Below are 72089 nucleotides of genomic sequence, written 5' to 3'. Positions count from 1 at the left end.
GTCGACCTAGGAGTATAGTGGTGTGATGGAGTATTTAAGAATATATTGAGAGATAATTAAAATATACAAACATATGTGGTGTATCGAAAACTAAACTCAGACTAGAGGCTTAGAACCCACTATAGTTGTAAGCTTAAGTATTTATTTGCTTATAATTATTTTTTACTGGGTTATAGACTCACTCTTCTGTTTAATTATAACTGTAGGTTTCAGGCACATTAGCACGTACATGACTTGATCGACTTCTTCTTCGATGAAGCACTTGATAGTTTTTACTTTCTTGTCATTGAATATTTATGAAATTGTTATTTTCTTTTGTTATGAATGATGAACAAATGTAAGAAAGTGAGTTATTGAAAGATAAAGAATGAAACAAAATTCAACTATGTTTTCTTTGTGTGAACTCTATATACTTTCCCTCTGAAAAGTAATACCAACAGAACTTGGATTTTCGAGGTCCCAGATCGAGGTGTTACAAGTAATCTGTATAAGGTTACGATATTGTGGAGGATTTTCTTCGTATGCGAAAGTGGCTAACAAGGTTTTATCCTAAGATGAAACCATACTCAATTTATATTTTCTCTTTTTCTCGTGGATTCAAGGGGTGTCTATGAATTGAAGTATATGTTGCTCTCTCTTTTCTCTTCAAATCCGACAATCATACTGTCACCCAGCTAGCTGGGAGGCATCTCTTTTTCATCACGATAAGTAAAATGTAGTACAATTAAAGTTGCCATCCACAATTAATTCGAATAAAACCTTTTGAATCATGGCAATAACATGATAAAAAATATCTGATTTTATGGATAAACTAGCTTAGTGCAATTATAAACTGAAGGTGCTAATATTTGACAACAATATAATCTCCATTTATCTCCTAAGAGAATATCCGTCCAATCCATCAATGCCCATTCAGTTGGTTCAAGCCCTTCTTTTAATGCCAAGTATAATTTTGAAATGAGCCGATGACTTTAATCATATCCCAATTTGAATTACCTCAAAGATACCAAGATGACCCCAATTCAATCACCCATCCAGAACCACAAGAAGCAAACAAGCTCATAGACCAACCATACCCACAAAAGAGCAAGAGATCAAATGCCTAAATTGTATCATTTTGTGATAGAACGTAATTTAATTACAATAACAAAAAAGAAAAAGAGAAGGAAAAAAAACAAAACAGCGAATCAATGTTTTTGTCTCATTGATTGGTGAAGAATATCATGACCCAATACACTAGACAGACAATGAAAAGATCAGGTGCAATATGATTGCACAAATATCTGTGCATTAAGCACCTGATCACCCTCCATCTTGGGGACAGGGTCTGTCAGGTGCATGTTGGACCCAAGACCTGATGAAGGGCGATCGGGTGCTTAATGCACAAATTTTTGTGCAATCATATTGCACCCGATCCAGACTCAGAAAGAACTGAGGTCGATCCTGGCCCCAACAGATTCAGTAGTCCTCCTGCACTCTTCTATCAAAGCAGACCTAGCAGAGAGCAAGCCCTTGGGGAGGAGGGCCCGGTCCAGGGCCGCACAGTCGGTCCAGTCCTTGAGGAACTCCTCCTTCCCCCACACCTCTGGTATCCAAACGCGCCCAGCCACCTGACTCCTGTGTCTCTGCAATCTCTCCCTGCCGCAGTGGCTCTCCGGCGAGGCCTCGCCGGAAACCATGGCCCTCTTCACTGCTATCCTCTCCTCGCCACGGTCATGGCCGGACCGTTTGGAAGTGGTGGATGGTGGTGGTAGTGGTAGTGGTGATGAGTTCATATCTTGATTCGAGGCGGTGGTGGAGGAGGTCGCTTTTCTGGCGAGTCTCAGGCGAGCCATGGTGAGGTCCATGAGGATGGTGGAAGGGGTGTGTGAATGAAGAGACGGGAGGGGTTTATAGGGTGTGGTTTTAGATTTGACGGGTGTCCGGGCTTGACCAATTGGCCAATAGGATGAAAGGTTGCGTGGGGGGAACGAGTGCCACGTTAGGCGCGTCCTAAGTTAGTGGTAGGTGGCAAGGGTGTGGGTCCCATCCTTGGTCCAAGCCTTCGCGTTTGGGTGATATTACAGTGATGGGTTTTGGGCCACCTGCTTGAGAGATACAGGTGCAATGACCATAATGGCCTTCAGCATTAGAGAGAGAGAGAGAGAGAGAGAGAGAGAGAGAGAGAGATTACGCTTGACATCAGTAGTGACTTTTTTTACTCAAATAATTTTTTGACAAAAACAAAAATTTGTGTTTATCGCTAGCTTTTTTTTTCTTTTCTTTTTTTTTATAGTCAAGCTGGCAAACCCTACCAGCTCAGTAAAAGTTGTAATTTGTATACAAATCACATTTTCATAAGAGGGTGTCAGTATAGGGTGTCTTTCTATCGTATGTAAAATTTTCCTAGCTTAGTTAACTGTTAACCGAAAAATCAGATTTACAATAATTGAATCTGTAACCTTTCAAAACTATACAGGGTGTCTACAGGTGGTGCAGGGAAACTCGCCCTAAGACCCCTCCGGACTCGGGCTATGCCTTTTGCCACATCCGCTTGACCCATCTCGAGGATTACCTTCCCTGTTATACCTGAATCTTAACTGATGTCCAACCAAGCACATCATTCTCTTTCATCCAATTGTCCTTCGTTTGTCAAACAGCCTGCTCGCACAATGTGCCCAACATGGTCTCACATCATGTAGCTAACATACCATGTTTCTTTGTAGAGGCTATATAAGTTTAGTTTCACCCACCGCTTAGGCAGAGGTTTCCATGCGCATGTGATTCCATCTTGAATCTTTTAAGATCATTACCTGTTTTCTTACTACTTGGGTAATCTCCTCAATCATCTGTATCTGGGATTTGGATGTAGATTCAAATATGATTTCATTTTTTTCCTCCGCAATATCCAAATTATTACATGGAATGTAACTTGTTTGTCCTTGAATTACCTCCCTGACCATCCTTCTAGGTCCTCTTTCACATTGAAACCGAGCTTCCAATGTTTGCAAAAAAGTTATCCACCGTTCTCGATAACCCAACGGCACCTAAGAAACAAATGCCCTTTTGTTTCCTCTTCCTTCTTACAAAACTATCTGCTAGGCATTTGGAATCCTAGTTTCTTTAGTCGATTTTGAGTAAGCAACTTACCTTTGAGTATCATTCTTAGGGTAACTATTGCTCTAGACCTTGAAGATGTTCTTCTGCCCCTTTTTCTCTTATGAGATCCATCTGCCGTCTTTCATAGATTGTCATCATTGGCCCCATGTTACCATCTATGCCCTTCCACCAACCACATGACCTCGGGAGGTAGCCGCACCCTAACATCGACTGTACATAATAAGCCGAGTGTTAACTGTGAACTATAGGATGAGAGGACCCCTTTCCATCCAAGGATCAAATCAAAATTTAGTCTCTTTTCCTTCCGCAACTGCCCATCGTAGTCCCTTCATAAGTGCCACAACCCAACATCTCACACCCTTCAACCATGTGATACTACTACCTGACGTTTCTTGGGAGGCCCACATAGATTACTTTTTTAAGTATTTGGTTCTCACCAGAGAAATCGATGGGTTATGTTCATTGTGACATATCCTCCATGCTAGCTTTGCGAGAGCATCTTTTTTGGTCTTGTCTAGATTTTTAATCACAAATCCCCCCTCCTCTTTAGGTTTACATACATGCTCCCACTTAATGAGGTGATGGTGTTTGTGGTTTTCATCATCATGCCAGAGAAAGATACATATGATTTGCTCAACATTTTGAATGGTGGCACAAGAAAGGGGAACTCAATACTGATCTAATGAGAACTATTCTGTCTGCCATAGCCAACAACTTACCATGCCATGATTTCATCTTGGCACGAAACATCTCCACTAGCTTCCCACACGTACCCTTCTTTAGGACCCCTTTAAATAAAAAAAGTTCCAAATATGTCACTAGAAGACTCTTTGCTTGCCAACCACTGACCTGCTGAACTTTAAGGATCCTGGATGAGGAGAGATTAAAATGAACAAAAAGTTTTTTTTCATTACTGACCTGTAGTCCATATTGTCTTTCGAAGGTATCCATTATATATATACAAGAAGTTACCCACATAATCTTTCCTACCTTGCATGAAGAAGAGAGAATTGTCCGCATAAAAACTGTGGTGCCACTTGAATTCTTTCACCTAGACTAGGAAAACTCGACCCATCCTTTCCTCTCGGTTCATGATACAGGATAATCTCTCCATTATCACAAAAAGAGGTAGGGGGACATTGGGTCCTCTTGTCTAATGACTACTGCTAGGAAAAAGTTTACTCGCTTCATTGATGATAATTATCGCAAATTCGAGGGATTTCACGCTTTGGATAATATTCTCACCCAATTTGTTATCAAAGCCAAAACCCTTGAAAGTTTCCTCCAGAAAGTACCACCTAATTCTGTTATATGCTTTAAACAAATACAATTTTGTTTCTCTATCGCCATCGAGTCCACCATCTCATAGGCTAAGAGTATATATGTTGTCTTGAATCGATCTGCCCTTTAGGAAGGCCATATGATTACTGCTCATGATTCTCTCCAACACTCATATCATTCTATTAACAATGAGTTTTATAATAACTTTGTATACAAAAATTGCAGAGGTTGATGGGCCTGAACTGACTAAACTTATTAGCCCCATCTACCTTTGAAATCAAAACTATATTATTATATTTTAAAGAAATTTATAACTGCTTTGCATAAGTATCCTCCCGCTATGTTCCAGAATTTCTAAAAGAAACTACCTCATGAAAACCCATCAGGGCCTGGAGCACTCTTGAGGTCGAGCTCAAAAACCGCTTGGTGCACCTCCTCTGCCATAACCTCTTCGTTTATTTTCAAGTTTTCCTCCTCAGTCACCCTTGGTTGTCCTTGGTCTTTTGCAGCTTCTCCTTGCACATCCTCTCTAGTGCGCAATCCCTTGAAATACACAATAGCCTCGCCTCCTTTTTTATCTCTTCTTTGCCTTTTAACTTCTAAGTCATGAAAGAGATGTTTTTTCATGATGTTCTTATTGACTATTGCATGGAAAATTGTGTTATGGTCTTCCTCCTTCAACCATCGACACATGAATTTTTTCTTTCATATTTCTTCTTCCATCTGTGCCAAAACTTAGGACTCATCACGCAGATGGAGCTCTTTCCAAATTTTGTTCTCATCTCCTTCTTCCACCTCCCTTTGGCAAGCCTCAAGTTCCTCCTTAATGACCTTGACAAAGGCGTAGCTAGGGGGGGCAGGACTGGGCTGTAGCCCAGTCCTGCCTCTCGAAACAGTTAATTTTTTTTTTTTTTTTAAAGCCCAGCCCTGATTCCATATGAAATAGATTTTTATCCATTTTTTGTAGCCCAGCCCAGCCCTGACTGCAGCAAATAGTTTGATTTGTCCATATGAAATAAATTTTTATTAATAATTGTAGCCATTTTTTATTTTATCTCAAAAAAATTTTTTTAGGGGGCGCTGCCCCCGAACCCCCGACTATCGCACAAATAAATTTTTTTTTGCTACACCCCTGTTTGCCCCCCCCCCCCCCCTCACATGAATCCTAGCTACGCCCCTTGATCCTGGAGGGAATGAAACCTATGTTCTTGTTTCATTCCCTAAAAAATTCAAACATTGCATCAAGCTTCGCAATTAACCTATACATTAGTCAGCCACTCACCATTCAGCCCTAGCAAGTTCTCACTATTTCCCTACATTCCTCCTTGAGCATAAAAAAAACAGAAAAAATTAAATGTTGACTCAACTCTCTATCTGGTTTAGTTATTTAACAACAAGCCATTATGATTTGATATCATATGGGACAATATGCATACCATGGTATTGGGAAAGCTCTCCACCCAACATTCATTCACCAAGACCCTTTCTAGTTGACCCGCCTGAAACCGACTTCCTTGTTGCCCATTTTTCCATGTGAATAAGGGACCAACATGTTCTGCATTCATAAGTGCACACCGACTAATCATATCATTAAACTGGTTTGAGTCCTAGTGATCCATATTTGATATGTCATTATTTTACTGATCATGTGATGTTCCAATCACCTAGCACTGCCCAAGGGTCTTCTCAGGTGTTGAGTTAGCATATCCCACATAATCTTCCTTTGGATTGATTCATTTTGGCCATACACACCCGAGGTCATCACCAACTCATCTCCCTGCTCTACCAAAACTGTCAACAGTTGATCGGTAGCTAACAAGACCTCCATTGATACATCCACATACATATTATTCTATTGTTAGTTGTAGCTTCAAAATTGCCAACCATACACAAGTCTGAGATTTCCTTTTGCATGATAGGTATTACAGATATCAAAATTTTTGTTTCCAATATAAAAATAACAACAACCAAGTGGTTTTTAAGGACCCCCGCAATCAATTTGCGAGCCCAACTTCTCCCGAGCCCTTAATATTTAGCACATTATCCTCATAGATTGGGGTTTGAGGGTTAATAATGAGGTCCTGGTTAGTTGGGCCGACCCCTATATTTCTTGCAATCACGTCTTGGTCGTTGCCATTCACACTGTATTTTCAGAAATTACAAAAAGTAAAAAAAATATTGGATATTATACTCTCCTTGGTGCGAATGAAATCATTTGTTTTCGTGAGCTCTCCGCCCAGCGCCTTCGCGATTCTGGCTAACACATCCTTCGACCACAACTCAATGGAGAGGTCTGGCAAGCATAGCCATATTGAAACCATAGACTGAGCTTCGAGCTTCATCGGCGGGTCGATGGGTTAGTGACGAGGGTTCGACCGGCAACTCGCCCCGCTCCTGATGTGCCTCAACTGTTCCATCGAGCCGAGATGAGGAACAATTCATCTCTGAAAGTAAAAAAGGAAACCCCTTTCATCCCTGCCCACTGTCCTTTGAGACCTTCGATCATAGACCGAAAGTCCATTCTTATCCGTGAGGCTACCGGGAAAACCAGCTATCACAGTTAGCCCCATGAGCTCCAATAGCTGAGAACACCTGCTTGCCGTTATCTGCACCCGTAGGCGAGGGTTACCCTGGTCTACCTGCACCACCTTCACCATCGACTGCACTAGAAGCAGTGGGCCTCTCGATAGAACATTCGCCCAGGAAAGACCCCCGTCCTCTCATTCCCGTTCTGGATTTGCCTCCTGGTTACAACTCTCATGCCCTGTATCGGGCTTTCCCTATCTGACGGAGGAGGCCACTCGTCCACCCCGATCAGTTCCGGCCCTTCCTCTGCTCCCTCACAATTCCGGCCCTTCCGTGCAAAAAAATATTTATCGCTAGATTTTTCGTCACCAAGACACCTTGATACCGAGATTTTGGAACCTCTGTAAAATAACCCAATTTGAAGATATAAAAAAGAAATAAATAAAAGCAAGAACAAAAAATCGATAAGTGACAGTATTGAGATGCAATATAACACTACAGTGCAATTTTGTAGTTTTCCTGCTGCTTATTTGATTCGGAGAATCATTTTTTTGGTCTTTGTGGCACTTACGTGTCATTTCATCTTATAGTTTTGCGTTGTGATGTTTTAAGGGGCACGTTGGAAGAGAAAGTGGGCCCATCGATCATTAGATTGTGACGTAAAGGTGTCAACGGGTCGGGTTTAACTCATAATTGACCCATACCAAACCCTATAGGGTTAGGGTTTGCTGATAAAGAAGGAGGTCCAATTAAAATTTGGATAAGATTCAAAAAATCCAATTAATATATGGAGCCTGACATGGTTTGTGAAATTTGATATCAGACTTGGGCCTGATCCTAGTTTAATTAAGATCTGCAAAGTTCCAATGTAAAAAAGATAAAAACTATTACTTTACCATGTATGATCCAAGACTGGTTTATGTAATTTTTATGGGAATCCAGTATGGTTTCTTTTATAGTGGGTCTGATTGGACCCAGGTTTGGACTCAATATCAGCACCTCGAATCAGTTATGAGTCTGGATTCACCTGAGTCCGTACCAGACCCAACCCATTGACACGCCTAATTGTGAGGCCCTTCATGGTTAGATGTGTGTGAACCTGTAGGATTGGTTGTTTTTGAGGGCTTATGGTCCACGAATATTTAACACCACAAATAAAAAAGGGTCTATCCAGGGCCGGCTGGCCTCTTTGATATTTGAGGCTACCGCCTCTGGCATCTTATTTTGGAGGGTCCTCAAATCTCATAAAAATTGAAAGGAGGAGATACGTGTAAAGTACAAAGCAATTGGAGAGAACTTTATTGATGTCTATTGCACTAACTTGCCTTTCACTTCATGTGCATATGGGGCATTTTGCCTTTTCTTGACTGAAATAAGAGAGAAATAATTTGTTTTGTGTGACTTCGTTCATCTAGTTTGATGGTGTCTATTTGCATCGAATGAATTGACAATGTATTGAAAATGTTGTTTTCTTTATATATATTTTAGAAAAAAAAGCACTATTATCTCATTACATGATTTTATGAGTCTTTTAGAGTTTGTTTTTCAATTTTATGCTCCATTTGAACAATAGTTCCATTTTATGAAAATGGAACCTTGACTGCCCGTCTAGCAGCCATGGTCCCACCCCACTGCGCCAACCCGCTTGAGGCTGGTTTTCCTTGATTATCCATGAAAAACTAATGGTAAATTTTTAATGGCTGCTGCGTATCGCTGGAGCTACAGCTTAGCACTCATTCACATTGGTACGTCACGGAAATGAGGTCGGTTCCCCAAAGAATACAATACAAGTGTGTTTTTATTCTACAAAAGATCCAATTTTCCTGCTTGTAGATAAAGTCATGAATCGGTATTTTTGCTGACATTATGATTATCACATCAATTTTCTCGATTTCCTGTATTGTCCTTTGAAATCGAAAATGCAAATTCATCATCTTCATAACAAAAGAGAAAATAAAATATTTGAATTGTGAATTATGAAGGTTATTATTGTAATTTAGGTAATTGTTTAACCAGAGTTAATAATAGGCAATGATTAAGGTAGGCCCCTGTTTTGCGGTTTCTCAGGAAACAGAGGCCCATATCAGGAAATTGAGAAACGCAAAGCCCAATTTTAGGGAACAAATTTGTCAGAAGCCAGTCGAAGACCATGAAGAAATGACAAAAGATTTTTGTTCTGTCGATGTACGCGGAGGTTTTCATGATATAGGATGGTTTCTTGTTAAGAAATTCTATACAGTGCCAGTTGAATGAAATTGACTTGAACATATGATTACATAAATGATAGAACAGACGTGAAAAAGAAAAGCTAGGCTTGGCAGCCTTAAATTGTTAATCTTAAACCTTCATGAACTACCTTTCTGTTTCCTTTACAATATTGAGGTTGATGACTTGATGTTTTCAGATAGTGCAAAACGTTCACAAGTCACGGTCAATTCGGTCACCTGTTTTTCCAACGCAACTGGTGAAATAAACGACAACGGACTACTTATTCAACTGTCATTAAAAGGAAAGAGATCTAAAATCCAAAATTGAGGGGGAAACACACATCAGCCCCAAGGGGTTTGCTGCAGTGGAAGGGGCCTTGGCCACTAGACGGGTGGTCAGGGTTTCTTTTCCATACTTATCAGCCCCTGGATAAGCCCTTGCTCAATGGAAGCTTGGCAATCGGGACAGTGACATTAAGTATCGCAGTAGATAGTGCGACTAGGTTTCTGATTCCGATGGTGATTTTTTAGTCTTTGGAAAAAAGGGAGCACACACATCAACGTTAGAGAGAGAGAGAGAGAGCTAACGAACAGATCTTTTCTTTGTCTTGAAAAAATAAATCATTTTTGTCTCCTAGAAAAAGAACTATACAAATTGTACTTTCTCCTGAAACAAATTATTACTTGTTTTATTCTTCAGAAAAGAAACCTAATGGTTATTCACCTGCATTTCCTTGAGGTAATTCTTGTTACTATTCTCCTTCATTTGGAGGAAATTCCTCAAGATACTGACATGAAACATATGCAGCTTCAGCTTAAGCTGCACTAGTTGGCAGATCTAAATAGAAAGCACAAAGACGACACACATGAAGCAGGAGCTTCCTTCATGTCAATCGGAGGGTGATGCTACCCATCAACCAACGTCGGTGCCTTATACTAAATGATTACCTATGTGGCACTGGAGATGGAGAGAATGCTACCAACATCTTACTGGGAGCATTAAATGGTGCGGCTTCTGCAGAAGGCATAGAATCAATGCCTTTGGATGGAGAAGATGGTGGAGTTGGAATCTTGGGCAACATCTGGTTCCAATATCCATTCATGAATTTATCATGCAACCAAACAGCACCTCTTGCAGAGGCAGCCCCAGAGAGTAAGAACATCATCAGTAGGAAGAGGCCCAGCAATACAGCTTTCTTTACCCTGGCCATGTTGCTAGCCCTACTTTACAAAGGTTTAGCGTCAGGCTTTAATGCAATAGGTGCTATAAGTAAAGCTGACTTGGTGGATTAGTTTAGGATGTCCTAGAGTGGTACCTCTAAGGGCTAGCTAAATATAGGCAGTTTTTAATTAAGTCCTATGAGCTAGTAAACCAGCTTTAGGTCAAAAGGAAAGGGTGATGGGGAAAGGGGAGACTGCTTCCCTTTTTTATAATGATTCTAAATGAGGGTTTGAATGATCCAAGTGCTTCCCTGTCTCATGGTTGTTTTGTTTTCGGTGAATGGGTGAGTTGGTAGGTGGGTGTTGCCGGTACTCGAGTTAACAAGGGTTGACAAATTTTAGGGGCAGTGCCCTAAAAGCTATGACCAAGTTCATGGATCGCACAAGATTGTCTTCCTTTGTCTTCTGCTTTTTCAGCTCGCTCAGGTTAGCCCTTTGTTGCTGCAGGGTTGTGTAGATTCGAATCCAAATGGGTCCTGGTCCAATCGAGTGGTCAGATGTAAAGTTAATCAGATCTGGGTAAAATCGTGGTTGAGCATAGGGCTGCAAACCGAGATGAGTGGCCCTTAGCTTGGCTAGGCTCGGCTTTTTCAGGCTTGTAAAATGAACTTGGCAAGCTGGACCACAAGCTGCTCATCAAGAGTTACCAAGGTGCCTAGCTCATACAAGCTGTGGATGGTCTTTTGGCATGGAGGAAGTGTTGGGCATGGTCTTGTCTGCTAATTAAGAAACAACACTACAATCATGTTCTCTCAATGAACAAATATGATTTTTTGAAGCTTGAATATTTACAAAATCCTTCATATATAGACGTGAGGGGGGTGGTACTATGGAAACAAAATATTATTGGGAATAACATTCAGTGGGAAAATTCTCCACAACCACTGGTTTCGATCCTTTTAGATTGACCATGGTGTATGGGCCCCTAACGAGCAACTTGAATAAAAGCTTTTGGAAGGAACTTTTTTTTTAGAGAGAGAAAAGTAAATCGCATTTGGAAGGAACTTGATCAGCTGGGGAACAAAGCGACTTATAGTGGTGTGTAGGAGGTTATTTCAATGCAATCTTGGCCTTGAAGGATGCAAATAATACCGACTGAACTGGGGCATGTGCAAATTTGCCCTATTCATTGACAAGTGGGAATTTGCTTAAAATTTCTCAGTAGTGGGAGATGTACTTTGTCAAATAAGAGAAATCCTACAAGCCTAACAAAACTGGACAGATTCATTCTTTCTGCCTCTGTCGTACAAGCACCATGAAATCCTACAAGCCTTTGATGATATGTTAAAATCGTGGTGGAATATTGATGTCCAGTTCTGGTGGGCGGCTGTTCGTATTGTGGGGAAGATAGCATAAGTGACAATCAAGTGGGGGATTAACTTTGTATAATAGAGCAACTTCGACTGGGCGACATGATTAAAGAATGGAGCTTAGGAGAGGAAATTTGGTGGTGACAAAGTAGGGTTCAATGGCTTCAACAAGCTCTGTGAGGAGGTGGATGTTTCGCATCAACAAGCTTTGTGAGGTGTGGTTTGGTTGCTCCCATTAAGCCTGGACGGTTTTTCAATTGAATTTTTTCGGTCTGTTTGGGATGCTTGTGAGGGAGATTTCCTCCAAATGATGATTGAATTTTGTGCCAAACGCCAAGCTCCCCTTGTTCTTATTTCAAAAGAGGGTGGTGTGGATGACATTGGCAAATTGAGACTCATTTCTTTATTAGGGAGTGTTTATAAGCTAGTTTCCAAGGCCTTGGCCAAAGGACTCAAGGTGGTGTTGCATAAGGTTATTTTACCAATACAATGTGCTTTTATTCCGGGAAAACAAATCCATGAATGTGATTAGTTAGCACATGAAGCACTACATTTTATTCACCATTCAAAAAAGAAAGCCTTCATCTTCAAGATTGATTTGGAAAAGGTTTTCGACTCTTTTAGTTGAGAGTATATCTTGGCATGCTTGCACAATAATATGGGATTTGACGATAAATAGGTCTCTTAGATCAGATGTCTTATCTCATCTTCATCTACTACTGCTAGTCTTAATGGTAGTTACTACAAGAATTAGGATCAATTGCGGCGACGAAAGTCACCGCTATTACTCTCTTTGTTGCCGTCTAGTTTTGGCCTTTGTTGATTAATAATGATGACAATTACAAGTCACCGTTAAAGAATACATTCCGATAGCGGTGACTTAGCCTATAACAACGATTACCCTATAATGACGAGTAGACTTTAACGACGATATCAAAGTTGTTATAGGAGATAACAACGAGAATTAATCTCTGTTATAGCTTATAACGACGACCTCATAGTCACCGTTATATGCTATCACGTGTTTAAGACCTATAATGGCGATACATTAATGTCGTTATATTCTATAACGATAACCTCGTAGTCACCGTTATAGGCTATAATGGTTTAAGACCTATAATGACGATACATTAATGTCATTGTTATAGGCCTTAAACCTGTAAAAATAAAATTTTATATTATTAGACTACAATTTTTTTTTCATACAAAAATTGCATATGAAACAATAACAATGCAACCAAATTCAACAATAACATTGCAAATGAAATCACTCTAACAATAACAATTCAAACATTACATTCAACAAAATTCAACAATAACAAAGCAAATAAAGTCACTCTAACAATAATAATTCAAACATTACATTCAACAAAATTCAAACAATAACAATGCAAATGGAATCACTCTAACAATAATAATTCAAACATTACATTCAACAAAATTCAAACAATAACAATGTAAATGGAATCACTCTAACAATAATAATTCAAACATTACATTCAACAAAATTCAAACAATAACAATGCAAATGGAATCACACTAACAATAACAATTTAAACCTTACATTCAACAAAATTCAAACAATAACAATGCAAATGGAATCACTCTAACAATAACAATTCAAACATTACATTCAACAAAATTTAAACAATAACAATGCAAATGAAATCACTTAAACAATAACAATTTAAACATTACATTCAACAAAATTCAAACCAACAACTCAAACATTACATTCAACAAAATTCAAACAATAACAATGCAAATGGAATCACTCTAACAATAACAATTCAAACATGATCCACTTGGTTATATATTAATAAGAGTTTAAGATATATCAACAAAGCACTTGATAGAGGCTTACCTTGTAATCAGAGTTGAACATGCCCTGAGAGAAACTGTGATGAATCATATGCATAAATAAATATTTTTTAATCATCCTTTAAATCATCTTAGTGTAACAACATGGGATCTTCGTTGATGGTATATGAGAGTAATGAATGAACCCCTCCGCAATCGTCCTCTTGATATGCATCGTTGTCCTATTCTTTATTTTGTTCAACTGAAGATGGTTGAATCTCGTACACATTTCTTGATATTATCTATTGCGCTATATGCATTTATCTAATTATGGGATTTGTAATATAAAATACTTGTTTAGCTTGAAAGACTAAAATAAATGAATCATTTGTGCATGTTGTGTAAGACATGTTGACGCATGTAAAGTATTCATCCTTATGCATACGCCTATTATCAAGCTAATTACATCTAAACATGTTCATCAAATTTTGTCTGCTATATTTTATTTCAATAATATCTTTTAGAATACCATAATAGTCTACCTTAGGCTTCCCTAAATTGCCTTCACATGAGACCATCACCCCACTCTTCTGAAAACTATGGTCTTCATCTTGAGGTTGTGTATGAAACCTAAAACCCTTTACATCACAAGTTTGATAAGACTGTGATTTGCACTTAGTTCCTCTTACACGACTTCATAATTCTAGAGATGCATCTTCGTGATTATGTAGAAACCAACTTGCAAAGTCATTTGCATGTCATATTGTAGCTTGTTGAACATTATCATACAAGTTGTGAATTATCTATTTGTATTCCATTAGATACGACTCACATTCAACGTAGTTGTCCAGTACATACCTATAAGCTTTCGCATGTTCCGAATCTAAAATTATGACTAGTGAACTGTCTCTAGATTTCATGTGAATGTTATGTGAGAATACAAACAAACCAGGTGTTGTTGTCGTGTTGGGCCTATCATAATGTCGATCCAAATGGTTAAATCTAGTATCAATACGATAAAGATACTGTGAGCAAAAGGTTGTACATTTTGTGGAAATATATACCTCAACAATGGAACCTTCCACCCGTTATTTGTTCCACGCAGTTTGCTTTAATCTACCAAGAAATCTCTCAATCAGATACATCCAATGCTATTGTACTGATCCAACAAATTTAACCTCGCATGGTATATGAATGGCTAGGTGAACCATGATGATAAAAATATAGGTGAAAATATCCTCTCCAAAGCTTATAAGATTATTGAAATATTTTCCTTCATCTTCGTTAAAACATCTCTTCTCAACGTCCTTACACACAACAGTCTGAACTTATAGCTCAATGAATTAAAGACAATGTGATTGTCTTCTTTGGATATCCGCGAACTGCAATAGAAAGTAGCCACTGAAAGAAGACTCGGTTATCATGACTTTTTATTCTAAAAAATTTAGCATCATTTATGTGTATGCATCACTCAATGTTAGATGCATAGCCATTGAGAAACTTACATCCTTCAACCAAAAAAAAAATCCTTCTTATGCTTACTCAAAATTGTGTATTGTGCATGTGATTTCTTCAGTGTTGCATTGCTTGTGTCGAAGTACAGGTGACAACGTATATTTCTGTCTCTTAAATCTTTATATGTTACATCGTTATCCTTTGTTTTTTCCTTCACATCGAGCAATGTATATAAGATATTGTCACATATGTTCTTCTCAACATGCATCACATCTAAGTTGTGTCTTAGCTTCAGTGATAACTAATATGGCAATCGAAAAAATATGTTTCTCTTTGTCCAATTTAGATATAATTGGTTGTTAGCAAATTCTTTTTTTTTCACCAACCCATAGTTTTTCAAAATCATTGATAATGTTACTTAATTGTTCCTCCAGTTCAACTTTAGATAATTCATTTGGTGACCCTCTAAGCTCTGCTTTACCATTAAACTTCTTTTGACGATGCCATGGGTGTTCTTGTGGTAAGAATCGATGGTGTGTCATGTAACACATCTTCTTGCCAAACTTCAACCTATTTGACCCTGTGTGAACATTGCAAACTAGACACGCCTGCTTCCCCTTTGTAGACCACCCTGATAAGTTTGTGTATGCTGAAAAATCATTGATAGTCCACAGTACCATCGCTCGCATCCGAAATATCTATTTAGTCGATGGGTCTTACGTGCTAATGCCTTCATCCCATAACTCCTGCAAGTCTTTCATTAACAGATGCATGTAAACATTTATTTCATTTACAGGTGCCTTTGGTTTAGGAATGAGTAGGGAAAGTTGTATGAAAGGATCTTTCATACACTTTCATGGAAGCAGATTATACAATAATAATAGTACAGGCCACATGCTATATGATAGGTTCATATTTTCGAATGGATTGAAATCATCTCTTGCTAAGCCTTGACAAACATTGTGAGGTTATGCCGCAAATGATATATGTTCGTTGTCAAACTCCTTCCATACTGCAAAAATTTATGGATGAATTAGTATGTTATCATTGCTTGCACGTCGGTTCATGTGCCACCTCATATCTGATGATGTTTCTATTGTCATAAACAAATGCTACAACATCGACTTTACGAGAAAATATCGTAACACCTTTTGAGAAACTTTCACTCTTTTGTCTTTGTGTTGTTTTTATCTTGAAGCATTGCACTTTGGGTATGTTTTCTTCTTCTCATGCTCCTTCCATAAAAGCACGCAGTTATTCATGCATACATCTATCTTCACGTAATCAAAGCCGGTATGATTCATAAATTTATTTGCCTCACAATGAGAGTTTGACATTTTTTTTCACTCGAGCAATGCCTCCTTTAACAAATCAATCAACATGTCGAATGATTTGTTACTTCAATTGTTCAATATTTTGACATGTAACAGTTTGCTAATGAAAGATGATTTTGTTAACTTTGTACAACCTACATATAGATCACTCCCGGCATAACCTATTAAGTCTTGAAGGAGCTTGTGTTCGCCATCATCATTTGGACTTGCATCCAATGTTGTTCCCATAATAACATTGCCCAATAATTCATCGACCCGATCATGATCCACCGTTGTATACTTTCTCTCATCATGAAGTAAATATACATGCATTGCATTTACATGGGTTTCGACCACACTCACATGGGATTGAATATATTTCATGGTAGAATCACGTGCAATCAAATGGATTTTGATGTGATCTACAGGTCTATATTTTGTATTCTTGTAGTCCCAATATGGACATCACATCCTACTAGCTCTATCAACATGAGCATGTGCCGCTTCTAGGAATCGATCAATTCCATATGTATAACTTATATCGTGAACGTGTTCATGATTGGATCTATATTCATGCTTTAAAAGAAAAGAATGCTTCTGATTAGTAATTTAAGAAAGATGTAAAATTGAAGATAATATTTTACTACATGCAAAAAGAATAAAGTTTAAGGTTGATTGACATGAAAAAACACAAAAATACCTAAATGTTAATTAAAAGAAAAAAGTAAAGAAAACCATGAAACTCATGCATTCCTCCTATTGAGGAATGCATGAGTTTGTTTATGATGTGAGGAATGCATGATGTTAGGTAGTCTCAAATAGAGTTGTTGAACAAACTCATGCATTCCTCACATGATAATCATAACATACAACATGATAAAAATGCAACACAATATTTACACAGTAGAGCATGTGGCTCAATGGTCCATGCCTAAGGGTACCTACAACACACACACTTCTTATCTCCATTCCTACCTTCCTCAAGCTCAACTTGATTATACAGTGTATATATATATATATATATACACACACACACACACACACTTCTTTCAGCCTCATTATTTGGATACTTAGCGTTAAGTATCACATTTGCTTAACTTGCATAGCAAATCACATCTAAACTCATAGACAAGCATGCAAAAACCCTAGATATCCAAAACTAAGTGGTGTGTACATATTTTTCAATTCAATCAATATAGGCAACCATAACAACCCTAGATACCCACAACTAAGTGGTGTGTGCACATTTTTCTATTCAATTAATTAACCATGTTTAATGTCCACCAGTAAGCTTACCTACCGAGTTGTTTGCACTAGTCATCCACATTGGTAGCGTTAACTTAAACCCAAAAATGAGTATGTTCAATGTCTTGTGTGTGCCCAGTTTCAAATATAACCTAATTTCAATTAGCAAAACCACATGTGATTTACAATGTGATGTTACCTTCACTAATGATTCTTGTATATTTCGGGACCATTACTTGAAACAGACAATTGGAGTAGGTAAAGTGCAAAATGGCTTATACATCTTTGAGATCACGAGTGAAGTCGCTCTTTTTATTTTTAGTTTTGCTCATATTTGACATTGTGGTCTTGGACATATTTCACATTTTCATTTTCAAACTCTTGTTGATTCCAATAAAATAAGTTCCCGAAAATTTGATGGTGTATATGCTCAGATTGCCTTCTTGCCAAACAAACACAGCTTCCATTTTCATATAATATCATTAATCTGATGACACATTTTCAACTCATACATATTGATTTATGAGATCGATATCAAACTCTATCGTTATTTGGTGCTGGATAACTATAGTCATTCTACTTGGGTTTACTTGATGCACTACAAATGCAAAACTTTTTTTTTTATTTAAGACGTCTTTGCTATGGTCAAAATCCAATTCAAAAGGCCAGAAGTAATAATGAGAGTGAATTCTTTTCTAATGATATTCAATCATACTTTCTCAAACAAGGGATACTTCACCAACATAGTTGCCTCAACAAAATGGGATGGTTACTTGAGTTTAATATCCAGGACAAACCAAATTTTGTTTCTAATTGGATCCGCCAGCATGACTTCCACATGGTAGGTTTGCTTGAGACTAAGTTGACATGGGTGGACCAGACTTTTATTAACAGAATTATGATAAATTGTATGTATGAGTGTACAGTGGATCAAGGTAAGTCTGGAGGTATTGTAGTGTTATGGAAACCAAAATGGAAGAAGGCAAAAGTGCATTTTGTGGGGAGTTGGTCTCTATCCCTACTATTCAAACAAGGTCTGTTTCAGTCCCCACTCATGTTTTCATTTGTGTATGGACATGCCACCTCCACCAGAAAACGAGAATGCTGGCGTGTATTCCAGCTTGTGCGAGATTGTGTTAAAATGGTAATCGGATGAGAGGGAGGCGATAGTGAAGGAAACTCTAAAGTTTCGGTGATTTGAATATAAACTTACAAATGTATAATATATACAGGTTTGATATACAGAAGTGTTTTACGTGCTTCATTTATTATGTTGGACGGTTTTGTCATATTTAATACACAACAATTCATGACAATAAGGTGGTTTAGAAATGGTATAAAACATCATAGTTCAGTCATCTTTAATGCGTGAAAATAGTAACTAGAACATGCTAAACATGATCCAAAGGTTAGAATTTTGCTTTTGGAGCATTGAGCTATGTAAATCAAGTGTGTGCCATATATATATATATATATACATGTGCGTGTGTGTGTGTGCGTGCGCTACAAACTATGACAGGATCAAGGTAGCGTACTTTCAACATATTTTCATAAATCTGACTCTATAGTTGTGTTTAGCATTGTTCATTTGCTAGAAATTAACCCTTGGATGTGCTTTTCCTATGAAAATTTAAAATTTTTGAGGCTTGAATATTTATAAAAAAATTAGCCAATTGATTTTAAAACCTTATAAAAATGGGGCTTCACTTGTTTGGTAGCAGTGGAATGGAAAAAAGATAGAACTGAATCCAGATCCGACTAGTCCAAAACCTGATATTTACACTTAACCGGATCGATTCGGATTCAGATTTCAATGAAAAATTAATTCTGAATCCGATTTTTTATTGGATCAGAATATGGCTACTGGATCCGACTAATCATATTCGGATTTGGATTCGGGTCGAATATTGGGTTACATCTGACCCATTGACACTCCTAGTTGAAATTGGATAATCAAAGAGCTGATTCCTATAAACTCAATCATGTAACCATCGGGGGCTCAGCTTGTTTGGTAAGAGCTGTTATTGCACTTCACCACCTTATGTTGGGACGTTGCAGGTTCAAAACCCAATGGTACCTCTAACTGGTAGGGTCGGCTTAACCCCAGCTTGCTTGTCAAAGAAAAAAAAAGAAAACTTAATCATGTACATCACATCGTTATGGTCAGATTTAAAAAGAAAAAAGAAACCCTCACAAATCTTGTTTTGTACAAGAGATTGCATTCTCTCTCCACTAAAATACATATGTATACAGGGATAACGTTTGCTAGCTACCATCATGGGTTCCAAAACCCTCAGTGAACAATTATAACTTTTTTTATTTTTTACTTTTCACATCTGACCTTCCATATGTGATTTGCCTGTTTAATTTATTTAGTTGAAACCTGCCCTTAAATCATATTTTTGGGATGTATACGTCGGATTTTTCAGGGGTTGAAAAGTCAATGTACTGAATTTTGAACCCTCAAAAAATCCAAGAGCTGGTTCCTACTGTTTTGACAATGACAAAGACATCGATGGATTCAGAATTGGTCCAAACAGCCTCCCCTTATGACTTCCAACCAGAAGGTTCTTTACCCACGAGAGTAGTAAATGTTTTCCCATATACACGCACACACGTATATGCTATATTATAGAATATCATACTCTCGAGCTGAAACTCATGAGTTCAAGCTTTTATGTGTTCAGGATGAATTTAGCATCGTCCATTTACTAGGAAATGCACTTTGGATTGAATGCTTTTAGTGTAAAATTTTGACGCATTAGGTGCCATTGAATTTTGTTGCCCTTAAAATATCTACTTTTATATATATATATATATATATATATATATATATATATATATATATAGAGAGAGAGAGAGAGAGAGAGAGAGAGAGAGAGAGAGAGAGAGAGAGATGTCCATGTGGACCATCATATGGACCAACAGCACCAACTGATCATACAATTTTTTTTTATAACGAACTGATCACACAAATTCAATTGCATACAAAAACGCCTTTAGCAGTAGGTTATTTCGCTGCTAGATGACATTCACTCTTTTTTTTCAATCATGCAGCCACCGTTGGTCCTCATGAGTTTGCACTAAACCTTGTTCACATTTTCCTATGCACATGTTTATGCGTATTTTTAGTAATGATGCTCTACAACATGCAGACAAGCTTAGCACAGGACTGCAAAAATCATCACTTTTATCATTAAGACCACAAGTGGTTTCGGGGAAAGTTGTACCCAATTAAGAAGCACATGCAACATATTAATCAGGATCACAAGTGGGACAAGTTGTGCATTAGGAGCGTGCACTTTTAATTGTCATGGCCAGCCAAGCTGGTTGTCTTATTTGAACCTGGTCTAACGTAAACATGATGGTAGATCCATGTCCAATGAATGGATGCCACACATCCTTGTTGGGAGGAAGGTGGGGGGATGCATGGCATTGCAAGATTGAGTACAGAGTACTGGATCTGTTGGATCTTTTTCAGATCACACAGTTTCGCAATCAACATCATGACATAAATCATGATATAAATCAAGATATACAGAAGCATAAAAATCATGATTCGATCGAAACAGGAACATGGAGCAAGCATGTCAGTTTTCGCATCATACCAAAATTCAGACAAAAGCAAATCATGGAACAATTGCATAAAACACAATAAAAACAACAGGAACATGTTTAGATTCTGTACTAGGCTAAGGTGTACGAAGATACTCTCCTTAGAGAAGATTCGCCCCCACATACAGTGCAAATAGAGTTCGACGTCCTTCCCCAAGGATACAATAGCCTCAACGATCAAGATCGGTGCACTCCGACGGATCGTTCTTCAAAAACAACCTCTCTGAACCGCTGTTGCAGAAAGCCCCTTCAGGAAAGAGGCCAAAAGAGAGAGAGTATACGAGAGAGAGAAAACAGAGAGTCTAGAATAGAATCCTCAGAATGTTGTGCCTTTCGAATCTGCGTAACTCCAGCCCTAACCACACTTTTATAACCCACGAACGATTACAAAACATGAAAGAAACCCGTTACGAAATCCGAGGAGCCGAGACCCGTTAAGGAAATCCGAAGAGACCCATTAATGCATCCAAATAATCAAAGAAACTTTGGTCTTGATTGGATATGGCTCTAAATAGCCAATTATCGGAGCCCAAGCCCGGCTCGACGGGCGGGTGCGTGTGTGTGTGGTAGTCATCCCAACCCCTTGTTCTTTGGAACAAGTGTAACAGTTTACATGTAGGTTATAAAGCCTACAACAAACTCAAACCTCTTCAATATGGGACTATTCCACATCATCAAGTCCAACCTTTTTCCAAAAGGAAAACAACCCACGTTTTTCTTCATTTGAATTCCCTCACCTCTACTTCTTACACTCAACAGGCTCTGCTTAACATAAGCCTGGCTTGTTTACCATGAAGGTGAGACTTATACCACAGTCTAGCAACAATATCCATTGAGGTTTCCCTTCGGGACATTGTTGGCACCATTGATCGGATATTCAACAATAGAGGTAGGCCTGATTTTGTTGATCCTCAATTTTGTTGATTGCTCATTTAGTTTTGAATGCACTAGTGTTTGATTGAAAAGACAAGCTGGACTTGTGATGCAAGAGTTGAGCCGTGTGTAGGGCCCAAGGTATTCATTTGGATCTTGTTTTAGTTTAGTTTTTTACTTGAGTTTTATTTACATTTGGATCTTTCTAATGTAATGAATTCATCTTGAATCTAATTTAGATTTAGGGTTTCTTTTGTTCCCTGTAAATGCTCATTATAGGAATTTTGAGCTTCCGAGGTTGCATCAACTTGTTTGCAGGCATCATATGATTGTAATATTTCATGGCATTTTGTAACCCAGTAAGCGTCAGACTAACCTCAGTTTACTAATAAAAAACAAGTACAAACGTGTGGGGTTTAGTTGGATTTCCAATACCTTATATTTTATCTTAAAATAAGATCTAAAAGTGTCAAGGGATGTGATTTGAATTCAACTAATTAGAGTTCTGATTCAGATTCCATTATCTGTTCGGTCCATGTTCATATCCAGATCAAATTTGATTCATTCCTACTTTTACATGTAAAAAACTTGAATTTAGCTTTTTTAAAATCAGTATTAATTGCAGCAACTCTGCGACCAAGTTGAAAGAAAGGATTTAGCATACTCATGGTTGTTTCTCTAGGAATGAATATTTTTGAGAATGAGAGAGATCCCCTTATATTAATTACCAGGGGCTGGAATCCGTTTCTCTGTCTTGGTGAAACGCCCCCTTAATCCTTTCCTCTTCCAACTGTTTACATGCAAATAGATTTATTCAATTTAATTTTAATTAATTAAGTTGATTTCTTTTTATAGTTTTGCATACCTGGGTATGGTTTATCTTATGGTGGGTCCAATTAGACCTGGGTCTGCACCTGATACCATACCTGAAAATCGTGGTCAGGTCTGGTTCCACCTGGGTCTGAACCAAACCCGACCCGTTGACACCCCAACTCGAAATAAGGGACCACATTAGTCTTTTTTATTTGTGACATGGAAAACGCGTGGCATGTTGGATTCTTTGTTAAGCTATTCTCACCAAGCTCTTCTTTTCACACATGGGGTGGCCTCCACATCATATGATACCTTTCCCACGGAGTCCTATCTTAATGATGGTAATGAAACAAACGACTCCTAAATGTGTTTTATGTGATTTAGCAACCTTGTTTTCACATGAAAAAACGTGGGTTTCGTACGAAAAAATGTGAGCCTCACCTATCACATGCACATTAGCTTTAGTGGCCGTGAAAAAAAAAACAAAAAAAAAAAACCATTCTCTTATGAAAGTGGGCATTTTCTCAGAAAATTGTGGACATCTTAGGATTAAAGAAAGTACAAAGTATATTTGAAGAGAAGAATATCATAAGAGGGCTTATTTTTCAAACATGCACAACTCGTCCAGAATATTAATTGTCTCATAAGTCTTGTTTGCGTGCTGGAAAAGTATTTGGAAGAAAAAATAAGATAAAACTTTTATAGAGAAAAAGTCAGTTGTCCTTGCACCCACTTATCCAGATAAGCGGGATAAGCTGAAAAATTGCATTATCATCTATAATAGAAGATCCCACCTTCTCCGGTTCATCTGGATAAGTGGTTGCATTCAGACACCCCCTTAACGGGAAAAGAATTAGCCAAGATACATAAAAATTCAGTCCGAAACAGGGACATTTGTTTTTTGCTTCCTCAGCGAGGTAGAGGAGGGAGCTAAGGGAAAACCAGGGAGTGTCTCAGAGACAAGATGCTCCTTAGACTTGTCTTTTCTATTTTTTTTTTTTTGAAAAATGTATAAAACATGATGTCCATTTTTTTTGATGACTTTGACGATTGCACACTCATGCTTTTTTAGTATGATATGATATGCTTGTTGATGAATGAATGCTGGATTGATTTATGTGTTTGTTAATGATGGTATTGATGACGTGAGTGTGAGAGTGTGTGTGTGAGGATGGAATGATGTATGTGGATGCAAACACGAGGTACATTTTTTAGAAGACAAACTTGTGATCTGTGTATGCACCTTCGTGCCCTTGATTGTCTTAGTTCAAGATATCTTTAGTCCAATGAGTCTGAGAATTTCACAATTTGTACCTTCCCTTTCTCAAGCTATCTCAAATGAAGAAGATCTGGTTTCATCCTGTGCCAAGCTGAAGGCCAGGTTCGAATCTCTCCCCCACATGGGGCTTAAGAGATATCTGGTAGGGGTCTGTCAGCTTCCCTTTAAAAAGCAAAATGATCTGGTTTGGCATTTACCACCATCCTTTTTACAGATCCTTAACATGGATAAAAAGATAACTAATCATATGAACTTATACTCAAAATGTTTATGGTGCAAGATTGTCATGTTTGATTTTTTTAGAGATTAGGACTCTATAAGCTGCCAAACAAAGAAAATACCTCGTGAGAGGAAGGGCTGGCTCGTGCCTCTAAAAAAAAAACATTGAAGATAAGTCTAAGTTCACCTTAAGTCAATTCACCTTTCTATAATTTTTCCCAATTATTGACATCATTTTTTTTATACAACTTGATTTTCACTCTTTTTAGCTTTAGTGTCACTTGTTGACCTTGTTGTTTTTGTTGAGAGGAGAAGAGAGAGGTGTATGAGGCATGGATCCAGGAGGATGCCTTAGTTGAGTCATGTTGGAGCAGTTGGGGTCTACCTTGGAAGACTCTCATAGGGCTTGGGATGCAGCAGGAGGGTCATACTACTATACAAACATACTGGTGCAGCTTCAGGGCACAATTGCTTTTAAGGTATGGTCCCTACTCTTTTTTTACTCTTTTTGTTGTTTTTTGTTGCTTGATAACGTATGTTTTTAGCAATTAGGATAGCGATATAGAGATCATACCATGTTTATGCCTATAGACTGTATTTATATAGAAAGAATTTAATAAAAGCAAAATATTTTTAAAGATCCTAACATAGATTTTTTGAAAAAAAGCATTTAGATTACCACGAGAAGTTGAAGTCAACATAGCTGACATTCACCGAAGAGTTGTACGCATAGACGAAGATGTTGTCACTCCTTCAAGAGAAGGTGGATCACTTCAATGGGCGAACTTGGACACCAGGGGCTAACTCATCTCGAGGTAGACCATTAATTCGTGCAAGGATCAGCGATCAGGACTGACTAAGGTCTCCTCATTGTCTAGAGGTACCGCAGTTTTAAAGCTCTAGAAGAGTTACTGTTTCACACCAAACTTGATTATAAAGAACTAGAAGTTTTTTGGTGTATTTTTTCGTGTTTAAAGCTTGATTTTAGATCTGGAGTTTTTATTGCCTAAATCTTGCTACCAAGAAAATCTTCATCAGTCCGCATATTTTTTACGAGAGCCGATTCCCGTTTAAAGAACAACCCTCGGCCGGTTGCGGCGGTCTGTAGTAACTGCCGATCCCTAGTTTTCCCTTGCTGCCTCTTGACTCTCTCCTACTCAGGCCCCTGTCCAAACACTCCCGCCTCTCCCTTGGCCTCACCTACTCCACCGGGTCCTATACCTGATTTGTCTTCTTAGAACGGTTCTCTTCGTGTAACCCTCAGGTTTCCCCCACGTCAAAGCAAACATGAGGAGGTAATGGAGACGTGAGGGAACAACTCTCGTTTGCCACTACCAATGAGAGTTCGTTTTCGCGTTTGCGTGTGATTTTGGAGCAAGAAACCCTTGTGCCTTATTCCAAAAGAAAAAAAAGAAGAAGCAAGGGGCCCCTTGTGATTCCAAATCACATTGGAATCGTCTTTCGCAAGACAAAGCAAACGTTCCCTGCGTACATGTAGAAGTAGAAACTCATGTGTCTCTCTCTCTCTCTCTTAATGATCGTCACTTTGTCATGGGCAAGGTTTCCAAATCACTGAGATCCATGAAGAATATAATGTCTAACATTTTCCCGTGTTCTGTGAAAACGGGTCGGATTCAGTAGACCATGGTTGATCCAGTCCAATTGGCTCAGTGGGCTGAGAGTGAATGTCTAATATAAGAGAATCTGGATTAGAGCCCAGATTCAATCTTGACACCATAGTTGCAAGCTCGATAAAACAAAAGGCGAAAACAATATTTTTACATCAAAAGGAAAAAAAAAAACAATAATTTGGACCTGATTTAGATTCTGTTTAAATCCAACTCAAACACACTGGTCCTGATCTGAGACTGGACTTTGGATTTGATATGGTCGGACCATATAGGTCAGAATTCGATCCAGACACACAAACAAGCTGCTTGTTTTTTTTTATTAAGTTCAATAACGCTATATGTGGTACTTAAGTAGGGTGTACGACCAATATTTTGAAAACATCACAATTTTATCGTGTTATTTTGAAACAACGATATGAATCCAACAAAAAGATCCGATAAAAACACTTTTTAAATCTTTTATATTTTTAATATGTTGCAATATTAATCCAAAATGACTAATGAAAGTAATTTTTTAAATATATATTTTATGTTATGAATATATTTTTTATCTTTTTACTATTTTATATTGGTCGACATTTTCCCATGTTTTTCTTGCAAAAAAAAAGAAAAATCTTGAAGTTATCCCGAGAAATTATCTTGCGCGAGGATACAATCCTTGCCGAGAAAGTCGTCGCATAGCAAGATCTGTGACATGATTGAATATCAATCATGTGGAGTTTGTTTTTCAAATGCACCAGCTTGTTCACCCCGGCAATCTCCCTCAATAAATGGGACTTTATGATTTAAAAAAAAAAAACTCAAAAAGGAGTCTGCCAGTTGGGCGGAGTCGTGTGCATAATCCCTTTGTCTCCTTCCACCAACTTCTTATTCTTCTTCATATTCACCATCACTGTTGCTGGTGTTGGTTTCTTCCTTGTGATTGTGAATTAGTACTTCCTTGTGATTGTTCATTGTTCGTTTTGCCTTAGAATTCTGTGTCTTGTGCTTCTGTCTCTCGCTTCAATTTCCCAGGTTCGTGATATTTTTTATGAGTTTTTTTCTGTTTGTATTGCTTAATCATTATGTTTACGACAAAACCCCTCATTTTCTCAGACCGAATTGGATTTATCAACGCGATTGGTTGGTTAGGTTTTACCCTTCTTTTAGTTTTGACGGGAACCCTTTTTTTGAAATCAGGATGTTGAGAAAGTAGAAGAGAGAATTGTTGGTAAATGGTAGTGATTTCATCTGTTTTTTTGCAATTTTCGTGGTTTTTTTTTCTAGAATTGATATCGAGTGGTTTATATTACCTCTATGTGAAAAGCCTGCCTGAAACTTGATGTGATGGGAGCACTGGTATCTTGAAATGCTTATGTCATCTAAGCAATTTCCATTACCGTATGGACATATGGGAATTTAACACAGGAATCGGTACATGAAAGCGGATGGTGAGCCATAGTGTCTGGAAATTCTTATCCTTGTAAAGAATCCTTCATGTTTTTTGCTTATTTTTATGATTTGATTTTTTTTTTCCTTTTTGCCAGATACTTGCTTTTTTAATCTGTTTAATTTTGTAGTCTGAGGTGACATTGTAAATTTGTGTTTGCTCTGGAGAGGGGGCATGCACTCACCGGATGCTTGAACTCTGTTGGTATTTTGGTGTTTCATTTCTATGCTATGTTTTGTATCTGCTCTTTTGATTTCTATGCTTCTATTTCTCTGATCTATAAACTGTACTGTCAGCATGGATACACCTGGGAATAGTTCAGACAAGTAGCACAGGGGTTTTTTGACCCTCTATAATTTGATCCCATGGATCTATAAGTACTAATCTTAGTATCAGTAGGGAATGTCTCAGGAAGGCAAATTCTTTGTTTTTTTTTCTATAAAATTCTCAAGAAAAATGTGACGTTTTGAAAGAATTGAAAAAATACATAAAAGTAAAATTAGTGATTTTTTGTGAGCACTAACTGTTCGAAGTTATCAAAAATGGAAAGCATGAAAAAAAGCCTCAGATTATATTGATGTGGATCTAGCAATTGTTATGTTCCCATTCAAGTATCAGAAAGCTGAAAATCAAGCATGAGTTAGTTACTGATCTTGTTGATGCACACATGAACAGTTACTTTGCCTGAAGCCTAAGCCAAGATTGGCTTTGCATACGGGTTTCAACCACAGATCTGCTTACTTGTACAGTGAATCTAGCTATTTGTTCTTGCATTGTTGATCTATGTTTGAAATATTTGTATTTTTCTTACCATATTGGAGTAACCTGTTAGTATTGGCTAACCATGGGAACACTTTCTAGTAGGATTGAACCATGATGCAAACTTTCATAAATGAATAAGTTTTCATTGATCCTACTCATCCTCCACAGTAAAGCTAAGTATTAGCAGATAGTCAAACATCAAACATGATATTGATATATGATGCTTTAGGCCTTCATACACATTGTCCTTCGTCAACTATTGGGAAGGCTAAGCTGCGAGGTCCCCCTAGTATACGAAAGAATGAAAAAGTGCTTCCGTTGTTGTGGAATAAGATGCCTCTGTATCTTAATGCATGTATTTGATTTATTCATAGCTATTAGAGTGGGATCCACTTTTTGGGGAATATGAGCCGAAGCAATAACAAGAATATTTCTAGTGGACCATCTTTCACAGTCCCTGGGGAGATGGTTCACTAATAGACTGAGGGTTAAGTAATTTGACTCATTCACATACATATCATGAATGTTTGGAATCCATGTTATGCAAGGAGACATTGCTTTTGCTAATTCTAGTGGAAGGGTGATCTCAAATGGGTCTATTTTCGGCATCGTATACATAGCACATTTGGCATAATTAGCAGCTCCATATCAAGGTCATCATTGATATAGTCACTATCATCAGTAAGCATTAGGATGGCTAAGGTGAAATTTCTTGGAATTGGATTCTACTGATCAAAGTTTTGATTGATTGAGGCAGTACTCTGCTTTGTTGAGCTCATGTTTTGTCCTAGGAAGTTCAAGCATGCACTTTTCCTTCCCAGATAATGTCGTTTAGGTTGATGGGTTAAAATTTTACAGCAAAACCAAAAAAGAAGTTATCATATATTATCTCAGCTGACCAAAAGAATGCTGGGAAAATTCTAGGAAATTTTAGAGACCTGTCACTTAGCTGGCCTTCTTCAGTATAGTTTTAGTAAGTACCAACATCCAAAGAGAATTCTAGAAAATAAATGTGTCAATCCCAAATTTCCCTTAAATTCAAATTGTTGTTGTCAATGTAAATAAATCAAATACGGAGGAAAGAGGGAGACAGGAAAAAGGGAAGAGAGGAAGGGGGGAGTGGGCAAACTACTGGGTTTTCTTGTTCGTATGTAGTGTCTAGCATTCTTAGGCTAGTAACGAACCATACACGTCGTAATGGGATCTCACAGGTGTCTGACTTTGAAAAACTATGAATGAATTAAGAAATATAATCAAAATAACAGTTCTCTTCTGTTCAACTTTCATGTTTAGAACTTTTAGTCCTTATGATGTGCTAGCCAGCACCTGCGCATTGGTGTCACCTGGTCACCTAGCCTTTCCTGGGGATCCATGTAAACAAATAATGCCTGGTTCATCACTTAGGTCACCTTGTTTTTTATGAGTAGGGAGTAGTTATCTAGTCACCAGTCAGTGCCTATGCCTCCCACATTGAGTAAGAAAGGTCTAGTGCTTTTTTCACTTGAGTCTTCTAGGTTGCTTAAAACCTCACGTACTCGATCCTTGCCTAGCCACCAGATGGTTCCTATATCAACTATGTTGACTAAGAAAGGCTTATCCATGATTTTTACCACATGGATCTTTGATGTTTCCCTATGAACAATACTCCCCCTGTTCTCACTTTCAAGGGGTGAGCTCCTGATGTTGACTATTATTATTCTAGCTTTATTGCAGCTAAAGAAGTAAAAGGGAACTTCCAATGGTAATTTTGGTGATTATTTTGGAGGTTTACTTGAAAGCATGAACATACTATTGAGTTTGTGTGAATGATCCTGCAGATTATGAAGTTGTCTTGTTCCCCTGTTGTACATGCTGTTAGAAGTATACTTAACTGTATTCTCTTCCCAAATACAAATGCTAGTGTTATTTTGTTTTCTTTTGCTTTGTATTTTATATGAGATCATTGGCAGATGGGAAACCAAGAATCTGTACAAGATTACTCTGTGGATAAATACTCTGATAGTTATCCTGATCCAAGTGGAAGTACTGTGAACCCTATCAGTCAGTGGAAGCAGCCGGTTTCCTTTATTGCTGATAATTTCAGCTCCCTTGATCAGGTAATTCTATGTTTTCATTTTTCTTCTTTATGGTTCTTTCTTCTAATCAAGGAGCAGGTTTATGGTTTGTGCTTAGTAGTTTTGATTTCCTAGTCTCTTCTTTGGTATGTTCTTTGATTGGTTTGATATTATGACTTATGACATCTTTCATTTTCTTAATGGTGTTGTATCAAGATTTTCATTAATACATGTTTTTTTTTTTGCTACAAAAATGAAAAGAGAAAAGAATTACAATACTGGATAAATTACCCCTTAAGTATGCAGTGATAATGCATGATATGATTGAATATAGGTTATGAAGCGGATTCCCAACTTACAGCGCTTAGGTTCGATTTGATTCTTTATCTTCTTAAAAGATAGTGCAAGATACAATTGTATCTGTGTTCAATGTGGATTTTGGATTGGCTAAGTACAAACTCGACATTGACAATAGCAATTGTAAGAGTTGTCGACTTGATCTAAATGGCTAAAGAGGCAAATGCTTGTGCTCTAAAAGGAGCTGTTGGGTCAAGCCATTTGTGAAAAAATATATGGGTGTATACAGTATGTAGTCAAAAGCATTAGTTGACAGCTTGATGCTCAGGCACTAGGCCCTCGAAAGGCTTAGTCAGCACCTAGGTGGGACTAGCTGGCTTAGTCGGGACCCCCTAAAAAGAGAAAAACATCCAAAAAATCATAAAAAATACAATAATTTCTGAAAAATAATAGAAAACACATAATCCTACAACATTTATGAAACTAAACAACTGAAAACAAAAATTACATAATTTATGAATTAAGTTGAACAATGAAGACATAAATGTATATAACACAATAAAAAATAAATTCATTCTCCCATTTGCATGAGTATAAATCGCATGAGATGTTACCGAATCTTCCCTTAAAGTCTTTTATAAATAAGAGAAGCCCTATTAAGGAAGTACAACAAAGTCAACATAATGAGAATAATTATAAGAATGCCACTATAGTGCAGCTAAACATGTATTACACAAAATAATAAAGAATGCCATATGATGAACTTGTAAAATAGCCACAAAACAGATTGCCATAAAATATGCATGAGAAGTGTCTGCAGTGGCATGGCATGCAATATATGAAAAGACGATAATGTCCCTGGTAATATAATTCAGCACAACTTAATAAGTAGGTCATATTCCTTTGCCATACTCTCCCTTTTTTAGTAAGCCTTGGCCATGGCTTGCCACACCTCTTTTGAGGTTTAAAGATGCATAAATGTCCTTGAAATGCTAAGAATCATAGGTTGAAGAAGCCATGAGGTCACCAATGCATTCTCCTTTCTCCAAAGTTTATATCCCAGATTTCCTTGGGTTTTTTTCATCTCCCCTGAAGCATACTCCCATTTACTTCTAGCTAGAATAACTAGATGGACTGGGCACATCCAACATAATTTTCCCATCAAACCAAACATTTGTTATTTGAATTCCATCAATGCTTGAGTCTCCATGAGAGCTCACTTTAGAGCTGTCTTCTAGGGTTCACCATAGAACCTCCATCCTTCACTTCTTCTATACTAGTGTTAGGATCCATTTTACAACCAAATATTCACTATTCTTCCCTTTAGTGACTTGAACTTCACCCGCCTCTTTCCCTCACTTGGTCCTCTCTTTCGACAGGGGAGGGGCGCAGCCCCTCCCTGTCACCCTGTTGCGGCAGGGGAGGGTGAGGCCCTCCCTGCTCCCCGTTCTCTCCCTGTCCCGATGGGGTCGGGCTCGGGCTCGGCAAGGTAGCCGAGCCCCCCCCCCCCCCCCCCCCCCCCCCCCTCCTTGCCTCTCTGTGTTTTGTCGGGCAGGGGCTTCGCCCCTGCCTCTCTGTGTTTTATTAGCAGGGGCAAGACCCCTGCCTCTTCTCTTGTTTCGACAGGCAGGGGCGAGGCCCTCTGCCTCTTTCTTCTTTGTCAGGCAGGGGCGGAGCCCCCTGCCTCCTTCCTTTTTTGGGTCAGGCAGGGGCTTCGCCCCCTGCCTTCTCCCGTCTTCTTTTTTCTTCGGTAGGCAGGGGAGAGCCCCCGCCTCTTTTTCTTTTCCCCCTGCAAGGGAGGGCACGTTGTCGTCCCTTCTGGCAGAGGGAAGGTGCTGCTGCACCCTCCCCTTCCTTTTTGGTTAGGCCAGCGGCCGGAGGCAGGGATCGTGCCCCTGCCCCTTTTGCTTTCGACAAGCCGGCAGGGGTGCACCTCCTGCCCCTGTTTCTTTTACAGGCCAGACAGCGGGCAAAGGCTGCGCTCCTGCCCCTTCTTCTTTCATTTTCCTTCGTACTAACATGTACCTTCGCAGATTGCGCAACTGAGCATGCTCACGCCTTGTGGCCCGAACCCGTCAAGGTAGGGAAAAGTTGAGCAAAGGACAATGAATGAACTTAAATTAAAGCAATTAAAACTTAAAATGCGAAAAGGAAAGACTAAGGACAATATGTATACTTATATTTATATATGTACGCATTTAACTCAATGATGCGGTTTTGCGATCCTTGCCTTTTTACTTTTTTGTCTTTATTGCTTTCTATTGCCGCCACGCTTTATGTGCCCAGGCTTTTATTTTCGCATTTACTTTCTGTCTTTACTTTCTTGTCTTTACTTTGCCGCCGTGCTTTATATGCCCAGGCTTTTACTTTTGCTTTTATTTTCTGTCTTTTCTTTCCTTTCTTTACTTTGCCGTCGTGCTTAATGTGCCTAGGCTTTTCTTTGTCTTTTCTTGTTTTTACTATGTCAACGATCTTCAGTGCACTATCTTATGCATTTACTTGCTTGCATGTTTGTTTAACAAAGGTGTGGTTTCGTGCATCTGCCTTGCGTATTCACTTGCATGTTTATTTAGTTGAGGTACAATTTTGTACCTTGTGCACTGCTTACAAAGTTTTGTGCTTGACATGCAATTTTGCACTTTGGGGATCAATTGTATCTTACTGTCGCACTGTATCGTACACGAGCTCGCTTTTTGCTAACTTGCACTTAAATGTAGCTTTGAGCGTATTCCATTTCATTCCTTTGTTTTTAAAAGACACGACACACACTTATGTACTTTGGTTCTTCAAAAAAGATGATTTTTTAGGCACAAACCTATTTTTGAAATGCATAATTTTGTAAAACAGATTTTGAAAGTCTTTTACAAGATAGCGACTAGATCTCCCGAATCAATGTATTTGGGAGAAGTGTTTTACAACTCCGGTTCGTGTACCCGATACAACTCGGATGATCTCAATTAAGGGACACAAACTTGTGTTTTGGTTTGGTCCTTTGGAAAACCTTTATCCCGTTTATCGAGACCAGTATCTCGAGTTATGCGCGGCATACGGATATTGCGATAAACTACTAAGAGATTTGTGGCGATCTTGCCTCATGCAAGTTGCTCAGTGTCGAACTCAGTTTGAAAGATAAATCATGTTCTAAAATAAGGCGTTTGGTTTAGCACGTTCCAAGTATGCTCTTTTTCAAAAGATACGGGTTTGCGCATGAGCACTAAAATCCTTAAAAAGGATTTCTTTTCATGAGTCCAACTTTTCAAATAAACAGTTCTGCAAAGTAAAGTTTTAGAGTCTTTTTTTTTTTATTACGAAATAATAGCCAAGTCTTCCAAATCGGCGCATTTGAGGAATAGGGTATTTGCTACTTCTATTTGCGTTTCCGATACAACTCGGATAGCCCTGTTTAGGGGCATGTGCATAGGTTGGGTGAGAATTCTATTGAGGAACCTGCACCATCGCTAGATTTTTGTTGCATCACTTCCTTTGCGAGCTTTTGCTGTTGGGTTTTTTTTGAGAAATTCATGCCCCTCTCTTCGCAGTCGTACTTTTAGACATATACGATATGTTTAGGCTACGAGGAATAGGATGAGAGCTCTGTGGTAACCTCGAAATGTGTTTTGGCACATTATTGTAATCACGTAATGTTGATGTTCGACTAACAGGCAAGAAGCTCGTGACGGTCTAAATGACCAGAGTATGGCAAGTTTGAACTTGAATGATTACACCATGTATTTTTGGCAAAGCATTGTTTTGGGGATTTCCTGTGAAAAATCCATACCCTTCTCATCGTAGTTATACTTTTGAACAGGTACGCTGCGTACTACGATGAGTAGGATGAGAGGTCTATGTTTATTTTGAACGTGCAATGGAACGTGTTTGAGACCACAAAATGATGATGTTTTTACCCTCACAATAAGTTGACCCCTCTCATCGTGGTTGTACTTTTGAACAGGTACATTGCGTACTGTGGTGAGTATGACGAGAGGTGTGATTGCCTCAAATGTGCAATGACGCGTATAAATCACTTAATGGTGATGGTTTCGCCTTCACAGGCAAGATGCTTGAGTGGGTCTAGCAGACCAGAGCATGTAGAATGAGACAACGATTAAGAAACCCTCTTCGTGCCCATTCGACCCGCTGACTTCATCAAGAGAGAGGATGGATGATACAAAAACTTTGATGGATCGATCATTAATGGCTATTTTGGGCAAAAGACTCAACTTCCCCAGGTCATCGGAGTTTGGGAAAATGGGCTATAAAAAGTAGGTTTAGGCACTTCTGCAGAAGTTGGATGCATTCATTGGCCACTTATGCTTTTGGGGATTTTCTCTCTTGGTCACTGGTCGTTCTCTTAGGAGCAGACTCAGCTCGCTACCCGGGGTATCTAAAATACATGACATAATAAACTCTCGGATTAGTCTCAGCTGTTTCTATGGATCGTGCCTTGTGCGTACCTGCAAGGCTAGCTAATATCGAAACAATAAATACTTTATTCACAACACTTGTTGGCTCGAGTCTTTTATGACTAATGAAACTGCTTACAACTCGTAATCTACGAACTGTTTACAATTATAACTAATGTAGCTACTTGTCTTATAAGTTGACTACATCTTGTGATTAATATAACTGTTGTCATATGATTGCTTACCGCGTATAGCTTATAAATTATTTTTTGTGCAATTGCTTGCACCTTATGATTAATGTATTTGCTTGCTGTGACATAGTGTATGTTTTGTTTAGAATAAACTCTTTCCTTATGACAGTTGATAGCTCACTGTATTTTATAGTTAATTGCTCCCATCGAAAACCTATTTGTTTGCATACTCAATTTTTCATATTAGAAATACTTATTCATCTGCATGGTTTATTGCACATGCTAGATATAACTCATTTCTTATTATAATTGTTTATTTCAGTTTCATATTGTCTCACTTGTGCACCTACCAGTTTTTTCGTGAAACTGACCCATTTTATAGGTAGGTAATGTTTCGGACTGCGATGATACGATGACGTAATGAGATCAAGATGAGACTTTTTTCTTGACGTTTCGCTCCTGAGGACACTTCGGTAAATTTGCATAAAGGTTTTCTTGAAAATCTCTCTTTTGTACAAGTCTTAAAACTATTAAAAATTGCATTTGTTTTCTTAAATGTATGGAGTTTCAAATCTGTTTGTGAAGGAAAGTTTGCACTGTAATGCGCCCAAGGTCTATTGACTTGCTATTTCAAACACCAATTTCTGTTGAATTACTATGTAAAAACTCTGATAAACAAATGATTACAAAGCTTTTAAACTTTTCATAAAAAGTTGCAAGTTCTGGATTTTGGGGCGTTACAGGGTTGATCGATGCAGAAGGTAGCTTTTTATCAAGCAAGCCACCTATTGAAAAAGCTAGTCGCCGGAAGAGTGTTGCCAGAAAGAGGACACACAACTGTCCACAAAGTTGTTCCCCACCACCATGTTTCATAGTACTTGGTTTGTCACTACTTTGATTCAAAAGGTAACCAACGGTCTTCATACCACTCAAAGAATTGAAATAATATACGACCAATTTTTTAAACTATTATCAATGAAGATAATACGATGTATTTTCGAAGAATCGAGTGGTTACTAATATGGAACTCCTTACTGCTTGAGCAAATAGAATAGTGTTCCAAGCTTTTGCTATTACCACCATTCATCCTCCTGTCTTTTATCCTCTTTTCTTTTATGCTTCCTTTTTTCTCTTAATGTTCTTCTTTTGCCCCTTCGCTTTTGTAACTAGAGCCAAGGAAGTACCTCTTCCAATGTCCGTGGCTTACCTCCTACCAAACATCTGAGCATGTTCCCCAACAACTTGTTCACAACTTCTGTCTGAACATTGAAGGATGATATGTGCTGCTAAAGCGAAACCCCTGCTTCATTTCCAGTCCAGCTTTTTCTAAATAGTCTGCCAGAAAGAGCTTTAAGGCTGATCTGATGTGATTGCTTCTGGCACACCATGTAGCTTTCTCTTCGAAATTGCAATCTTGCATCCATAGTGGTCTTGCACCCAAAGGCCCTGGTATGCTGGTATCTTGAACGTGTGCATGTTATGTATCTGGATAATGATGAATTAGACTTGAGTGTATTATTTGCTCTAGTGGCACCCAGCATCATTCCACTAGCAAAAAATTAGAAAACTGCCATGATCAGTCCAATCTAAAATAGACAGCACCACCCATTTCCAGTCTTCAGCCACTGGATAGTTACTCAAAATAGGCGAGGGTAAATATGCTTAGGGGCAACCAACACACCTCCCTTGACTTTTTTTTTTTTTTTTTTGTGGTACTTAGCATGATTCCGGCACACCAAAGCTGGAAATTTGCAAGTTGCTGCTATCCCATCCTACACTTCTGGATATCTGTTTTGGATGTCACAGATTCTGGATATTGGTAGAATGTAGATATGCTTGAGTATCATGGATTATAATAATTTTCCTTGTGCATTAACAAAGGTAAAGTTTTGCACATTTCTTTTCCACTGTAAATGAATCTCCAATTATTACTGTACATGTGCATATTCAGGCTTGGAATTATAAAATTCATTGAAAATGGTGACCCATTTAGCTGGCCATGATCTACGAGGATGAGTTGATTTGATCAAGAGATATGGACAATGAAGATTATCGGCTTGATATTTTCTTCATTACTGGAATCTAAATAATGATGATTTGCTTTGTTAATTGAATGAGTTCTTTATTGTGAAATTTTACCAATTTATGGCCCCTCTGTTATCTGGATCTAGATTTTAGTTATTTCTCTGCTGTGGTGATTTAATGAATTATATGAGTGGTGTGTACTCAATAATCTTGTTGATTTCCCACTAACTAGAGTTTTTTAAAAGTTAAAACCAATATTCTATGCTTTTGCTTATATTTCAGGTTATTTCAGCCTTGAGAGATGCTGGACTTGAGTCATCAAATTTAATTCTTGGAATTGACTTTACAAAGAGCAACGAGTGGACAGGTAAATGAGCAGTTTGCTTATTGTGCATTTCAAGATAGGCCCCTTGTCTATGGGTAGCTGATCTGAACTTCAGAGTTTGGACTTCTCTTCTGCATATGAAAAGGGGTTATTGCTTATTTCAGGGAAGCATTCTTTCCATAGGAGGAGCCTTCATGCAATTGGAGATATTCCTAATCCTTATGAACAAGCAATTTCTATAATCGGTCGTACATTATCTCCTTTTGATGAGGACAACCTGATACCTTGTTTTGGGTTTGGTGATGGTCAGTTATCTTTTATTGTCATCCTTGATCCTCATGTTTTTCCAATGCATTAGGCTATTGATATATTCTCTAATTTGCAGCATCTACACATGATCAGTATGTGTTCAGCTTCTTTGAGGATCACCAATGTTGTCATGGTTTTGAAGAAGTTCTGATCAGATACAGAGATATTGTTCCACACTTGAAATTATCAGGTACATAAAGTTCAGTGTTCTATGTTATACTTTTTACATGCTAGAAATGTAAAATATTGCATTTAGTCCATGTTTCGATTGAGCAGACTATGGTTCCATTTAGAGAAACATATTCCATTGAACTTGGTGTAGTTCCTCTCCCTCAACGCAATTAGAATGTGTACCTGTCAAGGTGACCATCTATTTCCACCAACTTGGTGGTAAACAAGTTTCAGAGAACATGTGCTAAAGCTTTACAAAAGCTGATTTTAGTATCTAGATGGTCAAGGCAGTGGAAGGATTGCATTTCCTTTTGCAATGAATGATCATGTTCTTGGTGAATATTTTTGATTTTTTTTTCCAACTCGAATACTTTACCTCTACCAATTACATGCTTCATGGGTAAGTTGCCTAACTTCATGAGCAAGATTACATCCTTCATTTTTTTTCTACTCACTATTCACTGGTTCCAAGAGAAATGAAGGGGTCATATACAACAGCAACTATATCACATGGATGTCGATAGGGATATGTTGTAAGATATGGGTATGGCTATATAGGGAGATGTTGATGTTCGTGACCACTTGTGGATGTTAACAAGTTCACTACAGGTTTATACCTTGACTAAATCTTAAAATGATATGGTGGTTCCATGTACTTTCTCTAAAGTTGTTAAAAAACCCATGGTGGTGATCAATGTGCAAAACCAGCATATGAATTTTAAATTTGTTAGGCGTGTAAAAATTTTGTGGTTTAATTGTTAATGTCCATGTATGGCCAACACATACATACATGTAGTGTGTGTGTGTGTATATTTATATTTGTATATAGTATATAAATAAATAATTACTTGATTGTGTGTGTGTGGAATGCTGAGGATTTGGAATTACCCATTTGCAACAGCATAAATTTCTTGATGCTCTTTGTAAAACAAAATTAATGCTTCTATCAGTACAACAAATACATGAATGTGTCGTGATATTGGTAGAGGCCCTATTTTCTTCCACAGGACAAAGAGCATCAAGAAATTCATGCTTCTCCATTTGAGCTGTGTATTCTTAAGCTGCAGTTCAGAAACTTAGTAGAGTCTTGTCAGGTTATGAGGTAATGACACTAGTAAGCTTATGGGTATTCTTTGCTATAGCCTAGTTAAAGCATTGGAAATGAACTGAGTTAGTTGGAGAGGCAAGAAAGGGTCTCGTTAGTTTGCAAATGCTCTGGATCATTGGTTGAGGCTTTTGTATGTTCCCTCCTCTCTCATGAGCTTTTTATCTGCTTTTCCATCTGTTCTTTTGTTCTTTTATTGCAATGACTCTTACTTTAAACTTGGTACTTGCAGACTATTTTGATTTATACCGGTTGGTTCCCATTGTTAGATCTGGCCTTTGAGGTTTCATTTATCATGAAGCTATTTGCTATTTTGATTGATTTGGATCAAAGCCAATAGCGTCATAAATTTCAAATTTGGAAGGGGAAAATATCAATGGTCCAGATTGCACTAACATGGCACAACCTATAGAATATCTTACCAATCAACTGAATCTTAGTAGATAGAATGGCAAATAGACCATGTTGATTGTATTTCAAAGTTTTGATCTAGCTTTGATGATTGGTTCTACCCATGCCAAAAGCCTGTGCATGATAAGGCATTGTTGTTAAAATGTAATAAACATTTGTAATATATTAAGTTAGTTATTCTAGCTGCATAGTCTAGTTAGTTTGTAATTAGGATTAGGTTGTTTTTTTAACTTTTTGGACTTTAGTGCTTTTTGACCAAGTCAAAAAGCACTTGTATAAGAGCCGTTGGGAGTCCAACGACTCCCTCTTGGCTCCCTATTGTGAGCATTATAAATATGGGGTAAAACCCCTTTGTATAACTTACTTTTTGTGTGGGCTTTATCTCACTTTAATGAGAAATATTTTTCACTCTTGTGTGTGTGCACTCTTTTGAGTATTTCGGTTTTTGTGTGTTGTATGAACCAGTGTGTTCATTGTGAAAGATTGTTTGTGAGCTTCTTTTTGAAGTTCCGTTTGTGAGCTTCCTCTTCTTACATGGTATCAGAGCGGCGGTTGTGATCAAGTCATTTATCTCGGTGCATTGGGAAGTGTGCCACTCAAGTTTTGAAGAAGAGACATTCTTCATCAAGTATATATAAAAGTGTGATCAAGCAACGCTTGGAGGTGTGTTCGTATCTATCATTCGTGGTAGAGTACATCTCCTTTCTCTACTCTTATTATTTTTATTTCTTCTCCTTATTAAAACCTTGTAAAATGGATGACAATGATAATGTCACCATTAAACTCATCAAGCTTAATGATTCAAACTACGCCACATGGGATTCAATTATGAAGCACCTCATATGGGGAAATGGGTTGTGGGGATTAGTGTTAAAATATGTATATATATATATATATATACATATACTTATATATATACATTCGTATATATATATAAGTATATATACATATATTACATATATATTTCTCTTTTCTTTATTGTACATTCAAAAACCTGATAAGGGTATTTTGGTAATTTTTCTGTACCATTTTATTTTCATTTTATTTTAAGGTTTTTCTTTTGTTTCCTTTTTTTCTTTTCTTTTTCTTTTTTTTATTTAATATGTAATAGGACCACATGGGGCCCCACCCATCTAGTCGTTGGGGCCCCAACGGTCATTAATGTGACCGTTGGGGCTCCCAATGACTAGAAGGGAGCCCCATGTGGTCCCTCTCTCTCTTTTCCTTTCCTCTATAAATTAGAGGGCTCTCCCTCTTATAAAGTAAGGGTTTTTACCCTCTCCGTTAATAAAGATTAATTATTTTTAGCCTATGTCACAGGGATTCGGCTAGCAGGGTGCCGCACCCACGTCGACGCGACTTGATGCGGGTGCGGCACCGGGTGCGGTCAACCCGATCCTGGGTGCGTTGATCGCACCCAGGATCATTTAGGTCCATTTTTTTATTTTTTTAAAAAAAAAAAAAATTGCCCTATGAAATGGGCTGCGATTTTTTAAAAAAAAAAAAATTTGTGTCACCAGCTGACAGCTCCTGACTTTTCAATGATGGTGGTAGCCTTGCTTGTGCTATCGTGCAGCTGTATATAAAATGAAGTTGTTGTCAGCTGCTGACAGCTCTTGACTTTTCAATGATGGTGGTAGCCTTGCTTGTGCTATCGTGCAACTGTATATAAAATGAAGCTGCTGACAGCTCCTGACTTTTCAATGATGGTGGTAGCCTTGCTTGTGCTATCGTGCAGCTGTATATAAAATGAAATTTGAAAAAACCTGCCCCCCGACCCCCTTTATATATATATATATATATATATATATATATATATATATACATTTTTTCCCCTGCCGCACCCCCGCACCCGGGTTTTTTGGAAGTGCCGAATCCCCGCACCCGCACCCATGTGACATAGTTTTTAGCCCTTTGGCTTCACCCCTTTGTGGGTTTATGAGTTTGCACTTTATGTGCATATGGTTGCCCCTTAGTGGGTTTGTGTATTTGCACTTTAAGTGCGTGTATTTATGGGTTTATTATCGAACCTCTTGTGTTCAAGCTCATTTTCTTACATGGTATCAGAGCGAGGTTGTGATCGAGTTGTTCTTTGGTGCATCGGGAAGTGTGTTATTCAAGAAATTTTAAGAAAAATGGTTAAGTATTCACTTTTCTCTCTTTTCTTTCTTGAAGTTATTCGGTATGTATTCTTTTTTTCTTAAATATCATGCATTATGAAGAAATATTTACTTCCTTGATCATTTATATGTATGTGTTTTCTTTGTCGTTATGTTCTTATTAAAAGTTAAATCAAAATGTATTTTGCACATTTAGTGCTTGTGTTATTCGGTTCTTCATTGAACCTTTGCTTTTTCGTATATCACATTACACTTTTTCGTATGTTTTGAAAATTTTAAATGATAATTTTTAAACCGGTGAACTTGTTTTTTTCGAAAAACTAGATATATGATTGCTCAAAACTTACTTTAATGGGTCGTTAATCATGTTTATCTTTTGAGCATAATTTGATGTCAATCTCACTTGAACTTGTGTGTATGGATTTAGGAGCTTTGAATTTATATTTTATGCTTAACTGTGTTTGTAAGCATGTCTTTCATATGAATGATAAGTCTTTAGAAAAAGTTATGTTGAGATTAAAATTTTTGTGATATATGTAGTGTAAAACTATTGATCACGTACTCTTCTACACTCTCATCATATTTGTTGTTTCGTATTATAGGTATGTGCTTATCCACTAAAAAGTCTTATATGTGGCTTCTTATAATATTGTGTGTTTTTTCGGAAAAAATCTTGACATATATCATCTATGAAAAAATAGTTTTTATTAAAAGGAGTAGTCTTGTATTATTATATGAAATATGGTTATTTTTGCATCTGATTGTCTTCAAGTGTTTGTCTCATTGTAAAATTTATGGGTTTTTTCTTGTTGCATAATTGTTGAATTATGAGTTGGTTCTAACCTCTTAAGTCATACGTTTTTGATGAACTTATGAGTTTTGAATTTTTTCCTTCTCAACAAATATTTGATTTTCTAGATTTGTGCCTTAGTGCACTTTTATGTTGTGCGATTTTAACAAGTTCATAAACTTATTATCCTTTTTGAGTGTGGGTTTCTCCCACTCAAATGAAAGTTCTTCTTCTTCTTGTATACTCTTTTTGAGTATTTTTGTTAAACCCTAGTGGTTCTTGTTAGTATATGTTTCTTGAGAGCTTTTGTGGTTGTTGTGAGAAGATTGTTTGTGAGTATCTTTTATAGATAAATTTGTGGAGTTCCTTTTTTCTTACATGGTATCTTTCAAAGATTCGATTGAGAAATTAATATTTGTGAACCTTTGTGGTTCTTTTGAGATTGGTTGTGAGCATCATTTGAGGTTCCAATTGTGGAATTCATTTCCTTTCATGTTTTTTTACGTGAGATTCTCAAACTTCATAATCTTACCACATTTATTAAGAATGCCTATATTGGTCTAAATTTGTTATTTGCTCATTCAAGATTATTGTCATTTGAAATCTTGTATTGCATAAAATTGCATCTATTATCATTCGGTGTGCATATAATTGCACTTTATATCTATCATAGCTAAGGCTTGATTTGATTATTGGATTATTCCAAATCGGTTCTTACACATGGCATTGCTTATTTGAAAGGCTATTTTTTATGAGTATTCTTTGCCTTTTATGACACTTTTATTGTTGATACACTTGTTTTAAGTATTATTATATGTAGACAAGAGATGTTTAGTCATACCTTCGTGTGTGCTTTTAGCCTATTGTTGGCTTTGTACTCTTGTTCTAGTCGCTGAACATACTTGATTTTGAGTGTCATTATATATAGACAAAAGATGTTTATTCACACTTTCATGTGTGATTTTTAGCCTATGGTTGGCTTTTGTACTCTTGTTCTAGTCGTTGATACACTCATTTTAAGTATTATTATATGTAGACAAGAGGTGTTTATCCACACCTTCATGTGTGCCTTTGGCTCTTTAGTGGCATTATATTTATATTCTTGTTCTAGTCGCTTATACACTTGATTTGTGGGTTTTGAAGGTCTAATGAGGTGATTGCTTGTAGTAGGATGAACTATTGTTGAGATTTACAAAATTCTATATTTATGGGAATTCTTAACCTGGTTTTGACTTGCATGTATCATTCCATTTATCATATGGGATTTCTTTCTAAATTTTAGTCCTTACTACTTGTTTCTTCCTTGCATAGAAAAATATTTGTCGATAAAAGTTCATATCATTAACATGCATATTTGGAAATCACTTTTATAGTTTGGAATTTACCCTATAGGGAATTTGGGTATTTTGCACATTAAGTGCTTGTGGTTCTTCGACTTTCTAGTAGGCTCTTGTATTTTTCCAATATTTCATTCTTAGATATGTGAGAAATTATTAACTCATATTTTGTTGATAAAATTAATTGTCTCTTTAGTATTGATTTATGTGTATTGAACATGCTTTCTTTTGTGTGCCCTTGTGCACATCCCTTTGAGGAATTAGTTCTTGTATGAACAATGTCTCTTTGAAGACATTTCTAATGCATGAAGCTTTTCGTAAAGCTCTTTAGTGTTGATTCAATAAGAAGAAATGTCTTTTATACCTTTGTGCATATTGAACTCCTTCGTGAGTATTTCTTGTGCCTTTGGGCACATATCTTTCCTGAAGAATATGGTGAGTTTATCAAAGCATGTTTAAGTTTAATCCTCTTAATAATATTTTCACATAGTGCTCGATTGAAATACATATAATATCTTTTGCATCATTGGTTTGATGAATCATGTGTTCCTCTTGATCAATGTTATGGTTTCTTGACTCATCTTATTTGAAATATTCTACTTGATTGAAATGCAAAGACATTTTTTACTTGAAGCTTTTTGGTTTGTGCCACATGATCTTAAAGATAAGATGGAAGAAGTATCTATGATACATCATATAAGGTGCTTCAGGATGATCATTAAAAATAGTTGAAGGCTGATATTTGCAAAATTCTTTCATGTGCTGTAAAGTTGATGACTTCCATTGAAGACTCTTGCAGACTTGGAATTCTTTTTTTGTATCTTCAATTTTTTCGTTATCCCCACATAAAGTTTGAGAGAGAGTGTTAAAATATGTATATATATACATATATTACATATATATTTCTCTTTTCTTTATTGTACATCCAAAAACCCGATAGGGGTATTTTGGTAAAATTTTTATACCATTTTATTTTTAGGTTTTTCTTTTGTTTCCCTTTTTTCTTTTTTTTTATTTAATATGTAATAGGACCACATGGGGCCCCACCCATCTAGTCGTTGGGGCCCCAACGGTCATTAATGTGACCGTTGGGGCTCCCAACGGCTAGAAGGGAGCCTCATGTGGTCCCTCTCTCTCTTTTTCTTTCCTCTATAAATTAGAGGGCTCTCCCTCTTGTAAAGTAAGGGTTTTTACCCTCTCCGTTAATAAAGATTAATTCTTTTTAGCCCTTTGGCTTCATCCCTTCGTGGGTTTATGAGTTTGCACTTTACGTGCATATGGTTACCCCTTAGTAGGTTTGTATATTTGCACTTTAAGTGCGTGTATTTATGGGTTCATTATCGAACCTCTTGTCTTCAAGCTCATTTTCTTACAATTAGTAGATGAAACCGACTCAGAACCTAAACTAATCCTCACAGGTGAGAAAGAAATACCTCTTACGGAGGTAGAAAAGACTATAGTCATTACCACTTACGAGAAAAAGTGAAAAGAATGTAGAATGGGACAGGCCAAGATTGCGTCTTGGCTCATAAGTAGTGTGGATATAAACAAATGTTCAAGTCTTGCAAAGTTTGAAAATGCAAATGACGCTTGGGACTATCTTAAGAGAATGTATTCTCTTAAAGACATTGTACATGTGTGCAATCTACAACATCAAGTTCAGAACATGGTTTAAGGGGTCAAAAGCATTAAAAAATACTATAATAGCTTGTCTGAGTTATGGAAAGAGTTAGCTCTTCTCGAACCAAAGTGGCATTGTTCACAAGACATCGAATTCCGCCAAAATCAAATGAATGCGGAGCACTTTTTTCAATTTGTCAATGGATTAAGATTGGATTTTGAAGCTACCTGGCTCACGACAGTAGTCCATTCTTCTTCATCGAGGAAAGGTTTCTTCAATTGAGGATACGATAGAAGAATTGAGCATGGAGGAAAATCAGCTCAAAAGTAGAATTGCCAAAAGTGATGATGACTAGGTTCTAGCCGTATCTAGACCGGGGAATCATGTTTGCACTTACAAACCTCCAAACTATGGAAGAATGAATGACGAAAATGATTTTGAGAAGAAAAAAGTAATTTGTTACTACTGTCGTGAGCTAGAACATGTAAAAACTTATTGTCCAAAACTGAAGAAACCATATGAAAAGAAGGTTGTCTCTGTCGGACCTCTACAAGAATCCAATGAATCTTCTATTGGAAGCATGTCTCTAGCACAACTATTGGAGGCACTTCAACCACTGCTCAAGGGGGTGTCTTCCTCTACTGGAGCCATGGTTTCTTTCATTAGCACCTCAGATCCAGGTAAATCTCTTTGGCTTCTCGACTCAGGTGCTTCTTTTCATATGACCTCAAATATTAATGTTTTATCTAAATGTCATAACTCAAATGGGTCGTATGTGTTTACTGCTGATGGAACATCTCTTGAAATTAAAGGAATAGGAAATTTTGAAAACTCTAAAAGGTTTTGTATTCCACAAGTTAGATATATTCCTAAACTCAATTTAAACCTTTTATCCGTTTCACAATTAACTGACCATGGATGTAATGTTTCTTTCTCCTCTCGTGAATGTCGAGTGCAGGATCACCAGTCAGGGAAGCTGATTGGGGAAGGCCATAGAGAAGGAGGCCTGTACTACATGGATTTTTTGGATATACCTAAGAATACATTATGTTGTAGTGTTCAAAAAGTTGACTTAGACTTATGGTACAAGAGACTTGGACACCCTAGTGTATCTAAGCTCTAGTTATTTCCAAAGATGATTTTTTTTTTGTAATTTTGAGACCTTTAAATGTGAAACGTGTATTCTGGGTAAAATGAAAAGACTACCATTTCAAGAAAGAACCTTTGTCTCTTCTCCACCACTAGAATTAATACACTCAGATATGTGGGGCCCCGCACCTATTAGCTCAGAAGGTGGCTTCATTTATTATGTAATTTTCGTAGATGATTTCACAAGACACTCTTGGATCTATTTTCTTAAACACAATTTTGAAGTCTTCACACTTTCAAATATTTCAGTTAGTTAAAAATCAATTCAAAGATGATATTTCAATTTTTTGCACTAATTCAGGGGGAGAATTTTTATCCAAATAATTTAAGGATTACTTAAACTTATATGGCATTATACATAAAAAATCATGCATGTATACTCCTCCACAAAACGGGTTAGTAGAAAGAAAGCATAGGCACATCATAGAAACAATAAGAACCTTACTTATCATACATCAAATACCAAAGGTTTTTTGGGCCGAAGCCATGTTAACCGCAGTTTATCTTATTAACAGGATGCCATCATCTTCCTTAAACAATATATCTCCAGTTGAAAAACTTTTTAAGCAAATCCCAGATTACTCCAGGTTAAGAGTTTTTTGGTGCAATACTTTGTTTTTTCAAACAAAAATGATAAATTCTCTCCTCGTGCTATTTCATATGCTTTTTTAGGATATGTAAGTCATAAAAAAGGCTATAGATGCTTTGATCTCAAAACTAGAAAATTATACATCTCAAGGAATGCGTCCTTCGAGAAAAAGAAAGTTTTTTTGAAAACGTGAACTCTAAGGAAATAGATGAATATTTTTTTCTATTGGATCTAGTTCCAAAAATGATTGAAGATGATCTCACAACGAATCCAGAAGAACAACTCGATATTACAAATTCAGAAGCTCTTAATCCTTCTAATTGCATTCAGTACTCTAGGCGAGGTAATTTAGGGACACCTTGTGCTCTCGAAAAATACACTAAAGAACATGAACAAGTACCCACTAGAAAGTCATCGAGAGTCTCTAAAGTTCCAAAAAAATTTGTCGTACGAGTCGTTTTCACTAAAGTATCAAGCCTATATTGCATTAATATATTCCTATATAGAACCCTCTAACTATGATACAACAAAAGAACAATCTGAATGGGTTGAAGCAATGTCAGTAGAATTAAGAGCCTTAGAAAAAGCAAATACTTGGACTATCCAAGATCTTCCATCCGGAAAAAAACCTATCGAACGTAGATGGGTATACAAAGTAAAAACCAAGAGTGATGGTACTCTTGAAAGGTTTAAGGCTCGTTTAGTTGTCAAAGGCTATTCCCAAGAATATGAAATAGATTATGAAAAAGCATTTGCTCCAGTTGCTAGAATGACCACTGTTAGGATCCTGATAGCCTTATCATCTTCAAAGAAATGACATATATATCAAATGGATGTTAAAAACGCATTCCTCAATGGGAACCTAGTTGAAGAAGTATATATGAAACCACCACCTGGTACTAATATTATCAAAGGAAAGGCTCTTTGATTAAACAAAGTTATATATGGACTTAAGCAAGGCCCAAAGGCTTGGTATGATAAATTTAGCCAAATTATGATTGATTTTGGTTTTCAATTTTGTCTTACTGACACTGCGTTGTTCGTTAAGAATTCTAATGCAGGTATCATCATTCTTCTTCTCTACGTAGACGACATGATCATCACTGGAAGTGACAAGCAGAGAGTTGCTAACATTAAAAAATTTCTCAAAACACATTTTGAAATTAGTGATTTGGGTTTTTTAAAAATTTTCCTTGGCATAGAAGTTGCTTATTCTTCCAGAGGCTATTTGCTAACTCAGTCTAAATTTGCCTTGGATATTATTGGTAGGTCTGGTATTACGGACGAAAAGAAGGTTGACACTTCTGAAGTTGTAAACATCAAAATGAAGATTGATGATGGAGAACCACTTGAAAATCCAACACCTTACAAACAACTTGTTGGGGCACTGTCTTACCTCTCTATTACCAGACCTGACATTGTGCATGCCGTCCACACAACGATTCAATTTCAGCATACTCCTACCATTGTTCATATGGGAGCTGTGTTACGCATTATTCGATATATCAAAAGTTCAGTTTTTTGAGGGCTTTTTTTATCTGCTTCTTCCTCCTTTGATTTAACTACTTATACCGATGCAGATTGGGGAGGTAATCCCAATGATCGACACTCAACTACTGGATTTTGTGTGTTTTTAGGTAAATCATTGATTTCATGGAGATGTAAGAAGCAACAAAAAGTCTCTCACTCGTCAACTGAAGCCGAATAGAGAGCGATGGCTACAACCACTATAGAAGTGGTCTGGCTAAGGCGTTCGCTTCATGACATGGGTGTTGAAATTACAGGAGCATCAAGACTATGTTGTGATAACAAAAGTTCTATTTATATTGCCAACAACCGGACATTCCACGAACGCACCAAACATATCGAAATGGATTGTCACTACGTACGAGAGGAGTTCCTACATGGCACCATTGATCTACCATATGTTACCTCAGAATATCAAGTGGCAGATTTCTTTACCAAACCTCTCGGTGCTCCTCGATTTCACTTTCTCTTGGACAAACTTTCGGTTATTCAACCGTAAGTTTGAGGGTGAGTGTTAAAATGTAATAAACATTTGTAATATATTTAGTTAGTTATTCTAGCTGCATAGTCTAGTTAGTTTGTAATTGGGATTAGGTTGTCGTTTTAACTTTTTGGACTTTAGTGCTTTTTGACTAAGTCAAAAAGCACTTGTATCATTAGAGTCTTTTTGGATTTTTTGGGAGTCCAACGACTCCCTCTTGGCTCCCTATTGTGAGCATTATAAATATGGGGTAAAACCCCTTTGTATAACTTACTTTTTGTGTGAGCTTTATCCCACTTTAATGAGAAATATTTTTCACTATTTTGTGTGTGCACTCTTTTGAGTATTTCGGTTTTTGTAAGTGTGTTGTATGAACCATTGTGTTCATTGTGAAAGATCGTTTGTGAGCTTCTTTTTGAAGTTCTGTTTGTGAGCTTCCTCTTCTTACAATTGTATGTTGATGTTACAACACATTATTTTTCGTTGATACACAGATGCATACACACGCATAGATATTGGGAGATCAAGGTTCACTAGCATGATTAGTGTGGTAGAGTTGTGTGAAAAAAGGCCAAAAAAGTGGGGTTGAACCCTTAATTGTATGAATATATCGTAGAGGCAATTCAATCATTGGTTACTATAGTAGTTTTAGGTGGGTACTTCCGGTATAAGTTTATGGGCCTAGTTTTTTAGGGAATGACCCTTCGACCTAGCGATGGATCGAAAAAACAAACATGGAAAAGGCAAAAGGAGAAAACAACCACACATGAAAACAAGGATTTTATGTGGTTCAACAAAAACTGAGCCTCTTCTTTTATTGATTGGGATACACAATACAGTGGAGCATGCCTCCTTTAATAGGACGAGTCTACGAATTTTACATAGAGTCTACTAGTATTGTTGGATACAACAAAGTGTTTAGGGTAAAATTACATAACTACTCTAAAAAAAAAATTGCCTTGGGGGCTAATGGCCCCGAACCCCTACCTTACGAGCATGGGGCTGACCCCCCTGCAACCCCCCACCAACTTACCATGAAGTTGGATCTACGAAAATTATAGATTTATATTCAGGTAAGAAACAGGCTGCACACTCCTCCAACATATTTTTACATCTGAACCTGATAATTTATGGTCTAAACCAACCTTGTGGGTTTCCGTCTCAATAGAAGTCCCACGTGCTAGGCCTTATTGTGTTTGGGCCAGAGTTACCAGCCGAGGAAGCGGGAGTGGGAAGCGATACGGGAAGCGGGAGCGGGAAGCGAGGCACTTTCAAAAATTTAGGAAGCGGAAAGCGTGGGATGACTTAGAAGAAAATTACGAACCGTCTCGGAAGCGACCTAGGAAGCGAACCGGAAGCGAGGGGGAAGCGGAAAAAAATAAAACTACAAAAAAAAAAAATGAAAAAAATGGAGAAGCGAGAGGTGAGCGTGGGGGGAAGCGCACTTCCCTGCACGTTTCGGAAGCGTGATGTTTCGCGCTTCCGCATGCGCCTAGGCGCTTCCGGTAACTTTGGTTTGGGCAGGGTTGAGGCTTGTGCCTTCCCATCTATATCATATAGGTACAGGTGGGGGTGCAGTAATGTGGCACTTTTAAAAAACTTGGGTGCGGGGGTGTGGGGGTGCGGGGAGGGTATATATATACTTTAACAGTTTTAAGTTAGCATTACTAATGAAATAAAAATAATTATCATATCATAAAACAATTATTATATCATCATGCATAAATTCATGTAATAAATCAAATTAACTATGAAGTAGAAGTCAAGTCAAGCAAATTGCATACCAATCAAACAAGTTAAGCAAAAAAAAAAGCGAACAAGTAAAGCAGAAAATAAACAAATTATACTAACAAAGGAGACAAACAATGCATAATTACATACCAAAAGTATGGGTTCAGGTTTAGCTAAACCCAGACTCAGGCTGGGTCTGGGTTCAGGTTCTGCTGAAACCAGGCTTGGATTCGGCGGAGCCGAACACAATAAGCCTGGGTTTGGTTCTTCTGAACTCAGGTCTGGGTTGAGGTTCTGCCGAACCCAGGCTTGGGTTCAGTTCTGCTGAATCTGAAAGAATCTCCTCTTTAACCTGTGTTGAGAAGAGAGAGAAAGTAATAGGAGAAGAGAGGTTGCGGCTGTCACGATTTCGTTAATGAAATCGTGACCTAACGACTGTATTAATATGTTTAAGTTTACATTGTGGGTTCGGGTCTGGTGTAATATCCAAACCCGGAACAAAAGTAAAAATACAGAGTAGAGAGTTATACATGAATGGACTCGGGTCTGGTATAAGATCCAAACCCGAAACACAACACACACTTTTTCACCCCCTCTCAAGTTGATCATGGTTCTTGATGCAGAGAAGACTCAGGTCCGGTCCCTACAGAATGACCCAAGAGGTGGACTGGGTTCGCACAAATGGAATCGATGATTGGATCCAAGTGGTGGATCGGATCCAAGTGGTGGATCCGGTCCAGTTCACTAAACCGAGGCACGGAGATGTCCTTTTCGTACCTACCCTGGGCGAGCACGAAGAGCACGAGTCAGACGCTTCAGATCCAGTAGCAATCAGCGTTTGGATCGAGTCCAAGGACTGGACCCGAGACCCAAATCCAGCCAGGCATTATTAATACCCTGTCTAGGGTTTCGTGGGGGAGAGATTGGAATTAACGCAGCCTCTCTTTTCTTTTTGTTGGTTCCCTGTAGTTTTTCTTTCTTTCCAGCAGCCTTTATCATTCCTTTTCTGTTTTCTTTATTTCTTTATTTTATTTGCAGCCTTTCTTTTGACAGTTTTCCCTTTGTAGCAACTTTTTCCCTTCTTTGTTTTCCCTGTCATAGTTTAAATACTTTAGTGGTATTATCACTTTGTGTTGTTTTCTTCTACCAGTCTGAATACTTATTTACTGTTCTGTCAGTCGTACGTGAGTATTGATTTATTTCAACCCAGTGTTGTTGCTTTCCAGATCTACGACTTCTTGTCTTCTACTAGTGGGTCGTTTTCTTGTAATCGTTACCAGATCCTTAAATAAAACTGCTGATATGTGAACCGAGCCTTCTGTTACTTCACACTGTCACTACAATATTGATATCCCATGATCGCAACATGGGAGTAGCCTCCAACGTCAGTCCAGCAACCCGGGAACGCCGATCCTTTCACTACACTAACAATCTTCAACGTCTACACCCTGCGTGAAGGTTGTGGTTCGGGTTCCCTCGCTGCACCAAAGTGTTGACCTGATTTCCGGGTCTTCCACATCTGCCATTGAGTTGTTGTGGTTGTACACTTGTGCACAGGAAGAGCAGCCCCCTCATTGCCAGCCACTTTCGTTGTGTCACATGCAATCCGATCTCCTCACTGCAGCACGTCGGCACCCATTAACATGAAAGCTCCGAGGCCGCCACTATATCAGTTCTGAACCATGAACAACTTTCCTTTAAGCATCCAAAAGCGATCTTTTGTCAAGCCCTTGGTAAAAATGTCAGCAACTTGTCTTTCGGTGTTAACAAATTCAGGCTCAATCTCTTTTTCTTCAACCTTTTGTCTCACAAAATGTTGGTTGATCTCAATATGTTTGGCGCAACTGTGGTGTACTGGATTGAATGACATATTGAGAGCACTTTGATTGTCACACAACAAGGTAGACAGAGAGATAGTTTCTCCTACTTCAGTTAGTAAATGCTTGACCCATGTGACTTCACAAGTAGCGGCAGCCATGGATCTATACTCAACTTCAGTGCTTGATCTAGCAACAACCTTTTGTTTTCTACTACTACAAGAGACTAAATTTCTCCCAATAAAAACACAATATCCCGACGTGGACCTTCACTCATCAGGATCTCCTGCCCAGTCTGCATCACAATATACAGTAAGTTCACGCACATTCTTACCAGACGATTGTGGAGAATATATCAGGCCATCTCCAATGGTCCCTTTGAGATATCTGAGTATCCTTTTAACTGCCTCCATGTGTCCAGTACGAGGTGTATGCATAAATTGAGACACTTGATTGACAAAATAAACAATATCAGGTCGAGTAAATGTGAGATACTGCAACATGCCTATTAGACTGCGGTACCTGGTGGGATCCTCATACAGGTCTCCATCATGAGTACTTAATTTTTGGTGGAGCACACTAGAAGTTGCTAAAGGTTTGCAGTCTTTCATAACTGCCTTGCTGAGAACATCTATCATATACTTGTGCTGAGTGAGGGTCAACCCATGAGCCTGGCTATCGACCTCTATGCCAAGAAAATAGTGCAAGGCTTCGAGATCTTTCATTTTGAACCTCTGTCCTAATAGGTCTTTTACTTCATTGATGTTATCTTCAGAGTTTCCTATGATAACTATATCATCAACATAAATTAACAATAGAGTGATCACATTCTGACTTCTAAAAATAAATAATGAGTGATCTAGTAGGGAGCGTGAGAATCCATGCTTCTGAATCTCAAGAGAGAAGATGTCAAACCAAGAGCGAGATGCTTGTTTTAGTCCATAGATAGCCCTTTTGAGCCTGCACACATGCGTTTTGCAGTCTTGCTCTTGATATCCAGGGGGTTGTTCCATGTAGACTTCCTCCTTCAAATCCCCATGTAAAAAGGCATTCTTAACATCAAGCTGACTCAGCTTCCAACCATGTTCAACAGCCAGTGAAAGAATAATTCGAATTGTTCTCATTCTCACTACTGGACTGATTGTCTCATCATAGTCTTGCCCTGCTTCTTGAGTGAATCCTTTTGCAACTAGTCTCGCCTTGTATCGTTCAATAGTTCCATCTGGTTTATACTTTATTTTGTAAATCCATTTACATCCAACAACATTTTTGTTAGGTGGTCTGGGGACGATTTCCCAGGTTCCACATTCATGTAAGGCTTGCATTTCATCATTCATGGCTTCTACCCATTTGGTAGAAGTAGTTGCCTGATAGTACATGATAGGTTCATCTTCCTTATTCAGAGCAGTTAAGAAGAGCTGAAAGTCCAAGGAGAAATTGTTATAACTGACCTATCTATCAATAGGATGTCGCATGTGATTGGATCTTCTGACCTCAAGAGTATGAGAGGAAGTAGGTGCAGTTGCTGAGGCATGATTTGAAAAATTTGGCGGCGCCATCGTTCTCTCTCTAGTATAGAAAATGCCCTTGTATCTGCCCGGTACGGATGGTATTTCTTCCCCATTCTGTAATCCTGACGTGCCAATAGTCTCAGACATTTCTTCTTCCTGCTGCCCACAAACTGGAGAGCAAACTTCATTAGAACCAGCAAAAAGTTCTGAATTCAGCCAAGGATGGTAGACTTCGGTGGTGGTAGAGGGCATATCCATTGTGCCAGCTTTGTGATCAAAATTGTGTTCATTAAAGATGACATTTCTTCAGATTCTGATACGTCTATTGATGGGATCGTAACACCTATATCCTTTGTAGTCTTCGGCATATCCCACAAATCTACACTTTTGAGCCTTATCCTGAAACTTGTTTCTTAGGGACCGATCAATATGCACATAACAAACACATCCAAAAGCATGCAAATCATGATAACTAGGATGAGCTCCAAAAAGACAGTAATAGGGAGACTTATTTTCTAGAACAACCATAGGCAGTCCATTTATCACATGTACGAATGAAAAACTTTTGTCCACAGATTAATGGGAAGATTACTATCATGGAGCATACTCATGGCACTTTCAACAATATGCCTGTGTTTTCGCTCAGCAATTCCATTTTGTTGAGGGGTGTGTGGGCAGGACACTCTTCTTCCTATCCCATTGTTTTAAAAAAAAGAAATAAAGTCACTAGATGAGAACTCACCACCTCCATCACATTGGAAGAATTGAATGGACTCAGAGAATTGATTTTTTACTAAAGAAACAAAGTTTTGGAACAAAAGAAAAACTTTCGACTTATTTTTTATGAAATATATCCAGGTGTATCGAGAGTAGCTATCAATAAAGATTAGGTAGTTTCTGCTCCCAGACTCAGAGGCAGCTGGGGCAGGTCCCCATACATCAGAACATATTACCTCAAAAGGCTTTGAAGCTCTCTTATTAATAGAATGAAAAAGCAATACATGACTTTTACATAAAAGACAACTGGAACACTTCTGACTTTTTTCATCCACATTGAGACTTTCTTTTGGAATGAGATTATTGGAAACAAGTTTTTCAATAAAATGACTACCACAATGTCCTAATCGACTATGCCATAAGGAAGGCTTATTACATTCAGAAATACTAAAAACATTTGCTGAAGAGAAGGAGCACGACTCTAACGAAGGCTTCAAATCCAGATGAATAGGGCGGATGGGATGACATGGAGCTTCTTCAAAGAGATACATATTGTCTCATCTTTTTCCTTCAGCGAATGTTTCCCTCGTGCGAAGGTCCTTGACCTGCACAGAGAAGGGAGTGAATTCGACTGAAGCATGATTATCATCAACAAGCTTAGAAACAGAGACAATATTTTTCTTGATATTTGGAGCATGAAGGACATCAGTAAGTTTAAGAGTACAATGTGACATGGGAATGATAGATTTTTCAACATGAGAAACAGGATGATAGGATCCATCTCTAGTGACAATTTTACTTTTGCCAAAATAAGGAATAGGTTTAGAAAGTTTACCTGCATCACCAGTCACATAAGGTATCGCCCCTGAATCGACAAACCATGTGCCTTGATCATTCTGCTTTAGTTTCAATTCTGACAGGGCAGATATTAACAGATCTCTAATATCTGCATTGTCTCTGATATTAGTGGGCTTTCTTTTTTGTTCTGTCTGTGGAGTCTTTCCTTTATTTTCTGGGTTGTGCCAACAATTCGCCTTGATATGCCCCCTTTTGTTGCAAAGGAAGCAAGTGGGGATTGACCTTTGAACTTGAGTGGAAGTCCAGATATTCAGAGTGGGAAACAATCCACGTCCTCCGTGTCCATTTCGCCCTTGTCCCCCTCGTCCTCGACCATAAGTCACTTCTGTGGCAAAAACTTCTTGAGAATTTGCATGAGCATGTGTTTCTTCAGAAAATCCTTTCAAAGTCATTTCATACTGAATCAATTTAGCTCGCAACTCATCAAAAGTAGGAAGAGTAGGCAGACACAATAGTGAAGTGACAATCATATTATAATCGGGTCCCAATCCATTGAGAGTTTGTTGCACCATATCACTGTCACTCACGGCACATCCTATAACCGCAAGTTGATTTGTGATAGTTTTCATCTTGTTGAGATATTCCATGATGGTCATGGAATCTTTTCTCAGCTGTTGAAATTTTCTTCTTAGAAAAACCATCCTTGCCTGTGAAACTTGTGAATACGTCTGAACCAGCCTCTCCCAAAGTTGCAGGGTTGTACAATTGTCGGGGATTGCAACAAGAACCTCTTGAGACAAGGTAGAAGTGATGTAAGCAACTACTGATTGATCTTTCCTTTCCCAATTTAGATATTCTGCATTTTTGACATACACAATTGAACTCGCCCCTTTATCATCTTTCTCTTCTCTCGTAACAAATTCTAGCGGGACTGGAGTGGTTCCATCCAGGTGACCTAAGAGACCTTGGCTCCTTATAAAGGGTATGATTTGTCTCTTTCAAATCAAGAAGTTTGAGGTGGTTAATTTTTCGAAAACAAGTTGATTGAGAAAACTCGAAGAAAGACTCGATTGAGAAGAATAAGGATCCATGAAGAAAAGGAATCAAACAAGGATATAACAAGGATAATCGGGTGATCACGGAGTGCCCAGTCTGCTGTCAAAAAAGGTTGGCTCGTCGCAATTTTTTTTTTTTTTTTGCTGAGCAACCTTCGAGAAAATAGCGATTAGAGACTGTCAGATTCAAAAGATCAGATCTGAATATTGCCTTCCCTTCCTTTTTTTTAAAAAAAAACTGAGATTGACGCAATAGGAATTTCTCACACGATGAACAAAATTTGAAACTGTCAACTGTGTTTTCAGATCTGGGCAAAAACAGCTGAAGATAATGTTGACAGTCAACTGTCAATTGAGTGTCAGTTGAGATAGCGAGAAGAAAATAGGCTGAAAGGAGGAGACACTTGATAGAAATGAAAGCAAATTAAAAAAAAGATGTCAAATATCAGATCTAAACAGCAAAAAGATGCAAAAGGTTGATTCCAGTCCAAATGGCAGAAGGATGCGCAGGGGAGTATTGCTCCAGATCTGGTGCAAAAGCAATCAGATCTGAATACGACAATATGAGTAAGAAAAGATTGACTTTAGGGTTTCACGCGAAACAGTAGATTCACGTGAGATGGGATTTTTTGAGGTTCACGATGAGACGAGTTTTTTTTTTTTTGAGATTCACGATTCACATATTCACGATTTACGTGATGGCTTAGAGATTCACGTTAGGGAGATGTGAATCCTTCAGGAAAGAAACCAAAAAGGGTTGAAGAGAGATGAACAAAATTGAGAGGGGAGAAAATGAGAGATCTCAAACCTTGGTCGCACCTTGTGGAAGTCTTTTCAAGCCCTAAGTAGATCTTGGCTCTGATACCATGAAAGAAACTCCTCTTTAACCTGTGTTGAGAAGAGAGAGAAAGTAATAGGAGAAGTGAGGTTGTGGCTGTCACGATTTCGTTAATGAAATTGTGACCTAACGACTGTATTAATATGTTTAAGTTTACATTGTGGGTTCGGGTCTGGTGTAATATCCAAACCCGGAACAAAAGTAAAAATACAGAGTAGAGAGTTATACATGAATGGACTCGGGTCTGGTATAAGATCCAGACCCGAAACACACACACACTTTTTCAGAATCCACATCTGGTTCAGGTTCTGGGTTCAACAGAGCCGAACCCAGCAACCATGGGTTCAGCAGAGTAGAACCCAACAACCTTGGGTTCTGGTTCTGTCGAATCAGGGCCTGGGTTCAACAGAGCCAAACTCAGCAACCCTGGGTTCGGTCCTGCTAAACTCAAGGGCCCAACCTAGCAGGCCTAGGTTCAGCAGAGCCGAACCTAGGCCTGGGTTTAGGTTCTACTGAACCTAGCAGAACTGAACCTAACCTTGGGTTCGGCCCTTGCGGCAATGAGGGGAGGAAGAGAAGGAAGAAAAAGACAGAGAGGAGGAGAAGGTGAAGGAAGAAGAAGAAGAGAGAGAGACATATTGTATGTGATGAATATCAATGTATTGTCAGGGCTTTTTGTCCTTTTACATTCCCCAATATGTCATTTGTTAGGAAAATAATTAAAGAATGCAGAGGGGTTCCCATATGTGTGCATATTATTACTTTTGACAGATTCATCATCCTTATTTTTTCCTATTTTGATTTCCCAAACAACGCCATCTCATTCGAAAGTTCAACCTCATGCATTTATTTGTACAAATTATTTTTCTGCTAAAGATTTTGTAATTTAGTGTTTGAATGATGCTTATAATTATGAGAAATAATGAGAGGATGTCAATCCGAGCTTCTTTTGCCTACAAAAATACTTCTATAGTGACCACTTCCTTTTCTTCATCTTGTTGGATGTTTCTCCACATAGGTTGCTTCTTTACTCTGAGTAGACCTTTGGTGTTCTTATTTCCATTGCATTATGCCTTTTGTGTGGTGTTGTCTGCAGGCCCAACTTCCTTTTCTCCTGTAATTAATGCATCTATTGACATCATCGAGAGAAGCAATGGGCAGTATCACGTTCTTGTCATCATTGCAGATGGGCAGGTTCAGACTTCATGCCTCAATATTTCCTAGATCTCTAGAAATTGATTGGCTTGGCTTACTAATTGTACATTCCTTTCTTATTTTTCTCTGGAATGATTGGGGTAGGTAACACGCAGTGTTGATTTAGAACCTGGAAGTCTCAGTCCTCAAGAAAGTGCAACTATTGATGCTGTAGTTGCTGCAAGGTAAATCCCTCTATTGCATGCCTCAGTCCATTACCTTCTATAACCTGAAAATTGTTCAACTGTTCAGTCGGTACCCACTTTCAATTGTTTTGGTTGGTGTTGGAGATGGGCCATGGGAAGAGATGCAGCGGTTTGATGATAACATTCCCAATAGATTATTTGACAACTTCCAGGTAATAATTCATTTTTCACATTTATTATGTTGTGTATCAGCCACTATTTTGTATAATTGCTTTGCTATAATATCAATTGTTGTACAAGTATGCTCCACCTCTATGGGAAAATTAAGTGGGTGCCAAATCATGCGACTACACAATCTGAAAAGGTGCAACAGAAAAAAAAAATTCTCACATGTATGACCAGTGACCGCGCTGGATTTTTCTTTAAAAATTAAACCCAACAAAGCAATTCAAGTTGTCCACGAGTATAATATACAATCTAGAATTTGAGAAGATATTACCCTGAATTGCTCCTAAACACCCGAATTCTCTCCAGGTAAAGAGGAAAGTGGACTCAATTCTTGCATGATATAAAGGGTGAAATTTTTATTAATGTAGCTTTCTTAGTTATCAAACATATTTATCTCCTATGTCACATGGACACAGATACAGATGTGGGACACGATGTGTGCACACTTAGTACGATACCATAATTTTCAAAAATTAGGACACGAGGACTACACACATAGATGTATATATGTGTGAGTGTATATAAAACAACAATTTTAAATCACTAAAATTAGGAGCCCCATGGGATCTGGTGCAGTAGAGGGGGCCTTGGCTACCAGACGGGTGGTCAAGGTTCCATTCCTGTAAGCATCAAACTCATTTCATTAATGAGGGTGAGGGATAAGCCCTTGCTCAATCGAAGCCGGGCGACTCTCTAGGGGCAAGGGGTGTGCCATGGGTTTACATCATCGAGAGAGCGACCGTAAGTATGGCAGGCTTAGCCAGCATGGCTAGGTCTCTGATCCCTAGGGTGGTTTCCTCGTCCTCTATGAAAAAAATCACTACAATTAGAAACCTTAAATACTGAAAGTTTGAAAGTAAGTTGAAATTAAAATGTAATGTAATTGATGACAAATTTAAAAAGAAAATTAACTCAAGTGAATATGAATAAGTAAATAAGATCATAAAAGAAAATAAATAAAGTTAATGACACAATGTTGACTGTGTGTGAAACTGGTCTGAGTCAGACCGTCTGACTATGTTGATGAAGTATCGTATCATGTCCATGAAGTGTCTGAGTGTCGTGTTGGTATGAGGTATGCATGCTAAGCGAAGTGTTCATGTGATGTAGTTTATCTTCTTTCTTGGAAAGACATCATATGAAGGCATCCATGAAGTGATGGCATAGAAGATGAAGATGAAGAAGAGTTGTTGGAAACTTGGAATCCATCTTATGAGTAAAAAATGTGAAGGAATAATATTACGAAATTTGAAGTGAGATAAAAGAAATGATCATGCAATATATATCATTTATAAAATTAAGAATGATCTGGTGATGTTCCTGTGTTCATTTTCATCACCATGGTCATATCACCATGTAAATTTGTTATAGGTATAAATTTGTGATTAACTTGCTAATGTGTGTGTGTGTGTGTGTGTATATATATATCCATGCACAATTATCAGTTGGCTATATCTCAGCAAGGCAATTTCTCGTGATAATATAGGTTTAGTTGATAAATCTCGAGAAAAACTCAATGCTTAGAAAAAATTAAAAATATAAAAATGGTAGAAATAAATAAGAAAAATAACATGTTTAGATAATAAAAGAAATAAGTAAAAAAATATAAAAGAAAGAAGAAAAACATAGTTAAGATATAGAAAAGAAGTAAAAAAGTAAAAGGTAACTCATAATATTGTGATATTATCATGATAATATTGTGACATATATAGATTTCTGATATTTCCAAAATATTGTGATATTTTGCCTTTAATATCATTTTATGAATTTACAACTATATTATCACTATATTTTTAAAATATCGCCTATATCTATGACTGTATATATATCATGTTTAGATAATAAAAATGGTAGAAGTAAATAAGAAAAATAATATGTTTAGATAATAAAATACAAATATAATATATAAATAAATAAAAAATTTAAAAGAAAGAAGAAAAACATAGTTAAGATATAGAAAAGAAGTAAAAAAAGTAAAAGCTAACTCATAATATTGTGATATTATCATGATAATATCGTGACATATATAAATTTCTGATATTTTCAAAATATCGTGATATTTTTCCTTTAATATCGTTTTATGAATTTACAGCTATATTATCACTATATTTTCAGAATACCGCCTGTATCTGTGAATATATATATATATATATATATATATATATATATATATATATATATATATATATATATATATGAGTGGTAGGTGCTTAATCGATATGTGCTCGATGAAAATGCATTATTGTTGAGCGTCCCTCGCACGCACGATGGACGCTCAGTGTTTTTTCTCCCCAAAACACTGAAAAACCATGCAAAAACACGTTTTTAGGCCTTTAGTAAAATGCCGCTAAAAAATCCAAAAAAGATGTGTGCATCCTTTTTTGGGTTTTTAGTGGCGTTTTTAAGCACCACTAAAGACCAAAAATGTGTTTTTTGCACATTTTCTGTGCACTGACCATCCATCACGCACGCTCGATGGATGGTCAGCACGCATGCGTTTTCATCAGGCACGGATGGATTAATCACCTACCACTTTTCATATATATATATATATATATATATATATATATATATATATATATATACCGTTGGGTTAAATCTAGATCTTGAAAATCTTTGTGCCAGGTGTTGGGTGTTTGGGAATGATGTAGTTTTATAAGGGCATCTTTGGCTTCATTATAGTCTTATTATATAAAAGTCATACATGGTTTATTGTAAAGGCTTTTCTGTCCAAGCCCATTTCATTCATAAAAGGGAGTAATCTTCATAATTCACTTTTAAGAACATCCCAACACTTTTCACTCAACCCCTTCAAACATTGCCATGAAAGATCTGTGATCTAATACTTATCTTACCTTTTGACTTTTTCTTATAGCTTAGATTCTGTGAAGCATGCTTCTCTAATTTTCTAATTGAGATGTCCTGAAAAGTTTGATTCATTTGTAAAGATTTCCAGCATAACTTTAGCTGCAAATAGAAATGCATAACTGTTTCAAAATAAGCTCCATGTTGCCAATCATTTTTCATGAAGGTTATTCTTGGTTCCGTATGTAGACACGATTGAACATGCAAGGTTGAGATAAACCTACTCATCGTCCATCTGTTGGCCAATGCCTTGTGCTAGCGTACTCATTTGCCAGGAGTCACTTACTGGAAGTCATAAGTTTATAATATGTAAAACTGTTTGAATCATTGGAACTGGGTCTAGTCATCCATAGCTTGAACCAGGTGGTCAATTAGTCCTTCATGAGGACCTAGTGCTTTGTAGTTTCTCACTGATGAGTTACTATGTATCCTGTTTTATGGCATTTCGGGGCAACTGCTTGATTCAATTGCAGGCTTGGTTCCACAAAAATGTTCTACTATGGAAGGCTTAATTGATAGGGAAACTGGTTTTCCATCAAGTTATAGGGTTTCATTTATTTTCTCCATTTTTGTCCTATATCTGGGGGTAAGATGGGGGGAGGGACAGGGTTGCACACTTGCAGGAATGCTGTGATGACCTTGGCATTGAGCTTTAGTTAAATCTTCAGGCATATGGTTCCACCTACTTCTAATGATTATCGTTGCTGATGAACTAATTGTGGATTATGATGATTGTAATGGTTATAAAACTGCATATTGAATCTATTGATTTATGTCCATGCGCAGTTTGTAAACTTCACAAAAATAATGTCAGAAAACAAAGATATAGCTAAGAAGGAAGCAGCATTTGCGCTTGCAGCTCTCATGGAAGTTCCTTTTCAGTATAGAGCGACTCAAGAACTCAATTATCTGGGGTAAGGTGTACTGTTTTTTATAATGACTTGAAATGTCAATCCCAATCGCAAACTTTCCCTTCTGAAAATTTTGTAGTCAGCGAAAAGGTAGAGTTCCAGGCCCTGCACCACTTCCTCCTCCCCCTGGAGTCCTCAATCATGATAAGGCTGTCCATGCTTTTCCACAGTCAATGAGCTATCAGCCAACCATTACTTCAGCAACCAATACTTCAACAGAGCAGGTATGTGTTTGTTATTGAGTTCTTTTGTCATCCAAGTGCACTGATTTTCACTCATCATCCAGGTTTGTCCTATCTGTTTAACAAATCCAAGAGACATGGCTTTTGGATGTGGACATCTGGTAAGCCTTAATTTCATTACTTCATTGTCACTGCTGCTCACACACTTCTGTGATGTTGACACACTTTTCCCATCGTTTCTTGGATTTAGACTTGCAGGGATTGTGGCGAAACATTGTCGTTGTGCCCCTTGTGCCGAACACCCATAACCACACGCATAAAGCTGTATTCCTCCTAAAATAATCTTGTATAAATCAATCATTTAGTTCTCGAGAAAATTTATTTTTGGAAATTTACTTAGAACAGCCACGTGCAGAAAGATTCCGACCCTCAGCACAATGAGAGGTTATTAGATTTGGTGTCATGCTTGTCAATAATGAGTTGTTACTATAACCTTGCCGTGTAAAATTTGTGGCTTCAAGATTTAGTTGGTCAATGATGTAAGAAATGTATATGTTTCTGATGTGTTGAACAAATAGATTGAATGAATGGTAACTCTTGGTGAAGTCTATTATGCAACTCTTTCCATCCCTTCCATTATGGTGGTATGAGAATACGAAAAAATGTCCGTATTGTACAGCAAAAAATAATGCATTCATCAAAAACTCCTACAATTTGTGTTATGTTATGTCAAAAATTGCAACTTTTGCTTGTAAAAGGACCTTTTCACCCTTCGTGCATGTGAATTCTCTCTAAATATGCAAATTTCTCTATCAAATATCCAAATATTCAATTTTTTCATGTATTTGCGAATCTTCTCCCAAATATGTGAATTTTCTCACACATTTGTGAATGTTCTTCTGCATGCTTCCACATTTGTGAATGCCTTGACATTTGCCGTGAATGTTCTCACATTTGTGATCGTTCTCAATTTTTTTTATTGTTCTCCTGCCTGTGCTCTTATGTGATTTTTAGTAAAAAGAGTTTGTTGGGAAAAAAATGACACTTCAAAAGTGCGATGGGTCTTTAGCGACACTTCAAAGGCACCACCTTTAGTGATGCTTTAAGTGTGATGGGCCTTTAGCGACACATCAAAAGCCTCTAGTGAGGCTTCAAAAGCACATATTTGAGGGAAAATCATAAAATACAGTACGACATTTACATATTTTGGGAGGACATTCATATATTTTCATATTTTGAGAAAATTTGCATGTAAGAAAATTTGCATATTTGGGAGAATTTTTTTTAAGGAAAAAGTTTGGATATTTGGGAGGAAAGTTTGCATATCTCGAGGAGATAGATTCACGTATTTGGATATTTGAGAGAAGTTCGCATATATAAAGTAAATCTGCATGTGCAAAGGGTGAAAAGGTCCATTTACGGCCAAATAGTTGTGATTTTAGACATCAGCGGAACACAAATTGTAGGTTTTTTTTTGGAATATGCATCATTTTTGCTGTATAGTACGGTTATTTTTAGATGAGACTATGTATCCACTTATTTGTGCCTTGCAAAGGGTCTTTGATCAATGGTATCTCAAGCTCTGTTGTACTAATCAGTTCCACAATTAACCTTCTGTTTAAGCTTACATCAGTAGCCCTTCCTCTCTCACGCACGCACGCATGCGTGCCAGCGCAAGTTGCCTTACATCATGAATCTCTTTAACTTTCTGCGGATTTCTTTGGACAGCATTTTGGTTTTATTATGCTAAGACTTCAAGCTATTATTTTCCCATCTAGTGACAATGCAAGTTATTGCTGGAAAAGGAAAACATGCTGTAACCCCAAACCTGTGCTTTAATGGAGAAAAGGAAACCACTATTGTTGATTGTGTTGTTGCATTAATGTGGATAAGAAGTAAATTTTGTTTCTCCTATCATCACTGGCCAAGGACCCAATTATCATATGGATTCGGATGGGCTATCATGTGTCAATCATGTCTGCCAAAGCAAGAAGAGAGAAACCAAGAAAGCATAGAGGTAAAGCATAAGAAAACTTAGTTAAGCAAAAAGAATGAGAAAGTTACAATAGAAAAAGGGTCAGCACTACAGCCACTAGCAGCCTTTCTACAGTTGGATTAAAATTGCCCTTATGACCGACAAAGATTGACTCTACAACTACTTGCATAAAATGGACAGATGTGTGGCTTTCCATTTTCATCATTTTATCTATAAATTGCTCCTCTATGACGGATGCTTTTGGTGCAACAAGGGCAACTGCAGTAAGATTTTCACAGGTATGATTTCACGTTGTTTGAATCACATTTCCTGCTTTTCCCTCAAACATGGAAAATAAATATGATGAAAATGAAAAAAGAAAGCTGCCAAATTGATTCTTCAAGTACCTTGTATTAAGGAGTGACCTAAAGCCCCAAGGGGGGGGTGGCGTAGTGGGGTGGGGCCTTGGCTGTTAGATAGGCAGTCTAGGTTCGATGTCCATGGGTGTCGCCCCTCTGTGCAAGTTGCTCGTTTGCCACTGCGGAAGCTTTGAGTATAGAGAGTGTAAGAGAGCGAAAGAGAAGAGAGAGAGAGAAATTGCAATCACTTAAAGGTAATCACAACGATGGTGAACAAAGAAAGCTCAATGCATTTGCATTCATTCACTATTTTGCTTGAAGGCTCATTACTGGGCTAATCCTTTAGGGTATTGATCAACCTGAACCAAAGTGCAGGGATGGCCCAGAAAAAGTTACAAGTGACTCAACACTTACATCATGACTCAACCAAAGCAAAACAGACTCTAGACACCATTGTATAAAGTAGGTCACAAGGGAACATGCCCCCCTTTCAAATCATGTGCCGCCCTCGGCGCCATCTGTTTCATGGTAAGCTCTGACTTCATCTGGATAGTGGCTCTTCATCCAGAATGTTGGCTCCCACGTCGGTTTTGTTGTCGCCTCCCACTGCACAAAATATGTCTTTGCTTCGCCCAAGTAGTTGACCTTGTGACGAATGATCTTGTTGAGACGCTTCTCGGCCCATTGTATTGTCGGGGCCCTCTATAGGATAGGAGCGCGTTATGGCATGTTACATTTTGGATCCCCCTGATCCGCATAGAACAGTTTTAGGTTGCACAGGAGGTGCACCTTGAAGTTCGAAGACAGGTCCAGCTTATACGCTAGCTTGCCCACTTTTTTGGTGATGGTGAATGATTCCTCATACTTCCTGATCAGTCTCCGGTGCCGTCCACGAAAGATAAGTGTGCGATCATGATAAAGTTTCACCAACACTTGGTCTCCAACACGAAACTCTGTAGGTCGACGACACTTGTCTGCTCACTTCTTCATTCTCTTAGTAGCCTTATGTAGAAATGCCTTCGTTGGTCCGATCTGCTCGTGCCAGTTTTGAACAAACTGATAGGCAAATGATGGCCTTCCCTTCTCCTGTGCGGCTAGAGTATATGGAGTCAGTGGTTGCTGCCCCGTGGCTATCTCGAACAGGTTGTGGCCAAAAGACTCACTCTTCTAAAGATTATAGCAGAATTGGGCCACGTCCAGGAGCTTCACCCAGTCTTTCTGATTGGCACTAACAAAGTGCCTGAGATACTGCTCGAACAGTCCGTTGATGCGATGTTTGCTCATCCGTCTATGAATGAAAACTTATTGAAAATAGCATATTAGAGTCTAGTAGCCGAAACACTTCACGCCAGAATTTGCCCGTGAAGCGAGTATTGAGATCGCTTATAATGCTTCTTGGTACACCCCAGTGCTTCACAACATGCTTGACGAACAACTCTATAGTCTTCTTTGCAGGACACTCCTTTGAAGCTGAGATGAAGGTGGCATACTTAAAAAAATGATCCACCACCATCAGGATGGAGTTGAAGCCATCTACCTTCGACAGACTAACAATGAAGTCCATGAAAATGCTTTTTCAATTACGTTCTAGAATTGGCAGAGGCTCAAGGAGGCCGACAGTCTTCTGGTTGGTCATCTTGTCTTGTTGGCAGATAAGGCATGTTTACACATACTCCTCCACATCGTCTCTCATCTGCGGTCAATAGTAGCCGCACTCAAGGAGTGCTAAGGTCCGCTTCTGACCTGAATGACCGACCCATAGTGTATCATGGCACTCCTTAAGCAATTTGTGGCAAAGGCTTTCCCACTGCGGCACGAAGACATGTCCTCCTTTTATCACGAGGAGGTTGTCCCGTAGCTAAAATTGCCGAGTCTTTTCTGCTTATGCTAGATTGACAAGATATTGCATCGTCAGATCTTGTTGCATTCCTTCGCGGATGCAGTTCAGCAATGCACCCTCCAAGTGAACTTCCAGTTATGCCTTGTGACTCAGGGCATCAGCAACAACATTGGTCTTTCCCACCTTATACTCTAAAGCGAAGTCAAACTCAGCCAGGAACATTTGCCATCGAGCTTGCTTGGGCGTCAGCTTCTTCTGTATCTAGAAATAGCTCATGACAACATTATTTGTCTTGATGACGAACTGGGCACCCAGAAGATAGTGCCGCCATGTCTTAAGACAGTGCACGATGGTCGTCATCTCACGCTCGTGCACAGTATAACGCCTCTCTGCATCCTTCAGTTTTTTACTCTCGTAAGCAATCAGATGTCTCTCCTGCATGATAACTCCGCTGATGGCAAAGTCTAAAGCATCTATATAGACTTCAAAGGGTCTTATGTGGTCCAGCAATCTTAGCGCATGTTTCCTCACCAAGGCTTTCTTCAAGCCATTGAAGGTATCTTGGCAGGCTCCTGTCCAGAGCCATACCCGATTCTTCTTCAACAAATTTGTGAGGGGCGCAACAATGAGGGAGTAGCCTTCGATGAACCATCGATAGTAGTTTGCCAAGTCAAGGAATGATCACAACTCTGGCACTTTGCTTGGTGGACTCCATTCATAGATAGCTCTTATCTTATGCCCGTCTATGCGCAGCAAACCATGCCCCACGATATGACCAAGGAAGCTGATATCCTCCTACCTGAAGAGACACTTCTCTCACTTGACACAGAGGTCATTCTCCTTCAGTACCTGAAACACTGTTCGCAAGTGCCCGACATGTTCCTCTATGTTTTTGTTGTAAATCATGATGTCATCAAGATAGACTACCACGAACTTGTCTAAGGGTAAAAAATCTTATTCATCAATGCCGTAAATATGGTCGGAGCATTTGTCAACCTGAATGACATCACCAGAAATTCATAGGCACCATAGCGAGTGACACAAGTTGTCTTTGGCTCGTCACCATCTGCAATCCTCACCTGCCAGTAACTCGATCGCAAATCTAACTTTGAAAAGACTCGGGCACTGCCTAACTGATCAAACAAGTCCGCTATCAGTGGCAATAGATACTTGTTCTTCATCGTGACTTTGTTCAATGCATGGTAATCCACACATAACCTTTTGGAATCATCATGTTTTACCTGAAAGAGCACAAGTGCGCCAAAGGGTGCTTTTGAAGGGTGAACGATGCCTGCTTTCAACATCTCATCCAGCTGCCTGCACAGCTCTTTCAATTCAGTCAGTCACATGCGATAAGAGACCATGGCAGATGGATTTGCTCCTGGGGTCAACTCAGACCTATGGTCGACCTCGCATCTTGCCGAGAGACGCTTCGAAAATTTCAGAGGCATCACTTCTCGAAACTTCATCAACAGTGAGGCAAGGGTCGGCGACACTGTTGCTTCAACCTTCCCTTTTTCGGTACGCACATCAACTAAGAATGCCTGCTCTCCTTACTTAACACCCTTCTTCAGTTGTATCGCAAATAGCATTAAAGTCTTGCCTCCAAAAGTGAGACACTGCACCGTGTGTGAAGAATTCGGTCCCATGATTGTTAATGAATTCACCTTTGGCAACATCATTATATTTTGGTTGTGAAGAAACTTCATGCCCAAAATCATTCGAAAATCGTCCAAGGACACACCACTGAAAAGTTGGCTTTGTCGACATAACTCTCAATTTGGATAGCCACATCTCTTGCTTCACCAAGGATGGGCTTGGCTTCAGAGTTCACCGTCTTGATGGTCCTCTGCTTTGGTCCGGTCTTCAAGCCCAACCGCTCTGTCTCTCCCCGCGAGACAAAGTTTTGTGTGACCCCAGAGTCTACCATTGTCATAGTAGACTTTTCATTCACAATGACTTCTAAGTACATGAGTTCTTTGCTGACCGATATGCTTTCCACTACACAGCTTTTGACTGCGTTTATGGTCTGCATAGCCCCCATCCTGGGTTGCACGACTTCGATATCACTACTCTCTGCTTGTACTGCATTGGCTTGTCTGTCATCCTTCACGAAAAGCTTTGGACATTGGCTTGTGATATGCCTATCACCACAAAACCAATAAGTCACAACCCGCCCTTTTTTGTCGTTGTTGTACTTCTTGTCGAAATGGTGTTGGGTCGACGCCTCACCCTTGTTGTCGCACTGATCCTCTTTTTTACCTCCATAGTCTGGCTTCTTCCTAGCCTTGGTTGATGGAGTGAAGGTCTTGCACTGAGTATCCACTAGGCGGTCGGATGTTACATATGCATCTTCCAAAGTCTCGGGATTGCTCATTTCCACTTCGGACTGTGCCCACGACTGTAGTCCCACAATAAACCAGTTGAGTATGTCTTCGTCTGGCATATTGGGTACATCCAACATGAGCTTCTGGAACATCCTGATATAATCTATCAAGGCTCCAGTGTGCTTCAATTCTGACACCATATGATATGCTTGGCATTGTACATTTCGTGGCATAAAGTAGTTTTGTAGCTTAGTTTTAAAGGTCTCAAAAGCGTCAATGACGCAATGCCCTCTTTCTATGTCGCTACGTTTCTTTCTCCACCAGGCTATGACATCTTCGTCAAACAGAGTTGTTGCAGCCTTCACCCTGAGGTCCTTGGCCAGTGCATTCTGAATATCCAGATAGTCTTCCATCTGGAACAGGAAATTCTCAATGGCCTTGCTGTTTCTGGAACTATTGAACTTTGTTGGCCTTGGCATATCTATCTTTGATGGCCTATCACCATTTTTACCATTTAGGGTCACTGTCTGTTGCAACGTATAATTCTTCAACTGAAGCTCCCTTACTTTAGTTTGCAAGATGATTATTGTAGTAGTCAGTGACATAACATGTCCCATCAGTAAGTTCACCTGCTCTCACAGGCTTGTTACCTTATCGTCGAGTCCTCTGAACGACTTCAATGTGTGTAAAATCGCTTCATCATGCGAAGTCACATCAACCACCAATCTATTGACAGTCTCGGCCATTTGCTCTTGACTCCGAGGTGAACCCATCTCCTCAGTCTCGACGACTGCCTTACCTTTGGTGCTTTGCAAGTTGTATTGGGGCACCACGATGTCTTGCTCACAATTGGGACCTGTCGACGCGCCTCTTGACACTGATTTTGGGGTTCCTTCCTCAACTCAAGAATGAGCTTTGGTACCACTTGTCACAGGCCTATTTCTTCAACAGGCAAGTGTGGTGCGACGATCCTTCATTGCCGCCGCAAGCCTATCCAGTCGCTCATTTTGCCGTTGTGAAAGCTTTGAGTATAGAGAGTGCAAGAGAGCGAAAGAGAAGAGAGAGAGAGAAATTGCAATCACTTGAAGGTAATCACGACGATGGTGAACAAAGAAAGCTCAACGCATTTGCATTCATTCACTATTTTGCCCGAAGACTCATTACAGTTCAGATCTATGGGCTAACCTTTTAAGGTATTAATCAACATGAACCAAATTACAAGGGTGGACCGTAGAAAATTACAAGTGACTCAATACTTACATCATTACTCAACCAAAGTAAAACAGACTCTAGACACAATTGTACAAAATAGGTCACAAAGGAATACTCCAATTCCTTTCGATTATTGGATTAAAAAGAGGGAGTATTGAACGACAAGAACTTATTTGGACCCTGCATATTGCCTTGACCGAAAGCACGGGTGGTTGTAGAACCGCAAAACTCAATTATAAATCTATGAAGCTTTTGTCAGCTTTATGTGGTAGTGACCTTAGTTGCCATTTCGTCAACATTGTCAAACCTGTACTGCGAAGACCAAGCCAAACCACTTTTTGACTGAATGGTCCCGAAGGAGAACCTTATCAGCAAAGCTACTGTATTCACTACGATGGCTAACTTGCCAACTTCTTCTCCTGCAGTTTACCGAGTGGATTCTGAGTAATAAATAGGAAAAAACTTCACTTGCAAGTGTGTGTGTATATATATAAGGGACCAGTTACCAAGTATTATGCTACTGTCTGAATGCTTTGACCAATTGGAGATTGGATGGTAATAACAAGACAAAAAGTTTTGGCTATATCTAATTTCAAAGCCTGATGAGGGTATACTAAATTTCGAAGTGCCACATCTTGGTGCCGTCAATGCCTTTACTTTTGGCAGTAGCTACTCTAAATTAGTTAAAGTCGTGCCATCTTGGTTATGCAAGTTGTTGACTGTATGTTGATTCGTTAACTAAAAGATAAATGTTATAATCAAGAATACTGCAGAAAAGTTTGGGGTAATCTATAGAAAAGAATATTGAAGTAGCTTAAGTGCACTAGTGCTAAAACTTTAAGAGTACCCCTCGCATATTATTGCTTCCTGTCACTCCCGAATTTGTTGTCTGAACTCATACATTATCGAGTTAAAAATTATGGACATGCTTACCTCAAGATTGCAATCTAAACTTTCAAGGTTTAGTCAAAATACGATATCAAATTCCTTATTTAAGAACCTGTTGAAATCCAAGTATCAAAGTCATTCATGGATTGGTTCACTGAGCAATGGAAACAAATAAATGTGCCATGAGTCAATTCTAGATAAATGTCCGGTAGTCAAAGTTTGAAGAAAAAATGGAGACTCTGGTGGGCCTCAATGTTCTGGAAATAAGGACCCCACCAAATTGTTCAAAAACTTGCAACGGAAGCAAGGCATTTTGTCAAACCAGACAATCTATAAATTGTACACACTCCACCACTACACAACTGTCTTTAAGTTGTACACACCTCCTTTAGTTCACTTACTACTGTCACTTTTCTCCCTCTAATTAAACCACTTCACCTAGCTTAAAATCCACCAGTAGACAGTGCACATTGTAACATGGATACACTTCAATCCCCAAACAAAGGTTCAGG

The 72089-nt window shown here is 38.3% G+C and overlaps 1 protein-coding gene across 2 annotated transcripts; it reads left to right on the top strand.

Moving 5' to 3' along the window:
* Window positions 1–26695: 26695 nt before the first annotated feature.
* Window positions 26696–63582, top strand: LOC149848295 (E3 ubiquitin-protein ligase RGLG3-like). 2 transcript variants are annotated; one of them, XM_089989287.1, is made up of 13 exons: window positions 26723–26901; window positions 27154–27317; window positions 30028–30174; window positions 37331–37415; window positions 37538–37678; window positions 37759–37872; window positions 58547–58644; window positions 58750–58829; window positions 58897–59002; window positions 62670–62797; window positions 62874–63018; window positions 63081–63137; window positions 63227–63582. In XM_089989287.1, exons 2-13 carry the CDS (start codon window positions 27315–27317, stop codon window positions 63311–63313), a joined length of 1191 nt encoding a protein of 396 aa, XP_089845413.1. In that variant the 5' UTR covers window positions 26723–26901; window positions 27154–27314; the 3' UTR covers window positions 63314–63582. The 2 variants fall into 2 exon arrangements, with proteins under 2 accessions (XP_089845483.1, XP_089845413.1); XM_089989357.1 differs by lacking the exon at window positions 27154–27317 and having other exon boundaries at window positions 26696–26901.
* The last annotated feature ends 8507 nt before the right edge of the window (window positions 63583–72089 follow it).

Source organism: Nuphar pumila, chromosome 1 (genome assembly GCF_984573655.1).
Source record: "Nuphar pumila chromosome 1, dmNupPumi1.hap1.1, whole genome shotgun sequence".
NCBI lineage: Eukaryota > Viridiplantae > Streptophyta > Magnoliopsida > Nymphaeales > Nymphaeaceae > Nuphar > Nuphar pumila.
This window is presented reverse-complemented; position numbering and strand designations above follow the sequence as displayed.

Bases quoted from the DNA above. Each gene is read 5' to 3' on its own strand.
- LOC149848295 (XM_089989287.1), top strand. The intron at 37,416-37,537 runs GTAAATGAGCAG...TGCTTATTTCAG, and splicing joins AAAGAGCAACGAGTGGACAG to GGAAGCATTCTTTCCATAGG. The intron at 58,830-58,896 runs GTAAATCCCTCT...TCAACTGTTCAG, and splicing joins GATGCTGTAGTTGCTGCAAG to TCGGTACCCACTTTCAATTG.